This window comes from Muntiacus reevesi, chromosome 3 (genome assembly GCF_963930625.1).
Source record: "Muntiacus reevesi chromosome 3, mMunRee1.1, whole genome shotgun sequence".
In the NCBI taxonomy this organism is placed as follows: domain Eukaryota; kingdom Metazoa; phylum Chordata; class Mammalia; order Artiodactyla; family Cervidae; genus Muntiacus; species Muntiacus reevesi.
In genome coordinates this window covers 82,547,143-82,612,666 of record NC_089251.1, presented here as the reverse complement: position 1 = coordinate 82,612,666, position 65,524 = coordinate 82,547,143, and the positions used below count along the sequence as shown (strand labels likewise).

Here is a 65,524-nt window from a genome sequence, read left to right as displayed (position 1 = left end):
GGATGTCAACCATCCAGAATCTCAGGAGGTCTTTGATTAGAAAGTGGAGGCCTGTTTGCAGTGCGGTAGGGGATGCGGTCCTTGGGGCTGAGCCTGCCCCTTTCCCCTCCCCCTTGCCTCCAGCCTCCGGCGGGGCTGGGCCGGTCCGCAGCCTGCGAGCTCTTCTCTGGACTTGTTCAGTCCCTTTGCTCCGCGAACGGCCGGCAGTGTGTTCGGGTCAGTTAATTCTCTCTCTCTCTCTCTCTATCCCACAGTTAAAGTTGGTAACTCACAAAAGCTCCCTCCGATTGCCCTCAGGGCACTCAGGCCCAGTCCTTACCCTAAGCAATGCCTCCCGCTCCTCTCCGTTCCGCCCCCACTTACTGGTGGCGGATGCGGGCGTCTGGGGTACTTTTCTGCTGGGAGTTGCTTTTAGGCTCCTAATCTGTGGGTTTTATTTATTGTTCCCTTCCCAGTCAGGTTGCCCTCCGAGATTCAAAAACTTCCCCCAGACCCGCCAGTGCGAGGGTTTCCTGGTGTTTGGAAACTTTCTCTATTAACACTCCCTTCCCGGGATGGATCTCCGTCCTTAGCTCTTTTGTGTCTCTTTTTATCTTTTCTATTTTGTCCTACCTCCTTTCGAAGACAATGGGTTGCTTTTCCGGGTGCCTGATGACCTCAGCTAGTGATCAGAAGTTGTTTTGTGAAGTTTGCTCTGCGTTCAATTATTCTTTTGATGAATTTGTAGGAGAGAAAGTGGTCTCCCCGTCCTATTCCTCCGCCATCTTGGCCAGGTTATCTTCTATAGAAAGAGTTTGAAGACAGAAAAAGTTGTAGTAGGGAAAAAAATAACAGATAGAAGAGATTTTGGAAAGTTTCTAGAATGAAGGAGGAGAGAAGAGAAGAATGAATGAAGAAAAGGGAAAGATGGATATTTAGGATATGTTGTTGTTCAGTTGCTAGGTCATGTCTGACATTTTGCAGTTCCATGGACTGCAGCATGCCAGACTTCCCTGTCCTTCACTATCTCCTGGAGTTTGCTCGAACTCATGTCCATTGAGTTGGTGATGCCATCCAACCATCTCATCCTCTGTCGTCCCCTTCTATTCCTGCCTTTAATCTTTCCCAGCATCAGGGTCTTTTCAAATGAACTGGTTCTTCGAATCAGCTGGCCAAAGTATTGAGGTTTCAGCTTCAGCAAAAGTTCTTCCAATAAATATTCAGGACTGATTTCCTTTAGGATTGACTGGTTTGATCTCCTTGCTGTCCAAGGGACTCTCAAGAGTCTTCTCCAACACCTCAGTTTGAAATCATCAATTCTTCAGCACTCAGCCTTCTTTTATGGTTCAATTCTCACATTCATACATGGCTACTGGAAAAACCATCTTTGACTAGACGGACCTTTGTTGACAAAGTGATGTCTCTGCTTTTTAATATGCTGTCTAGATTTGTTACAGCTTTTCTTCCAAGGAGCAAACGTCTTTCAAGTTCATGGTTGCAGTCACCATCTGCAATGATTTTGGAACCCAAGTAAATAAAATCTGTCACTATTTCCATCCCCCTCCACCACATCTATTTGCCATGAAGTGATGAGACTGGTGAAAGTGAAAGTGAAAGAGGAGAGTGAAAAAGTTGATGAAAGTGAAAGAGGAGAGTGAAAAAGTTGGCTTAAAGCTCAACATTCAGGAAACTAAGATCATGGCATCTGGTCCCATCACTTCATGGCAAATAGATGGGGAAACAGTGGAAACAGTAACAGACTTTATTTTTCTGGGCTCCAGAATCACTGCAGATGATGACTGCAGCCATGAAATGAAAAGATGCTTGCTCACTGGGAGAAAAGCTATGACCAACCTAGACAGCATATTAAAAAGCAGAGACATCACTTTGCCAGCAAAGGTCCCTCTAGTCAAGGCTATGGTTTTTCCAGTAGTCATGTATGGATGTGAGAGTTGGACTATAAAGAAAGCTGAGTGCAGAAGAATTGATGCTTTTGAACTGTGGTGTTGGAGAAGACTCTTGGGAGTCCTTGGACTGCAAGGAGATCCAACCAGTCCATCCTAAAGGAGATCAGTCCTGAGTGTTCATTGGAAGGACTGATGTTGAAGCTGAAACTCCAATACTTTGGCCACCTGATGCGAAGAGCCGACTCATTGGGAAAGACCTTCATGCTGGGAAAGATTGAAGGCAGGAGGAGAAGGGGACCACAGAGGACAAGATGGTTGGATGGCATCACTGACTCAATTTAAATGAGTTTGAGTAAACTCTGGGAGTTGGTGATGGACAGGGAGGCCTGGCATGCTGCAGTTCATGGGGTTGCAAAGAGTTGGGTACAAATGAATGACTGAACTGATGACCTGAACTGAACTGATGGGTCTGGATGCCATGATATTCATTTTTTGAATGTTGAGTTTTAAACTAGCTTTATCGCTTTCCTCTTCCACTGTCATCAAGAGGCTCTTTAGTTCTTCTTCACTTTCTGACATTAGGGTGGTATCATCTGCATATCAAGAAAATATAAAAATAAAGAAGGAAGAGACATAAAGAGTTGTGCTGGATTTGCTGCTTCTCAAAAAATCTCACATGTGTAAAAGAACAATTTACTAAATTGTTATAATATATATTATTATATATACTATATATATATACTATATATAAAATATATAAAATCAATTTCACTTACTATGCCAAATGTTTTAGGAGTACAGGTATATCATAAGGATGCATAAGTAGTGAATACAGAGATGTATGGTTCACATTCCCTTTATCGAAAGACTCGGCTCCAGTTGCTGGCATGTTCCTGGCAGACAGCCTCTAGCTGTCAGCTCCTTTGGCTGCAGAGAACTGCTTCTTGTAGGAAGTCACTCCACGGAGGTGAGGTTATAAAGCTTCAGCCGTTCTGGGTCACGGTGGGACAACACTTCACTATGGCTGAAGCTGTGGAGGACGGGGCCGCTCCCCTGCTGACTCTTGCCTCCACCCAGTCAAGTTCCGCCCTCTCCCTCCCACAGGGATTTGTCCCATGGGCACTCCCTAATACATCCTGAATGCCTAGCTCTGTCTCTGTCTACTTCCTGTAGATCCCAAACTGGAACAGCATCTTACTGACTTAAATATAACCAAAATTGGAGAAGACCTGAGAACCCTAGGCAATGGAAACTAATCATCAAAATTATGTGTTGACCTTTTTAACACAAGCATTTATTTTGAAGTGCGTATACTCAGCATATTATCTTTTTTGTTTTCATACTTCCACCTCCCCTTTCTTGAAGAAATCTTATTATGGAAAAATAAAAAGGTAGCAAGGTAAGAAAAACAATTATGCTGTTTCTTACCCAGACACTCAGGAAACCCACAATTTCAAGGTTGGCCTAAGCAGCAAAAGAGGGGATGTGAATATATACCAATAGAAAGTTCTGAGGTTGTCTGATGATCAGAAGTGTTTGATTTTGTTTGCGCCTGAAGATTTGCATGGTTACTCAAAACTCTCAGACATGAACAGGATTAGTCATTTTGATCAGGAAAGTGGGTATTCATTCCCTTCCTGTCTTCCGACCTGGCTCCAGAGGAGGGCATACGGAGTATTCCCAGGTCAGTTCTCTCCTTTTTCAAACTCACTCTTATAGCCAAGCCTAAGACAGAGTGGGTGAGCCTTCTGGCTGTTCACTGCTTTCAGACCTTTGTCCTCCGGGAAATAGATCTGTTTAAGTGTCCTAGTTTTAATTCTTTTTCTGGGATCTATATGTTACTAGGAGATGACTCATGGCAGCCCACACCCTGATCCTCAGTTTGGAAGAAAGACAGGGTGGTGAAGTAACTGTCCCGACAACTTAGACTGGAAACATCTCAACTGCCTAAAATTGAGATACTGTTTTGCTTCTAGGATTACCTGGATAACAGTGATTTTTGATGTTACAAAGTAAAGACAATTATATTTAGCTTTTCCTTTGGGGGTATGGATTAGAGGAGTTGGCCCCTGTGAACATTTTAGATCTCATTTATTTCAGACAATTACTTCAACCATACTTCTCAGCTTAGGAGTATGATAGTCTGTCTCCTGTAAGGTACAGTAACTATTTGTGAGAAAAAAAGAAAAAAAGATATATGGGCTGTTATAAAGGAAATATTCTGAAGGTTCCATTCAGGCTTTGTCCCCTCATCTGTTAAATGGGATTAATGCCTACCTAACTTGGTTATGAAGATTCAATAAGGAAACATCAGAAAAGCACCTAGAACAGTGGCTAGTATAGAAGTGAAGTCGCTCAGTCCATATCTGACTCTTTGCGACCCCATGGACTGTAGCCTACCGGGCTCCTCGGTCCATGGGATTTTCCAGGCAAGAGTACTGGAGTGGGTTGCCATTTCCTTCTCCAGAGGATCTTCCTGACCCAGTGAGCGAACCCAGGTCTCCCACATTGTAGGCAGACGCATTACCGTCTGAGCCACCAGGGAAGCCCTTTGGCCAGTGTAGAAATATTCGGTAAATAGCGATCCCAGTCCATCCCTTCTAAATGAGCCGTGGGAAAACAATTCTTAACCTCACAGGGTTTCCCTCCCCTTTCCATTCCCCGTCACAGCAGTGGAGATCGTAAAGATGCTTCTTCCATGTCTCTTCTCTCCGTCCCTTCTCTCCTAGACAAGGAAGTGACAGTGTGTCCCCGTGGATTCGGAAGCTCGTGCCTCCTAGGACAGCCCAGTCCCCGGGTTGCTAAGGTGGGGGTGGTGGGTGGAGAGCTGCGGCTTTGGCCTGCGCAGAGCGGCGGGGAGGCGACCCGGAGACGATGGAGAGGCGGGCGCTGTCGACCCAAGGGTGGAGAAGGAGGAAGGCGAAGGACGCGCGTTCCCGGGCTCGTGACCGCCGGCAGCTCCAGGAACCCGCACCCAGACAGCCCAGGAGAGATGGCAGGCGGCAGGGACCCGCGCGTCGTGGACACCCTCCACCTGCTGCTGGTGGTGGCCGCCCTACCCCTGGCAGTCCGGGGGGTCCGTCGGGGCGCGGTAGACTGGACCCAGGAGAAGGTGAGGGGCTGCTGCGGCGCGATTGTATCTGGGCGGCTCTCGCGCGGGCGGGGACTCAGTCCCGCGACCCCCACCTGGGCAGGAGGGGAAGCGGGGCAGAGCCGAGGTCCCCCAACCCTGCGCCCAGAGGAGTCGGGGCTCTGCGTGCTCGCCAGCGTGCCTCGCTGGCCGCCTGGAGGCTTTGGAGATGCCTCGGGAGCTGGGTGATGTCACCAGGCTCCGCTCGGCTGCGGTCTGATGCTGGTACTGATGGGCACACGAAGTGTGACTTGCCTGCGGTGGCGGAGCGGGGAGGTGAGGGCGCAGCACCGCGCATCCGCCCGCTCGGGACACGCGGGGGCTGCGTCTCGGCGCTCCAGGCCGCCTAGGTGCGGGGCGTGCCTGGGGGTGTGCCACCGCTCCCTCGCCGCGCCGGCCGCCGAATCCCGGGACGCCCTCCCGGTGTTGAAGTTTCCAGGCACGGATGTGTGTTACTGTCTGTTTTAGATTTTTAAGCGGATCAGCGCCGAAAGGAGGAGATTACTTGGAGACCCACTTTACTTTAAAATGTATTTTTTTTTTCGTTAAAAGATAGTAAAAGACAATTGTTAAAGAAATGCATAAAATGGTAGGTGGAGATTTCATGTAAGGAACTTAGGATAAAAGGGATTTGCAAGTTCCCTCTGTGTGAAGTAAATAGGTTCACAGTTATTTTCTTTTCTTGTGTAACAGATTTGAATTCCTAAAATTGCTAGGGACTTAAGCAAAGGTTATTGATATTGGAGTAAAATGGTATAGTTTCAAAGATACTAAGAAAAGCAGTAAAGTAAAGGGATATGACCTTTGACAGCGCTGTTGAACAGGTGTCTTAAAAGCTTGTGGTCTGCCAGTACTGACTTACAGGGCTCAGGGCGAATGCACAGGACCGCTCCTGGCTTACCTGTGGGTCCTGGCCTGCCACAAGCTATGATATCAATAGCCCACTTCAGCTCTCTGGGTGATACTTATAGCTTCACCATTCAAGGACCACAAGGTGCTCCACTTACATAAGGACATCACTAGCCACAGGGAACCTGGGGAGGATGAGGGTGGTGGACTCACAAATAACTTCATTATAAGAAAAGCTTCTCATGAGAATTCGTAGGACTAATGTCCATTGATGAACACAGGGTTACAGACTTCCATCTTCTTCCTGCCAGAAATTGGGAAGGGGCATTAACTACCAGAATGTGGAGCCACACCAAATGTGTCTTTATGATCCATGGAAATGGATGGGAATAAGTGAGGTGGGGACAGAAGGAGCTGTTCTGAGGGATCATTTACAGGCAGGAGGTATTTGTGGGTATGAGAAGGTGCTGGATTTTTTTCAGTGTTTTAAACTAATGAGACTCTAGCTTTTGAGAAATGTCTTTTAAAGCCCGAATTTCGTCTATATTTAAGAAGCTACTAATTGCTGTTCTATTTGTTTCCTTTCAAGAGGGGCAAGCAAATGATGCAAATGACAAAGTCAGCCATGACAATGCCTGATTTCTGGTCCCCCACCCCGTTACTCTCTCAGGCTTTAATAAGGTCTACCAGGTGTCAAGTACAATTTGCAGCCTGGGAAATGAATTAATCCACACTAAAATTCATGCCTTCCTGTTCTGCATGACATTTGGCTATTTTAATCATGTGGGGTGTGCCCTTGGCACACTGGTCTGCCAAAAGGTGAGGTGTGGTAAAGGAAGCATTGATTTTGAAATCCATTTTCTTTGCTTTGAAATAAAGGTGTGTCTTTTCCAGTGGGATCTAATATGTAAAAACAGTTCAACCTTAGCTTATGGTTGTGTTTAGAAGGCTGTGATTTGTTTGAAACCTGTAAACAGTTTTTTCATGGAAGTCGTATGATAAGTTATTTGATTCACAGGTGGTCTCACTGGTATATATTTAGGGGCATTGGCATCTGGGTATCAGGATTCTATATATAAGCATCTGACTTGAACCTCAAAGTGCCCTCATAGTGAGAAGGATATATTCATCCGCAATTTACAGATGAGGAACCTTGACCACCATTACAGCGGCAAATTGAAGAGTCCTCGTCTTTCCTTAATTCAACCATGCCTTTATTATTGGATGTTTAGTTGGTTTCCAAACTTTCTTTATCATAAAGCTGGGACCCAATGTATTTTACTTGATAGATTTTTCCTTTGTTATTAACAAAAGTAGAAAAGAAAAATTTAAGTCATATCAAGGATGGAGGAACCTTGTACAGGAGAGTTGGCTTCACCTAGGAGTCCTTCTCTAGGATTGTTCTGGAGGAGAATTACTGCTCTCACCGGCATGTCACGTTTTTCTGCTTCTAGAACCACATATATTCTAAAACCCCATTAGGTTCCCCTCTTCTGTGTTTCTAAAATTCTTGGCCATCTACCCCTCTGCCCATCATGATTCTTGTGGAGCATAAAGCAGCAATGGAGACTCCATTGGCAGGGGCAGGGGGCCAGTGGTAGCCTGCATGTTGGTGGTAGAAGGAGAAAGAAAATGTACTGTTTTTGAACTTCTCACATCTGACCGGTAAGTATTATGACATCCATTATGCAGATACGGGAGCTTTCCATAGTCATAGCTAGCAAGTGAGGATCTGGGATTTGGCCCTAAATTGTTGTTTTTAAAACCTGCACTACTTTGCTTTTAGATAGAGGGCTGCTAGCAATAAAGAAGACAGGACTTTAATTATATTCACTTCTCAACTGTTCCACAACTTCATTTGTCATATCAGTGGCATCTGACCCAGAGGGAGTTCTGTAAATGCTGTCTGGGTTGAATTTGGAGTAGACACAGGTGTTAATCTGAGCGCTGTCTGGGAGATGCTCATATTGGATGGAAACTAGAGTTGATTTGGCTATGCTTCTGTAATGTTCTCCCTTTAATTCAATGGTGTGGGACCTCAAATCTATCTGCAAGCCGGGCCAGTTCTACAAATTATGTAATTAAAACCCTCTTTGACCGGGCACTGTGTGATTAGTCCAGACGACATGCTAAAGGAGATCTGGTTCACACTTTTTCAGCTGAAAGATTCTTGTCACCCAAAGCGAACTTATTGTCCTTTCTGCCTGGATGGAAAGGTAACGCAGGGGCTGTAATAGAGACTCATTCCTCCGAGAATGCCCGTACCAATGGAAAATTGTCTATGTGCCTTTTAACTGAAATAAACCTAGAGTGGTTTGGGGTTGACGTTTAACATTGAGTTCAACACAGTTTTACCTCATTCATTTACTGTCCTTGTGCCCAATTTGCACTTTTTTTCCAGGTTTCCCCTCTTACTGCTTCCTCTCAGCTGCACATAGATTTTTATATTTATTGAGTTCTGAGAGTCAGCCTCCATAAAAATCAAACAAATGCTGTTTAGGTTGGAAAAATCAAATGGTTCTCCACTCAGGACTTTAATGAATAGAAAGGCTTAGGCAATTAACCGATTATGACTGTTTCCCCTTCTCTAGCTTTCAATCTCTGTGATTTCACAGAGGCATCTTTACCCCCAGAGAGACAGGGAGAGGGAAGGCTCTTTACTGAAGTAGGTTCATTTAATGGGTGAGCCCAGGAGACAGGATCAACACAGGTAAGGTTCTGTATTCAGGAGCACCGATAGGCTTATCTAATGAGCTTACCCTTTACTCATCCATTAAGCATTGTTTGGTGCTGTTTGTCAACCATGTTTCATTCACAGTATCTGTAACAGGTAGTGATGCTAGAGGATTATTTTGTTCCTGTTTTTTCCTTAAATCTCTTAAGAACTCATTTCAAGCCTCCATAAATTGCCTATTTACTTATTTACTTAACCTATTTTTCTTCTTCCTCATAGTCTTTATTTCCCAACATCTTGGGTCTCATGGGAGTTTCCTCGGGCTCCTGTTTGGCTCATGAATTGTTGGACTGCACCTTGCAGGTCTGCGAACCTTGTAGTTGCCCAGTTTCAAGGCCAAAGAAAGAGCCTGGAGATGGTGACAGAGACAATCAATGATTTATTGAACAGAGAATCTTACACGCCCAAAACAAAGGGTCCTGGAACAATACCCCACTGGGCAAACGGGCAGGCCACGGCAGCAATCTTTATATAAATTGCCCATTTAAATATCAACTTGATTTCCTTTCACTGTGGACATGGAGTAAAGGACCACAGTGACTGTTGGTCCTTTGTTGGACCAGAACCTGGTGGTCTGGAGTCGACGATGAGAGAGTGAAAGAAGGAAAGAGGCTGATATTCCCTGGATTACCCAGCTGGCTTTTGCACTCCAGGGAATCAGCCAGAAATAGAGAGAGATTGAGAGAGAGGGGGAGGAGGAGAGAGAGAGAGAGAGAGAGAGAGAGAGACATGGGGACCCAAGCTCTGATGGAGCAAAGGTGTTTTAATCAACATGGTGTGGGCATATATACTGTCTTACAAGGTAGTTATTCTCAGCAGAGATAATGATTAAAATTTCAGACTTACAAAACATAAAGCAATTCATATTAAGGAGAGAGAGTTGTAAACAATCACTTTTTACCGTATGGTTCATAAGAAGGAAGAGGGTACTTATCACCGTATTGAAAACTAACGAAGGAGTTGCCTGGATTCCTCAGCCCCGGGAAAAGCGTGCCTCTCCTCTTAATTCCTGAATATTCAGGAATTAATAAGGACCAGAGGATTCCTGACAGATCCAAAACAGCACACAGGAAGCCTCCTGTTAAGTGCTTCCTGACAAGTGACCAGGGTCTGGGATGGATGGAGTAATAAACAGTAAATGAAAAGGAGTCCTTGGCCAGACAGCCTTTGACACAGCAGTTCTTGATTGTCACAGTGACTTTCCCAGGCCAACTCAACTCTAAACATCACAAGCATCGACTCTCAGAAATTCAAAAAGAACAAAGTCTACCAACATTGAACTACAGCACTTCCTGTCCCTTTGCAGCAGGCAGCCACTTGTCTTTCCTGGCCCTATAATCTCTGTTCATTCAGCTGACTTGGCATATATTTTCCCATTTTACTTTATTATTATGCACATACTGTCTTAGTGAAGTTAATTTTAGGAAGACAGTTCACTTGTTGATTCCGTATTTAATGAGTTCATCCAATAATTATTGAGTGTGGCACGTGAGCCAGGTGCTGTGTGGTTCTGGGGAGAGCGTGGAAAGTAAGAGAGAGAGCTCCTGACCTCCTGGCGTTGACATCTTGGATGAAATTAGACATTAAACAAATAGACACACAAGACCTCTACACTCCACCCTGAAATGAGCAGGAGTTAGCTAGGTGAAGAGGAAGGGGAAAGCCTTCAAGGGTAGAAAGCACTACAAGGCAAAGACCCCAAGAGACCCGAGCCTCACTGCCTTGGGTCCTGAAGGGTGCCAGGGAGACTGAAGCACGGTGAGTTGGTCTGAGTGGCCCTGCACGGGGCTTGTGGGGCAGCAGGAGAGATCGGAGGCTCTTGTTGTCTGTGTTAAGTAAGAATTAACTGTGTGAGTTTTCCAACTTCTTGCCTCCATTCTCTTCTTTTCGCTTCTCACATTTCCATGGTTTTATCTTTTAGCTCCCTCTTTCTTCTCAAAGTGCTGTTTGAGAGTTAACAGGAAGACTTAGATCTGAGGCACCAGGGACTTTAAAGGCTGCAGCAACAAATTTAGCAAGGAAATATATATTTAAATGTATGATCAGTAAATAAACACAAACCTTAAGATGTTCAGAAGCAGCATCAGTAGGCTGTGTTGTACACTGAAAGTCACAGATAATGCAGGGAGGCAGAGTGGAACGAGCATGGGATTGGGGATTGACACAACCATGATCCTTTCTCAAACTTACCTGTAACTCTCCTACAACCTTGGGAAAATCAGCTAGTCTGTCTGACTCAGTTTCCACTGACAGCAAAGAGATTGGATTATAATCATCTCTAAGTGACCTTTCCAGCTCAGAGTTCTATACCTCTTCAGTGTCTGATAGACCGTAATAGAACTAATAATACTTATCAAATGTTTACTGAGGTAGTTTACATGAGTTAGCTCACTTAGTTATAATTACCCTGGGAAGTAGGTGTTATTCCCTCCCTTTTACAGATGAGGATTTTAAGTCATAATGAGGTTAAGTAACCTGGCCAGAATTATAGATAGTAAGTGGTGAGGAATTGAGTTGAGAGGCCAAGTTGAAGGGGGCTGCCTGGACCCACAGCCCCCTATCTTTGTGTGATAAGAGCTGAGAGTGACTCTGAGATATAGCGAAGTATAATAAGCATTAGACAATAACTATGCTCTAATTCCACAGTTTCTCATGGAGTGAAAACACCCATGTGATAACCTGGACATAATCAATTTATACTGGTTTTGGAAAAAGCTGTAAAATAGAGAGGGCTCCCATGAGCTCTGTTTTGATTTCCAAAAAATTTTTGTTACTTCATCATTCCCCTCAGAGAACAAATCAGATCAACAACTCACTTCCCTGTGGGGAGGAGTAACACATTCTGTCATTGAATGTCTGATGAACATATAATGAATGAATGATTCATCGTTACTGGAATTATAAGAAAATTCAGCATGTGTAAAGTAGTATCCAGAATACAAATTTGAATGTTATACTTGTTCAGCTGCTTAAATTAAGGTTCACTTAATTAATATATAAGTGTATCAAAGAATGTGAGCATTAATGGAATATTAAAATAATTTTAACTGAAGACAAAAAATGTACTATTAGGTGGATTGTAGGATCATCAACCTCTGACTGAAAAGAATTGCAGCAATCATCCGGGTTAGAACTATTCAATAGAAATATATAATGTGAAACACATATGTAGTTTGAAATTTTCTAGTAGCTCTATTAAAAAAGTGAAAGCCAATAGGTTAAATTAATTTTAACACTATTTAATTCAATATATCAAATTTTTTTCATGTCAACATGTAATCACTATAAAAATTCTTAGTGAGCTATTTTGCATGTTTTTTCATACTAAGTCTTCGAAATTCAATGTATGTTTTACACATAAAGCTCCCCTCCACCTGACTCTCTACATTTCAAGAGCGTGATAGCACATGTGGCTCCTGGTATTAGACAATGCAGATTTAGCTCAAATTCCTTTGTTAGTATTTTAGGGAAATGAGAATTTAAGTGACCTGCCCAAGGTCATACAACCTGTAAATGGCAGCAGGAACTTTGAATCCAGCTCCTCTCACCCCAAGAGTATGCTTATTCCATAACATCACACTGGCTTTTATAGAACAATTATGCTAACAGAGTATATTGTTTTGTTGGCTGTAGTTTCTGCAATATTGAGTTTTCTTAAGACTAGGATATCAACAATTTTTATTTGTAAACCTTAGTTTTAGGAAGTAATTGTAGCAAAATTATTAGAAGTTACACAGTTACAAGTAAGTGTTATATGTTAATTCTCAGGTTCAAAGCATTATCTTAAGTCTGTTTTTTAAAAACAAGCTGCCAAAACAGTTAAACTTGTAGATCTAAGGGGCCAATTTTAAAGTTGAGTAGTTTAACTTACTATGTTATAATATAAGACCTATCCCTTTATTTTGAAGTTCAAAGCAAATATTTTACAATTGCAAATGTTTCAGGATAAATCTTAAATATGTTATGAAATGATGTAAATATTAATAAATTTATTTATTTCTCAGAATTATCACCAACCAGCCCTTTTGAATGTATCATCTCTTCAGCAAGTTGCAGAAGGCACCAGTATTTCTGAAATGTGGCAAAATGACTTACGACCATTGCTGATAGAGCGATATCCTGGATCACCTGGAAGCTTTGCTGCTCGCCAGGTAAAAAACAGCACACAAATCTGAAGGTTGTCCATGTTCTGTTCCCATGAGAGATGATGCTATGCTCAAAATTCTGAGTTGTCTAATATTTAGATCTGTCATCTCATCTTATTAACTAAAATAAGCATCCTAGAAAAGCAGACAACTAAGAATAAATATCTGTTCTGAATTAAGAGATGCATGTTAACCTAAATCAATTTATGCATGAATTCTGGGTACCCAACTCTTGATTTTTTTCTATAATACACTGCCAGGCACCCAACCAAGTTTTCTTGAACCTTAAACACCCAATATCAACGGACTTGGACATTGCTTTCTTAACAGTTCTGGGTCAAGAGTGAGTTATGGTCTTAACAGGCCTTTATTCCCCTTTTGAAATTGTATTTTACCTGGAGGGAGTTAAGACCAGTGATAAACTACTTTCTCCAGTACAGTGCTTCTCAAGCTTCTGACTCTGACACATAGCAAATACACATATATATATTACATTTTATACACAAAAACATAGAGTTAACTAATATAAAAATTTCTTTTAAAATACTCCTATTATGTGCAATCTGTTGACGTTGTTCAGTAGCTAAGTCTGTCCGACTCTTTATGACCCCATGGACTGCAGTATGCCAGGCTTCCCTGTTCTTTACTATCTCCCAGAGCTTGCTCAAACTCATGTCCATTGAGTTGGTGATGCCATCCAACCACCTCATCCTCTGTCGTCTGCTTCTCCTCCTGCTTTCAATCTTTCCCAGCATCAGGGTCTTTTCTAATGAGTCAGCTCTTCGCATAAGGTGGCCAAAGCATTGGAGCTTCATCTTCAGCACCAGTCCTTCTAATGAATATTCAGGATTGATTCCAAGGACTCTCAAGAGTCTTCTACACCACAGTTTAAAAGTATCAATTTTTTGGCGCTCAGCCTTCTTTATTCTTCAACTCTCATATCCATACACGACTACTGGAAAAACCATAGCTTTGACTACACAGGCCTTTGCTGATAATGTCTCTGCTTTTTAATACGCTGTCTAGGTTGATCATAGCTTTTCTTCCAATGAGCAAGCATCTTTTCATTTCATGGCTGCGGTCACCATCTGTAGTGATTTTGGAGCCCAAGAAAATAAAAGTCTGTCACTGTGTCCATTGTTTCCCCATCTATTTGCCATGAGGTGATGGGACCAGATGCTGTGATCTTAGTTTTTTGAATGTTGAGTTTTAAGCCAGTCTTTTCACTCTCCTCTTTCACCTTCATCAAGAGGCTCTTTAGTTCCTCTGATTTTAATTTTATTTTACTAGTTTTCTTTTTAATCTAGTCATGAACCACTAATCTGATTTCAAGACCCACTGATTTTTGCACTGTAGTTTGAAAGACACTGCTCTGGAGGGTAGATTAGGCCATAAGAGGGAGTAAACCTGAATGTCTCTCTGACTCTTAAGTGTCTATCCTCTTCAGCAATCTGAAACCCCAGCTCTGAATGCCTATTTTTTCAAGGTATCCCCATTTTTAGGGGCAGCTTGGGAAGGAATGGGGAGAGGCTGACCTCTCATATCCTTCTCTGAGAGTAGCCCACTTGCCTGTCTCTTCCAGCAAACCCCTTGGCACTCCACTGGCAATGACAAAGTGACACCCGCAAGGGTGCTGGGCTCTTTATCCAATGTATGACTTCTGCCTCTCAAGGTGAGCCCAGATGCATTGTTGGTTGCCCCATTAGCCTCTTATCATCCATCCAAACAGCTCTTGCTTTCCTTAAGGAACGTAGGTGGAGGAGACCCAAAGACGACATTAGTTCTTTGTAAGCTCTAGGCAGAGAGAGGAATAATGATGATGATGGCAGATTTTTATCCAGGGCTTTTTCCAGCTCCATCAGGCACTTCGTGGAAAACTTTGCCTGAACTCATTCAGTTCACACAGCCGTGCCACCTTGTTGGGGACAATTATTCTCCCAGTGCTACAGATTTTAAAAGACCTGAGGCTGAAGTATGCAATTTAACTTGCTCATGGTTATACACATTGGAGAGATGAGGCTGGAACCTGCACTGGGATCTACTTGATTTCTCCATCCAACCCCTGGAGAGCGGTGGCTGGGCAAGCCCAGCTCTGTGCTGTGTGCTCACACATGTGTCCAGCTCTCTGTCTTCTCAGGCCCCAGCTGGAGAGCAAGACACATACCACTCATTTCAGTGATCTCCCCTGGGCCTCATCGCTCAAGCATTTTCCAGGAAAGTTCAGGGCACTGACTGGGTCTTTCCAAAATCTTCAGTTCTTCATTTGAAAAAATCTATGTCTGTAGTGCTCACCCATCTCCACTTTTTCACTTCCCCATAGCATTTTTTCAGAAGGTCAAATATATATCCCCAAAATGTATATGCACACTTTAGACCTGAGGTTTCTGGCTGTGGCCTCTAAAAAGCATTAAAGACAACAAAATATTGCTATTTTGATCTTTCTTTCTCTGGCTGTGGCCTCTAAAAAGCATTAAAGACAACAAAATATTGCTATTTTCATCCTACAATCTTTTGGATTGTAGGAATAATATACATAGATTCTGTTGTGATTTTAAAACCACATATTCATTTAAAAGTTTTACAGAATTCATAATAACATCTTCCATGTCAGGTGGGGTTGGAGGCAAGTGAGAAATTTATTGACAGTATTTTGGAATGTGCCGGAAACTGTTGCTGGATTGCTTACTGGCTGACATAGCAGCAGTGCTGACAGAATGGTTGTGTTAGAAATCTCACTTAAGAGATTCAGTTTTATAACTTGGGGAGAAGAAAATTACCATGAATTTTAGGAAAGCTGCCCCCCCCCAAAATGTGGAAGATAAAGAATTCCCTCTTTTGAAAATGAAGCAGATGATCCTGAGATATTAAGAGGGAACTGCATTAATGACTGTAATTTGACTATTAGTACCTTTTGCTCTGAACTAAATTCAGACATGAATGGTGGGAAATTATTTTTTTTCCTGAGGCACTTTTGAGAACCTTGTCAGATGTTTTATAATTTGCAGAGTTTAAGGGTTATAACTAAAGAACACTTCAAAAATCTAAAAAAAAATGTAGACTTGATATAAAATTGATTATTGAATTAACTTTTATCAGTTATCAATAAAGATGTGTATTGCTATGAATTCCCTTTCAGAGGATAATATGGGAGCAATATCCCATAGTCTTCATTTTTATCATTTCTGATCAGTGGTTCTAATGCTGCCTCTTGGATTTTTAGGATATATTTATTTGAGAAGATAGTTTATTTGTAAACAATAATTGAAGGTATTAAATTTTGGAGGACTTCAGTGATTTCTAGCTGAGAGAGGAATAAAAAATAAATTTAAAAAGTCAGGATGATAAAGTCTTACTAAGGAGCAAGTCAAAAACCTTGTCTAGAGGCAAGCTAGAATTCAGTGGTTAAAATCCCCTGTAGATGTCCGGTGTATCTGAGTAGCTGAAGCTGGGTTTCTTTAGTGAAAAGTATGTGTATCCCTGAATGGAGGGCCCTGGGTTGAAAGCCTGAGGGACTAATACATGGTCCATCCAAGAAGGAGGAGGTGCCTGGAGTCCCCAGTGGCAGCATCCAGGCAATGTTTGCAGACTTATTGCAAATAGCACAGGATCTACTTCTTCCAAACAAATCTGGTCTGCTAATGACAGTGTTTCTCAGACCTTGGAAATGAGAATGTAAGTTTAATTAACTTGACCCACAATCATTCACCAATGTTACCTAAAATCCCCCACGGGCCTTCCTCCCCAGGAAGCAGGAAGCAGAATGTCATGTTTACTTTTATTTTTCTCTTCCTTGCTCTCTCTTCACCCCCAGTCTTGGCCTCTCTTTGTCTCTCTCTCCTTGTCTCCCCCTCCATCTTCATATGCTTTTCTTTCTCTCTTTAGTCAGTCTCACTGTCTCTCTGTCTTCATCTCTCTGTGTCTTTATCCATCTCCCTGTCTCTTTTCTTCTCTCTCCATTTAAAAACATAGATGTATAGAAATCCGTCTATATTCTAAATTACATTTTAGCATGCTTGGTAGGCTGAGGCTTCTGCAGCCTGGAGTTTGGGAAGCACAGCTGCTTTAGACGCCCTCTCATAGCCAAGCACTCTCTGCTCAGGGCCAGTCTAGAGAGAAGAGCAGTCGTTTGTGGAGCCTACCCTAGAGAATTACAGTGGGAACTTGCAGACTAAGTCTGCAAGCCACAAGCACAACAATAAGGGCTATTGGTGACCTAATTAGATTGTGCAGCCAATTTGATTGTTTGTAAAGAAATTAGTTGCTAAGACAAATAAAAATATTTATACTGAGTAAAAATGGTTAGTGCAGGGCAAACTCTTTTGGGGGGCATTTGCTGATGCTTTTGTGGATTTTAGCATCAATACAGATATCAGATATTATGGCCAAAACCTGTCAGGGTTGAGGAATGAGTTTGTGTGTGAGACTTCAGCTGAGCAAAGCTAAGAGAAGAGATACATATTTTTAAAATCCCAGTTCATTTTGTAAGCGTGCAGGCTGCTGTTGGTGTTGAACACATTTTATGGAGCAGTTCATCATCTGGATACCAGATGTTCTGGAGATGTGCTTTTTATTTATTTATTTTTAAGGACTGACCCCTTTTTTATGGAGAAATTTCTTTTCCCCAAAGTCTGGGGATAACTTCTTTTCACATTCTCTGGAAAACTTTTTCTAGAGGCAGTGATTTCTCTCTAGTCAAATGATTAATGTTCTGTGCCATATAATTTTATATAGTCTCATTGAGAATAAGTATGAGTTATGATCAGTCCGTATTTACTGATAGCCTACTGTGAACAAAGCCCAACACTAAGCATTGTGGTGAATGACAAAATAAATGAGAGATGAGTAATAATTTCAATAAGGTTATAATGTTTCAAAAATTATTTTTATATGAAAAGACAGCCAGTAAATGTGTCATAGAAAAGGCAAGGTACGTTATATACATGCTCTTTAGGCCAAAGTCCACCTCCTGATAGAAAACAAGGAGTAACTGTCTGGGAAACAGTTTGTTTATTTGGCTTTTTCGGGACTGACTGTAGAATCACTGTCTTCCCTCTGGCTTAGTTTTCCTCTTCCTGGAAGCTTCCTGCCCCAGTTGTTTCAAGGCTCTTGCCTACGTGTCATGTCACACTGGTTAGGGCAGGTCACACAAGACTTGGCTAGGCTAGAAAGCGATTTATTTCCTTGGGGGGGAAAAGTTTTCCCATTCTTTTCCAGTCATTTTAAGCTATTTGTTTATCACCTCAAGGTCCATCCCCACTGGATGTTCATTGTGGAACAAACTGCCGGATATGTTGATGTGTGACTTAAAAATAATTGTTGTGTAACTTAAAAATAAAAAATAATTGTTGTGTGACTTGAAAATAATTCTGAAGGCAACCTTCAAAGATCTATATAATATTTCAAAATGAAATAAATGGAACGTAGTGAGAATTAAACAAAGGGAAAATAAAGATAGAAAAGGGCAAACTGAACAGCCATGAACCCACCTGCAACTTCTCACATCACAAGTTCTAAGTTCTTTAAGAAGACACCTCCAGTCCCTGAAGAGATATTTCTTTTACATTAACTGCTGACCTTCCTTGTCAATCACCATGTTGCTCACAAGGCCCACAGTGATCAGGAAAGATGGGAAAATAAGATTCTTTCTTATCCTCACCAGCATTTGCAGAGGATCTAGACCTGCTTTGAATCCAGAGGGAAAGCTGCTTGTTATGTCATCATGGTTCAGAGTTACTTACTGATTCTTAGAGCAGTGTGCTGAGGCGCTCAGTCATGTTTGACTCTTTCGTAACCCCATAGACTGTACCCCATGGAATTTTCCAGATAAGATTACTAGAGTGGATTTCCATTTCCTACTCTAGAGGATCTTCCTGACCCAGAAATCGACCCCCGTGTCTCCTGTGTTTTCTACATTGGCAGGTGGATACTTTACCACTAGCGCCACTTGAGAGGCCCTCTTAGAACAGGCAGAACCTCAGATATCCTTCAACCATTCCCTTGTGACCATCCCCCTTCTGTACATTATCCTTAACAGGTGAGCTCTAGTATCTTTTATTAGTGTTTGTTACATTATGAAATATTTGCTGACTGGGGGCACATGTTAAGTGCTTGGGACAAAAAGAGTTGCCATTTGCAATTCTCATCCTCAAAGAGCTTAGAGTGCAAGTTATGACCTATAGGATCTACCTAGTATATCTAATGACTCAAATCTATCTTGTTATCCTGCTAGAAATATTAAAAGTGAGCTTTAATAGATACTGAACTGGAGCTATATCTCCTTATGTGCAGTGAGGTCCATTGTTGTTGTTCAGTCACGTCGGACTCTTTCCAACCCCATGGACTGCAGCACGCCAGGTTTCCCTGTCCTTCACTATCTCCCGGAGTTTGCTCAAACTCATCTCCATTGAGTCGGTGATGCCATCCAACCATCTCATCCTCTGTCGTCCCCTTCTCCTCCTGCCTCCAATACTTCCCAGCATCAGGGTTTTTTCCAGTGAGTCAGCTCTTTTCATCAGGTAGCCAAAGTATTGGAGCTTCAGCTTCAGCATCAGTCCTTCCAAACAATATTCAGGGTTGATTTCCTTTAGAGAGGTCTATGATACATTGTTGAGTGAGAAGAGCAAGGGGCAGAGCAGATGTAGAGTAGGATTGTATTCCTATAAGAATATACATCCCTCTGCTAAATATACAAGTTTGTGTGCTAGTGTATGTTTGTATAAACAAGAAGGGTGTAGATATACATCAGACTCTTAACATAGGTAATATTAACAGTTGGTTGGATTGGGTTGGCAGGGGGAGATTATGGGAGAAGACTAGATTATTTTTCCTTTCAACATCCTTGCTATTAATACAATAAGTGTGTATTGCATTTTTAACTTCAGAGGTATTACATAAAATTTCTAAAACAAAACTGTCTAAACCTGAAATTCTGGTTTTTGTTTTGATCAGCACATCATGAAGAGAATTCAGAGACTTCAAGCTGACTGGGTCTTGGAAGTAGACACCTTCTTGAGTCAGACGCCCTACGGGTACCGGTCTTTCTCAAATATCATCAGCACCCTCAACCCCAATGCCAAACGGCACTTGGTCCTCGCCTGTCACTATGACTCCAAGTATTTTCCTCATTGGGACCACAGAGTGTTTGTGGGAGCCACTGATTCAGCTGTGCCGTGTGCAATGATGCTGGAACTTGCTCGGGCCTTAGACAAGCAACTCTTTTCCTTGAAGGTATCTGTTTCCCTCCTGCCGATTCCTGGGATAATAAAATATTTAGCTATAACTCAGAGAGAATTCTAGAATTCATGGGGCACTAAGAAAGCTATCTAGAGATGTAGAGTTTCTGTGTATTTTGTGCTAATTAATTGCAAAATGAAATGAATTTGAAATATTAATTGGAAGATTGTTGTTGTTTAGTTGCTTGGTTGTGTCCAACTCTTTTGGTGACCCCATGGACTGTAGCCTGCCAGACTCCTCTGTCCATGGAATTTCCCAGGCAAGAATACTGGCATGGATTGCCATTTCCTTCTCCAGGGGATCTTCCCAACCCAGGGATTGAACCTATGTCTCCTCCCTTGACAGGTGGGTTCCTTACCACTGAGCCACAGGGAAGCCCAGTTGGAAGATTACATTATTTATAATGTCCACCATGGGCAATGAACCTTACTTAGTACATGAGAGTGTATTTGTTAATTGGCACCTGATTTATTAGTTATGAATACACAGCAAATTAAAAACAGCATTTTTTTTTTTGCAAAAAATGAAGAAGATGTAAGGTTGATTCAGGTATATGTAGGAAATATATTGATTTCTTCTTGTTTGTATAGCCATGAATGTCACAGCCTTCTATTCTGAGAGATGGTGACCTTGAGTTGGGGGAGAGAGTTTCAGCAAAGTGGTTCTGAAGTAGAGAATGGGTAATTCAGACATATCAAGATGAAAAGCATGAAGCAGAAATGCATTATTGTTATTATCTGTGAATCTCGGCTCAATTTTCTGTAGCATAGCAAAGCTTTTGTTACATTTTCAGTTCAGAATGCTTCTGGGACTCTCAGATAATGTTATTTCAGTCTCTGTGTTCCTAAGTGTATATTGGAAAAAAGTGCTAAGCCACATGAAGACATTTTATTCAGATATCACTCGTAACTGAGTAAACACAGCAAACCAAAAACAGAAAACTTTGTTCACAGACAACAAATACCTTTCTCCCCCCTCAAAGTTTTATGAAGGAGCCTGTGTAAGTTGGGGTAAAGAGGTAAAAAAGTTATCTCGTAATGGAAGTAATAGAGATATTTGGTTCTATTTTTTGCTGGATATGCTGAACTGAAGAAAGCAAGAATTGTTTATAACAACTAAGTATCCTTTATACTGTTTTTTTCCATTTGTTTTGTTTTCTGAACCTTCTATATTGTCTTTGTTCCATGCTCTGCCCTGCTTTTAACTAGCATCCTTTCCTAGCAATTGACTGAGAGAGTTCAGAAGCTGATATAAAAAGGTTAATTTTTCTTATTTGCATTTTTAGTGTATGGACATGAAATGAGGTAAAATATGGTTTAAAGACACAGTCTATGAAGTGGGTGTGTTTTCTCTTGGTGAGATCCTTTACCTTTTTCCATGTACTTCACTCCTGCTTCTGGTAACCAGAAGTAGAAAGGGCTGAATGATTTTTGAGTAAGGCTCTCCATTAGCAAAAATGCACATACATTCTTTTAATTATCCTTTCTTTTTTAAACAACAACAAAATTTTAATCTGGTCTGCAAGTCCTCATTTTAAGTTTTTTATATAGTACAGTAAAATTTTGAAAATATTTCAATTTTGATGTGGACCTATAGATTGGAAATGGCCATCATAGTAGAAAAGTCTTCCCCATTGTCTCCCAAAAGGCCTCTGGTCTTTGCAGATGATCATTCTATTTTAATAGTTTAAGTTCATGTAGGGATTCTTCTATTCCCTGTGATAAGTATTTTTTCTATTAGAGGTAAACAGTGATGTGGGAAATGAAAAATAAAGACTGGTTTTGAATGCAACCTCTGAGAGCATCAGAGTTATTCTTCAATTGTACTTTAGATTTGTATTAAGGAGATATTTTATGTTCTTCAGCTGTCATGAGTTGTGTAAGGGGTGATAGAATGTGACCCTGGAGAAGCCTGGATAGGAAACTAGCTGGATGATGGTTCCAATTCTTTGCAATCTCCCCCTTCTAGTAATAAGATTGTAATTATCCTTTCACTTCTCTTGTCTTGTAACTTTGCTATGCCCTTCCACTTTAGCAGGTAGTACTTCCTCATTCCTTGACTCTGGACTTGGTTACTTGACTTGCCTTGGCCAATGGGATGCTAGTAGATAACAAACAGAGGCTGGAAACGTGTTTGTGCAACTGGGCTGGCTCTGTTGTGCCTTGGTGTGCCTTGGCCATCACTGTGAGAAGAGCATGCCTTGGCTAGCTTGCCAGTCCCAGGAGGAGACTAAGAGGCTTGTGGAACAGAGCCAACCTTGATGACTGCAGGGTGAAGCAGAGCTCCTCCAGCCTAGACCAGTTGTCCCCAGTTAAGCTGCAGATCCTGGAGAACTCATGATTGTGGTTTTAAGTCACTGAAGTCGGGGTGGTTTTCACACCTTATTTTTATGGCATTAGCTGATGCAGCCTTGGGTGGGGAAGGACTGCAGGTAATGCACTCACTGACTCTATTAGCACTGATAACTGGGCGTTTGTCATATTGCCAGGAAGAAGGACTAGAAGACCTTCACAGATCTGGCCATGCATATTTTCTAGCTCTGAGATACTAGACTGAGTTATTAGAAATTAAAGGTCAAAGTTATTTTTCCACCAATCCTAAAAAGAAGTAAAAAGAGCAAGTTGCCTCACAGGACTCGGGGTCATTGTCCAAGACAGTTTGCTGCTGCCAAGTCGCTTCAGTCGTGTCTGACTCTGTGCGACCCCATAGATGGCAGCCCACCAGGCTCCCCCGTCCCTGGGATTCTCCAGGCAAGAACACTGGAGTGGGTTGCCATTTCCTTCTCCAGTGTGTGAAAGTGAAAAGTGAAAGTGAAGTTGCTCAGTCGTGTCCGACTCTTAGCGACCCCATGGACCACAGCCTACCAGGCTCCTCCATCCATGGGATTTTCCAGGCAAGAGTACTGGAGTGGGGTGCCAGTGCCTTCTCAGCCAAAGCAGTTTATGCCTATCTAAATGAGATGGTGCGAAGAGAAGAGAGTGAGAGCAAGCCATTGTACTGAACCATGGAGTTACCAAACTGTTTACATTTCTGAAGCACCTGAGCCTTCAAACTTGCAGAATATGTAAACATTGGGCATGAACCAAGTGTTTCTGGTCTCAAGCAATCTTATTCTGCCCTGGTATTCTGTGACTATGCTCTCTGATTTGGAGTTAAAACTTTGGAACCAGTCAAGGCTCTTTGACTGTCTCCACTAATGTTTGTACTCTATACCTTTTGCCAGTGAGACAATCTGTTTCACTACTTCTTGTTGTTGTTCAGTTGCTAACTCATGGCTGACTCTTTGTGACCCCATGGACTGTAGCCCACCTGGTTCCTCTGTCCGTGGGATTTCCCAGGCAAGAATACTGGAGTGGGTTGCCATTTCCTTCTCCAGGAGATCTTCCCAGACCAGGGATCAAACCTGTGTCTCCTAGTTCTTATTAAACCCTGAAAGCATATATGTTTCACAGACAGACACATCCTGTCTTTAGTACTATCAGGAGTTATGAGAGACTCAAAATATAATAAGCTGTCTTTTTCTTGGGGTATAATTAAGGAGTAACATTATGACAGTTGAAATAATTACCATACAAAGATAACTTAATTTTCAGTTAATAATGACATTTTTTCTCCTTCTTATGAAATCGCCCCAAAGTAATCAAGAAAAATTCCATCTTTGGAGAATTCAGGGAACATCTGTTCATGGAAACCACCATGTGAAGACAAAAGGTGAATGGAGAAAAGGCAGATGACATATCAGAGTAGAGAGATGTCACATTGCCCAGAGAGGAAGTCTAAGAAGACAGTGGTCCCCTGATGAAATCCTGACTGGCTCAGGGATAGGAAGGGATAGTAAGGAAGGCAGAGTTGAGGTAGGGGATGGAGGAGGAGAGTGTTTGTAAGTCTGTATAGGGAGCACTTAGGTGTATAAGAGGGCTTCCCAGATGGCACTAGTGGTAAAGAACCTGCCTGCCAATGCAAGAGCCACAGGAGACGTGGGTTTGATCCCTGGGTCGGGAAAATTCCCTGGAGGAGGGCATGGCAATCCACTCCAGTGTCCTTGCCTGGAGAATCACATGGACAGAGGAACCTGGTGGGCTACAGTCCATAGGATCACAAACAGTTGGACATGACTGAAGCGACTTAACACACAGAAGTGTATTACATTTCCACCCCCTACCTGGCAGATAGGTGACTCTCTCACCTGTATCCTTGTAGGAGATGATGGGATATTTTTCTGGAGAAATTGAGTCAGGGAGATTCTAGACATGGGGACACCAGACCTACAGGAGGGCAGTAATGAGGTACCTCATGGGAACCAGTGAGATGAAGTGAAAGACTACACAGTAAGCAGTGAGATTCCCCAGCTTTTCCCTACTTCCAGCCTGAGATAGCCCGCAGCCAGCTCACACCCGTCCGACAGGAAACCGGAGGATCCTTCTCTGGAGAATGGAAACCACCCATAGAGAAGACCCACAGGCAGTGACATTTGGGGATCCTCAGCGAAAACCCTCAGTGGGCATCAGACTGCCTTGCAGTGGAGCCAAGCAATCTGTGTCTCTTGTCAGTGTTACAATGTCTTACTGCTTAATGCAAATGCACACAAAGGATGATCAGATACTTGAGGACCGTCTCCAGCATGAAAGAAAGAAAGCAAAACAAATAACACAAGTTGAAAAATGAACTCAGAGGAAATAGGATACGGCAACAGAAAATGACTTTAAAGAATGCTATTTTCATATCCTTAGAAAGATGAGAGGAGACGTTTTATCCGTAACAGATTAAAGCAACATCAGAGTCAGTTCCCCAGTACTGCATAGGGTTGGAGAGAGTGAATGGTTCTGTATTTTTCTTCATCCAGGTTCAGGTGCCTGAGTCCAGGCACAAAGCAGGCAGATAGTTGAACTTAATGTTATGTTTTTGCCACATGAGTCTGACCAAGGTGAAGAGAGGCATAGGAATTGAACATGTACGCATGAATATTAGTCCTTCTGGCACCCTAACCCCCACAGTCCCTCAACCCCATTGGAATCTCTAATCTATTGATATATTCGCCTTTTCACAGTCTTTCCTTTACCTCTGTGGCGTCCTTACTTCACTCTATGCGTGCATGTGTGCGTGCTAAGATGCCTCAAAGTGACTTAGCATGCACCCACACACACATAGAGGGAAGGGGGGACACTGCAGAGGTAGACTGTGAAAAGGCGAACATAGCAACAGATTGGAACATAATAGATTAGAGATTCCAATGGGGTTGAAGGACGGTGGGGGTTAGGGTACCAGAAGGACTAATCTGAAAGGTGAGAGCCGCTGTCAAGGCAGTGGAAAGTGTAACAACCGTCAGAATCCTACTCACCCTTCTAAGTTCCACTTAAATACTGTCTCTTTCCTGAAGTCCTCCTTGACATTCCAAGGATTCCACCTCTCAATCTGCCAGGTTCCTAGAGGAGTTTTCTGCTACATTGGTGACCCTTGATACATTTTGCCAGGGCCACGTGTTTATCTTTCCCTAACCCAACTAAAGTGTAGGTTCCTCTGAGGGAGAGGCTGTAATTACCATTCTTTGTGTCTCTGTTGCATTCCAAGGGCAGATTCTCGAACCTAGACTCAATACAACACTGCAGACTTAACTAAGGTGAGAAGCAAGAAAGACTGGTATTGTTTCAGGTTCAGTTCCCTGGGAGGTGCGTTCTGATGTGGAGGTTAGCATTTCTGTCACTTAGTAGGGAGTGGCCTTACCATCATACCTGTGGCAGGGAGGGGAAAGAAATGCGAGTAGGCAGAGGGAGAAGTGGGGCTGCCATGCAGGTTCAGAAACAGCCTCAACCAAACCTTGGGGAGCTCTGGAGGTAGCATGGCCCTTTAGAGGGCTCCCGCACCTGCTTAGGCCAGTCATTGCATGTAGGAACCTCCATGGCTGAGCCAGTCCTTAAGGGGACCAGCAACCGAAGGCTTTCTGCTGACTCCTCTGCTGGCAATAGGGATAACACATCCTTCTGAAAGGGACCTGGGTGCTATGTAACAATGTCCGCCATTGCAGTTCCAGAGTTCTCTAAAGAGTAAGAAAAAAAATGTAAGACTTCTATTTTCAGAAGGAGTGGAGACGGTGAGATGTATAAGGGTAAAGACTAGGATCTCTGAGGATTTCCAGAGAGGAAATGGTGGAAAATAAATTCTGACATATTTTCACTTGCTCTGACTTCTTCCTTTCCTTCATGGCCCATCTATCTTTTTGTCCAGTTAATAGGAAAGCATGCTATTTTTTTAAATTCTAAGAATATTTTCTCTCTTTTTCTGTTTTGTTAAAATTCAGAATATCTCAGACTCAAGGCCAGATCTCTCACTCCAGCTAATTTTCTTTGATGGAGAAGAGGCTTTTCATCTCTGGTCTCCTCAGGATTCTCTGTATGGGTCTCGCCACTTAGCTTCCAAGATGGCGTCAACACCACATCCACCTGGAGCAAGGGACACCAACCAGCTGCATGGCATGGTGAGTCCAGGTACTTTTCATGATGTTGCAGCTGCAGACTCTGCTTCAAAGGAAGCCAGAGCTATAGCCAATTAAAGACCTAAAAATGCTACAGCATTCTTGGAGCAGAGTGTTTATAATAGAGCATTATTTGGCAGGCATTGGGTTTTTGAGGAATCCCAGAGCTAAAAAGAATGATTCTGGGTTAGAAGTTATGTTTGACTGAGCTTAATTAAAAGGATGTAAAAAATCAGAATAAGGAAGCATCAGATTCAGCTTGGTCCCATGGGAGCACATTCACCCAGTAAGTTTAGAGGTGAAGAGAGCAAGTCCCATCTCTGAGGCCTCTGTCAAGTCAGAGGAGACTGAGGTCTTGGGAAATGGGGTATGAGTGGGACATAGTATAGGGATGGGAGTGAAGAATTTCCTCGGTGGCTTCAAAACATTATAGTGACTTCCAGAGTGTATAGGAAATTTTGATGTGGCGTTTTTGACATGAGGGTAGTGACGTTTCAGTGCTTCCTTAAAGTTTTGGTCTTATTACCAAGTAGTGGGTGCAACTTATGGCCCCCTCTTCATCCCTTATTCTGGCCCCACAACCTATGCCTGGTCCCTTATTCCACTGTTGAATTTCCTTCCTATTCTGACTGTCTTCCCATATTTGACCTTCACTAACACCAACATGGAACCCGTGAGACTTGAATCTTCCTGCAGCTCCACCCATCCCCGACTCTCATCCTATCTGTGAGCTGGTAACCTGTTTCTAACACCCTCCATTCATCCATGTCCTTTGTCCTATCCCCGACCTTCACCCTGTGAGTCCAAGTGGCCACATTCAGTGTCCTGTATGACTCCAACACATCTCATGTTGGCTTTCTCTCTATCCCATTGCCCACTGGCCACTCACAAGGGGTCATGCGTACATGCTCAGTCGCATCTGACTCTTTGTGAGTCCAGGGACTGTAGCCTGCCAGGCTCCTCTGTCCACAGGATTTTCCAGGCAAGAATGCTGGAGTGGTTTGCCATTTCTTTCTCCGGGGGATCTACCCGACCCAGGGATCAAACCTGCATTTCCTGCATTGTGGGTTAATTCTTTACCATTGAGCCATCCGGGAAGCCCCATAAGGTGTCAGGAGAACATAATTGACACCTCATTTAATCACTTTTGCTCAAGCGGTTAAAAGGGTTCAAAGGAGGAGAAGAGGCCTAGTTGATCAGCAGGAGGAACAAAGTTATTTGTTTACGAGTCCAGATATATGAATTCATAATGATAGTTAAGACCATTTCCCCCCCAGAACAAATTCCTAGGAGCTTATCCAACCTGATGAATATACTCCTATTTCAAACAAGCCTATTTTTTTTTTCCCAATGAATATATTTAATCATCATTCATGAGTTAATACTATGTCTTAGAGTCATAGACTCTGAAAATATCTATTATGTATCAGGATCAATGCTAGATATTACTCATACCTTACCTCACTTATATAAATCAGGCGTTCTTAATCTGGGGAGTAGTCTCCAGGGAGTCCTCAAGCCTGCTAATGTTTTATGGCTCAAAGAAGAAACACTTGGCTTATTAGAGAGGCGTTTAGCCAGAAAGGACCTTTAGAGATCAGCAAGCTAGAGCTTCTTGTTTGACAGAAAAGGAAATGGATTTTCAGAGACTAAGCTTATAGAACTCCTAGTTAAGGAAACTCTCTTCTGTGCTGCTTTAAGGAATAAATAGTTCATATGCAAGTGTTCTCTTTGGCAGTTGTGTTATTACAGGCTAAGGATAAAATGACTGATTAGAATGAAGTAGAAGACGAGACAGGCTTTTAAGCCCATCTGAAAATAAAGCAAGTGTATCCTTTTTTCCTGTGAAGTATTTATCCAAGTGTCCTCCTTCTAATTTAGCCTTAGTGATATTGTTTTGGAGTTACAGACATGAAGAATCTACATTTTGCTATTTCTTCACATTGTACAAGCAAGATTTAAAAATCTCCCTCAGATGATTCACTTACAATGTTATTAAACCTTTTGTTGATTTATACAGCTCCCCATTTCATTCTCAGTTATTAAAATGCAGTTAGTCTTGACTGATTTTTTTCTATTGATGTGTATGAAATGTGTTTTGGCAACAGTGATTATATAATATTTTTTCTCCTTTAGGATTTATTGGTCTTACTGGATTTAATTGGAGCTCCATACCCAACATTTCCCAACTTTTTCCCAAACACTGCCAGATGGTTTGGTAGACTTGAAGCAATTGGTAAGCAGCACTCTTATTATGGTGGCTCAGATGGTAAAGAATCTGCCTGCAATGTGGGAGACGTGGGTTCCATCCCTGGGGGTCAGGAAGAACCCCTGGAGAAGGGAATGACAACTGACTCCAGTATTCTTGCCTGGAGAATTCCATGGACAGAGGAGCCTGGTGGGCTACAGTCTATGGGGTTGCAAAGTGTTGGACACACTGAACGACTAACACTTTCACTTTTTCACTCTTAGAGAATCAAACCTGATTTCTTCTCACTGATAAACACTGAATTCTAAAATTCAGAATTTGTGACTTAAGGGTGTGATCAGAGTACATAATATACTTTACTGGCTTTTTTCTTGCTTTATTGATTAGTTTATTATTCCTATTCATCTCTTTTTATTTTCCTGCATGAAACTGCATTTTGAAATGGAAACATAAAATACTACATTTCATATATTCATATCCTTAGAAATAGCTTGGAGATATTTTCTCAGAGTCCTGTTTGAAACATGTGGAATGCATTTTTAGGGAAAACTCAGCAAAGCACGTTGGATAATGATGAATGTTATGTACTTACAATGATACCAAAAGATGCCCTTTAATGCTTCTTTTTTTCATCTGTTGTCTTTGTCATCTTCTATTTTCTGCCTTATATAGTTGTGATATTCTTTTAAATTTAGTACCATCTCTGCCTGTTTTCTAAAGTAATAAGTAAAGGGGATGCAAGAGAAAGCCAAAATCCTTCAAGAGTCACTTAAAAGAAGGTTTCAGTTCAGTTCAGTTTAGTTCAGTTGAGTTGCTCAGTTGTGTCCAACTCTTTGCGACTCCATGAACCTCAGCACGCCAGGCCTCCCTGTCCATCACCAACTCCTGGAGTTTACTCAAACTCATGTCCATCGAGTCGGTGATGCCATTCAGCCATGTCATCCTCTGTTGTCCCCTTCTCCTCCTGCCCCCAATCCCTCCCAGCATCAGGTTTAGTGACAACTAAATGGGAGTAGATGAGGCCAGATGAGGTTAGGCCAGGTTAGCCAAGGAAACAAAGTTATCTGTGGCTCAGGAGAGAGGCTGGGGGCTTGGAGAAGGAGAATAACTTCTTTCTCTTGTATCTCTACTCCATATACTCCTCCCTCTCCACACACACACACACACACACACACACACACACACACACCAAATGACAAAAGATTGGCCTCAGGGAGGGATGAACATGAGATAGATGTTTATCATAGAATTCAGGCAAGGAGAGCCCTGCTTTTGTGGCAAAAACATCAGACTAAGAATTCTTTTCTAGCCACACAGACTTCTTGCAGTGGGGTAGGATAGTGCTTTCTTCTCAGCAGTGGAGAAAATGCTGCCATCTCAAGTCACACTTTTTCCACAATGTGCCTGTATACAGATCTAGAATATTGTGAAAGAAATGTTTACCTGAACCTCAGATGCTTATCTTTGACAAATTTCAATTTCTAATTTAAAAGACTTGCTATTCTGGTATTAATATAAGCTTTTGGGGACACTTCCTTACAGCATGTTTTCCTTACTCTGAGTAGCCTCAAGAAATTGGGTTTGGCCTTCTGTCATGGGTTTGGTTCCCTTATCTCATTGCTTCCACCAGAGTGAATTTATTTCAGTAACTCACATGTTAACATAGTTTTAACCCATTGTATAACCCACTGAGTGGTATTTATATTCAAACTGTATCTCTAATTGTATAAGGAAAAGTTGTATATGAGATAAGGAATTATAATTATCAATAAACAGACGGGGATATTGTGGTAGTAAGAGCTTTTTTGATGTTCCTAAAATCATATTACATATGAATGCTTATCCTTTGGTCTAATTTTACCCTTTAAATTTAGCAATGAATATAACCAATCCTACAAAGTTTCATTTGGTTGTCTTGTGATCTCTTTTCATCTTATAACATAGACTCATGTTATACGTAACTCATGTAACACATGAGTTCTATGTTACACTATGACAGGAGTGATGGAATGTAGGTCAATGGTTCTTAAATTTTAGTGTGCATTAGAATCACCTGGAAGGCTTGTTACACCACGGATTGCTGGACCGCACCCCTAGAATTTCTAATTCAGTTGGTCAGAGGTGGGACCAGATATTCTGCATTGCTGATAAGTTCCCAGGTGGTGCTGATGCAACTGATCATAGACCACACTTTGAGAACCATTGATGCGAGTTATAGTAAGTATCCCTTTTGCAAAGAGTGGTCACTCAGTATAGTACTTCATACCTATTCTGTCTAAGGATTCCCTTTCAAGCCCAGCATCTCCTCTTGAAACACTCTTTGTGCAGGGTTGAAAATCTGTAAGTATCTACATCTGTGTTTTTCCCCTCTGCTTCCCTCTGGTTTTCTCATTCTCCATCTCTCCACTGTTCTATTGAGTTTCTGACTCTGGGGAGTCAGAAAGCTAGAGTCAGAGGTGACTCCTCCCTCAGAACTAATCCAAAATGTCCACACCCCAAGTTCAGCTCAAAGGTTTATTTTTGTAATGGGTGCACTACTCACAGTGTTTTAAGACCAAGTGCCAAGATTTCAAACTCATTTTGTGTTCTGACCATCGATTAGTTAAAAATACATGTTCATCTGCTGTCTAATTACCATCTGCAGAACATGAACTCCGTGAATTAGGTTTGCTCAAGGATCACTCTTCGGAGAGGTGGTATTTCCGGAATTCTGGTTATGGAAGTGTGATTCAGGATGACCATATTCCATTTTTAAGAAGAGGTAATGTGTATATGTATAAATATGTATGCATACATGCACATCTGTGGTTTTTTTCCTAGCGTATTCAGTGTATTTTATGTGCATTTACAACAATCTAGAAGTGTGAAGAACTGTTAAATTTAATAGCTGATAAATTAAATCATTCACCAATCATCTCATGGCTTTTATTTTTTTCATGAAAGTCATTGTAAATCCATGAAGAGACCTTTTTCTTTTTCCCTACATGTAGAATATTTATCAATGCTCATATGCCTCTGACATCCTGCTTTCCCTTTCACAGACCTAGATTGTATTCTTATACTTTGTGTAACTGGTGTTTTCCTGCTAATAAGGAAGCAAAGGGCTTCCTTAGTGGCTCAGATGGTAAAGAATCTGCCTGCAATGCAGGAGACTTGGGTATGATCCCTGGGTTGGGAAGATACCCTGGAGAAGGAAATGGCAACCCACTCCAATATTCTTGCCTGGAGAATTCCATGGACAGAGGAGCCTGGTGGGCTGCAGTCCATGGAGTTGCAAAGAGTTGGACATGACTGAGCGATTAACACTTTCACTTTCATTTCATCCTTTCCATCAGTGTTGGAAGTCTAAATTAACTCAAGAATTCTTACAGTAGCCATCCAATTCACCTCCTTTTGCTCTTTCCTCGTTATTCTTTATGTATGAGCAAGTGTTATCTTTAAAAAATGTCAATCAGATTATGTTACTTCCCTACCTTAAAGCTCTGTTGGCTTGCCATCATGTAGAGTAAGACCCGAAGTCTTCATCATGACTTACAAGGGCTTCCATTTTCTGACTCCTTTCTTCCTCTCCAGCATCACCTCCTACCTCTCTAATTATTGCTCTGACTCAATCAGATTGCTGTTCTGCAAGCAGGCCAAGCACATTCCTACCTCAGGACCTTTGGGCTTGCTAATACTTCTACCTGGTCATCCCCAGATCTTCATACTGCTTACTTTCTCCTTTGTTGCATCTGTTTAAATGTTAGCTTCTCAAAGACCTTATTTTATTTTTTGATTTGATTTGATTTTTTAAAACTGTATGTAATTTATATGTATTTTTGGTCTTCATTGCTGCCTTCAGGCTTTCTCTAGTTGTGGAGAGTGGGGGCTATTCTCTAGTTGCAGTGCCTGGGCTCCTCAGTGCAGTGACTTCTTTTGTGGCAGAACACAGGCTCTGGGGCACGTGGGCTTCCGTAGTTGCAGTGCCCAGGCTTAGTTGCTCCACAGTGCGTGGAATCTTCTTGTATCCTTGGCAGGCGGATTCTTAACCATTGGACCACTAGGGAAGTCCAGGGCCATCCTGATTTTAAATTCCTCTTTCTTGGCCCTGCTCTCTGCCCCTCCTTCTCTATTCCCTTATCTTGTTTTATGGTTCTTTATAAACCTTATCATTTTCAAAAATTATTTTTTGTATTTGTTTATTTGTTTCTTTCTCTAGTAAAATGTAATTCCATATGAACAGGGCTTTGACTTTTCACTGATGAACCCTCAATTCCTAGAATAGGGACTGGCACATAGTAAGTGCTTTGTTATTATTACTGAATCTATTAATATTTGTTTAATGAATGAATGACTTTGGAGTGTCAGGGTAAGATACAGGAAAGTACACAGAAGTTATTAGCTGAGTTATTAGCTGTGTTTATGTAGTACAGAGCTCCCACTTAGACTTCTTTGAAGAATGATACTTTTTAGCTTACTCATGGGAAATATGTACTTAATTATAAGTCATTTCTTTGTGTTAGGTGTTCCAGTTTTGCATCTGATATCATCTCCTTTCCCTGAAGTCTGGCACACCATGGATGACAATGAAGAAAATTTGGATAGAACAACCATTGACAATCTAAACAAAATTCTACAAGTATTTGTGTTAGAATATCTTCATTTGTAATATTCTGGTTTAGTTTACTGGTAAACTAAATATTCTGGTGATCTAGTATCATATTCAAAATCAAGGAATCCTTTAAAATAACCTGACTCTAGACAATGCGGTGTGGAAACTTCTATCCTATAGATTCTTTCTGTAGGTATCTTTGAATATCCTAGATTTATGTCATGTCTAAATTGCTCATTAATTTTCATCTAGTGATAAAGGGAAATGTAAGAAAAACTGAAGATACATATCTTTAAAAAAACTCCTTTAGATAAGAAACTATGAAGCTAAATCAGATGCATATAGTTAATATCATGGTCTTCTAAAATAGTATTTAATATGATGGTCAGGTGCAATGTGTAGCCTTAGTTTTATGATTTTCTTATACTTGCAAATCTATTGCATATAAAACAAAACAGAGATGCAGTTTGAGGACTCAATTTCTTTGAGAAATCTTTGTATGGTTTATTTTATGGAAATTAAATCAAAATTAAATGCCATGTTGTGAATGTCTTTATATATAAATGAAAAAAATCATATGATTTAAAGTATAGCTCAATTTTATTGTTTTACAAATTTAACATTTTTATTGTAAAATAATATAGTCAGTACAAAAAACATAGAAAATGGAGAAAGTTAAAAAGCCATAATTTCATTATATTAACCAAATCATCACTCACTCTAATTTTGCCTCACATATTTTCAATGCAGTTTTTGTGTATTTAAAATTAAACTCTATCTTCAATTTTTGGGCTTTCTGTCTGTTAAATCATATAGTTACCAGACATTTATTTGTTGTTTTGATCTTGGGTTATGATGAAGACAGAGATTGTTGAGTGTGTCCTCCAGAGTCAATATGAAGGTAACACAGAGGGAGCACAACAATTATGATCATTTCTGTGTATTGTTGTATAAATTATATGATGGTCACATTTGTTTAATTATTTATGACTAATTTCTTTGGGAGATTCATGGAAGCAAAATTTTTTGGGCTGGAAACATGTAAGAATTCCTGGATTTTTCTTTAGCTATAGGAAATAGTTATCTAGAAATGCAAACTTGATCACAGTTAAACAATGAGATGATTGATCCTGCCTTATACTAATAGATGAAGTTAATTGGGGGGTGCTGTCTTTCATGTGTTCTCTGTTTTGTGCGGACATTTAATAAACTTCAGTGAGTTAATGTGCTGGGACTGGATAGGGTGTGAGACAAACTGAGTGGGAAAGCAATAGCAACCTCAAGGTCAATAGCAAAGACAGTCATTGGAAAAGGAATTTACTTATGAAAACATACTCTCCAGGACAAGAAAGGGGCTAAAACATAATTTGTGTATATGACTTTATTTAATTTTATAAAAGAATAGCCAGAATTATATACAATTATATCTAACTATGTCTGTAATTTCATGTTGGTGAATTTTATTTCATTTTAAACAATTTTTTTTTACAAGTATTCATTTATTCTTAAATTTTGGCCCTGTCATGCAGCATGTGGTATCTTAGTTCCCTGACCAAGGATCTAACCTGTACCCCCTGCATTGAAAGGTTCAATCTTGACTACTCGACCACTGGGGGAGTCCCTGCTGAATTTTTAGAACTGGATTTTTACAGACTTTATTTTACACAAATCTGCTTTTGAAATTATACACCGGGAAGTCGTGCATTTGTGAGTTAACTAATATTAAGAACTAACACTTATTGAGTACTAACTCAGTGTTATAGGTGCTGCACATGTTTTTACCAACTTAATTCTCACAACAATCCTAAAGGGTATAGGCTACTATTAGGCACATTTTATGATGCTCAGATGGCTTCCCAGGAGGCGCTAGTGGTAAAGAACCCATCTGCCAGTGCAAGAGATGTAAGCGATGCGGGTTCGAGCCCTGAGTCAGAGAGATTCCCTGTAGGAGGGCATGGCAACCCACTCCAGTATTCCTGCTTGGAGAATCCCATGGACAGAGGAGCCTGGCGGGCTACAGTCCATAGGATCACAAAGAGTCAGACACAACTGAAGCGACTTAGCACACATGCATGCATGATGCTCAGAATGGTTAAGTATCTTCTTCAAGATCATGCAGCTAGTAAGTGACCGTGCTGGGGCTAGAACCCAAGCACTCTGGCACTACAGCTCATCCTCTGGAGCACTGGAGAGTACCGCCTCTTTACATGAAAAGACCTTTGCAGAATATCTTTAATACCAACACAACGCAACAATGGTGTCTTGAAATTTTGATAGGTTATTCATTCAGTCTGGCAGAGCATTCTTAAATCATTGCTGCAAGGGTTCACATGACAGTGTTAGGCTTCAGAGGTATGTCATTTGTATGCAGAATTATTTCTCTGCCATATCAAAGGTTATTTTTACATAAGCTTGGGTATCACAGAAATCAACACGTGTGGTTCCAGGGCTGGAGAATCTAAGCCACAAAGAAGGATTAAAAAAGGCTGAGTTTTCTGGATTAATTTTCAAATGAGTGAAAACATTTGAAAGGGGTTCAGGGAAAACACTTTTTAAATACCAGAAAAGAAATGATTTAACTGACAGATATAAAACAGAACGAAAAGATGTTTTAATAAGGAAACTAAAAGTCAGTTGACAGTACTACATATATAATTATATACCTAAATGACAAATCCTATTTGAGGCAGAATGAAATAAATAGATCTGCTATAATCTTTCGGTGAACATTAGTTGAATTATTTTTAGAGGAGGAAGTTGGAGAATATGTTGAAATGAGATAAGAGGAGAAATAAAAACATAAGCAGATTAACTCAGGGAAAGTTTCCTTCCTTCTAAGTGGCATATTCTAAAATTCTATTGACAGAGTTTGTACTGATATGGGAAAAGTAATCATGATACCGTAAAGGGAAACATTTTTAGGTATTAATCTTGATATTAATCCCTGAAATATGTTCTGTATAAAAACGCCAGTCAGAAATACCACTTTAAAAATCATACCTGCAAAGGCAGGTTTCCATAAACATTATGTTGTATTTGGAATTTTCCTATATACATTTTGGAGCATTTTACTGCCCCTAAGAGAACAATTTGTATGCTTTGTCTATTACTGTCAACCCTGCAACACACAGGGCTATTTTTCTTCTTCAAGAGAAATGAGTTCAAAGGAAAATATTCATAAAAGAGTATTCATAACCTTGGCATCTAAAAAAAATCATGAGTCTGTTATTGTAGCTTGAGGGTTGTGGCTGGAAGAGAAAAGACAGATCCTTTAAACTGCAGAAATGTTTTCGATGGTGAAGCAGTTGTCTTAAGAACAAAGCAGCCCATGCTTTCAGCTCCAACTCCAAATCCTTAATTGTTTATTCCAGGGAGCTTCTTTCTTCCATCAAAGAGGTGCATTCATTCTGATGCTGCAGCAAAGTCATGTGAAAACTCAGCATATGCTCAATTAACTTGGCTCAGCTGGAGGTGGTTACGTCTCACAAAGGAGAGAGGGACAAGACAAAAGACACTTCTACTTCTCTGATGTACAGGCAGCCCCACAGGAAGCTTGCTCATGGTATATTCTGCTGAAAATGAAATCTGTTTCTTTACAAGCCCTAAATCTGAGGAATAAAGGTGTGGGAATAAAGGACAGAAAGAGAAGATGAGGGAGACTGTTTGTGGCAGCCATAGTAATTTAAAACAAAACTAATGTAGGAAATTTGGGGAAATTACTTAAATTTGCTGTTCATGATACAGGGCTGTGCTTTTCACAGCCAACCTTCTCACCAACTTTTGGCTTCAAAGATGAATGTACGAAAGATTGAGGTTTCAATCTTGAGTTTCAGGGCCACTTTCTGCACAGTCTGAAACACTAAAAGTCATTTTGAAGTGGTTTAACGTCCTCGTGTTATTTCTCCCTCTGTCTTACTTCTCTGACTTCTGTGGTACATCTTTCTCAGCCTTCAAATAGCTAACCTATCACTCTGTTGTGAGGAGTGGGTCCCACTGTGTAAATTCACTGCCATGTTTCATGGAAGGACTCAGGTGGAGAGGGAGAGGTCATTAGCTGGTTGAGCCAGTAGGGTGGTAGGGACACCCCTATTATCCTCCTCAACATGAAAATCGGCCGCAGGGTCCTGGCACTACATTCAGCAGCAATAATTTATGGCAGTTTTGAAGACAGCTGACATGAAAGGACTGTCTGTGTCATGGCTGTAGCCTTCAGCCTGAATTTGGCTGGCGTCCTCACGCCATGTGAAGTCATCTTATTGTGCTCATATTTCAAAGGCAACACATAGGACATGCCCCATTCTCCCAACATATCCATATTTGCCAGGGAGAATTTAGACCATTTGTTTGAGAGTTAATATTAAGAGCACAGAATTGTTAAGAAGAGAAAAAAACTTGACTTAAAGCAAAAACAGACAAGCAAGCATGCAAAAAAACAAAAAAAACCCTATCAACCAACTGAACAAATTAAAACCCCACAAGGATTACAAAGGTAACATTAAAAATAGATTTTAAAACTGATGAATTATAAATAGTACTGAATACTTTGTTCTATTACGTTTAAAAATTTCTATGGGGTACAAGAGTTCCTTGGCAGGCAAGGATTAAACTATTGTGGTTTTGACTAACAAAGAATGACATGCAGTAAATTTTTTGAGCTAAAAGATTGACATGGAGAAGTGAATGAGCCTAGCTGACTGCTGACCATCAATTGTTATTCATTGTTATTCTCTAGTCATCCTTGCTGTAACACTTGGGAAGTAGTAAAACACATTTGTTTGTTAAAAAGGAGTGCACTCCCTGCATTTCCTAAGCCAGCTGCTCTTACTGGAGATGTAATTGAAGAGATCATTTTTGATGGCCGCACAGAGTAGTTTTATACATGATTTTAATCCCTTATTGATAGATGGATTAAGGATAGGAAAAGATCATTACAAAATTTCAGGGATTTAAAATTATCTTTTTAGGAATTTTATTTTGCTGAATTGTTTCACAAATTTCTAGCCCTAATTCCTTTTGGCCTAAATGGTGTTCTAGGTTCATTCTTTACTCAGGTCTCTGTGCTAGGGACTGGAAAGCACGGATAGACTTTGTCCTGTGGGTCATACCTGCCCACAAAGCAGGGGCAGTGGGGGGTGGGGGGTGGGGAGTGGGGAGGGTTGCCCCCAACAAATCTCAGTGTTGGAGGTGGGGATGAAGTCTTTCTCCAAAGGAAGATCTAGAGAAAGGATGCTCTACAGATAAGAGCAACAAATGTCCACCAAGTTAAGCATGTGAGTTAGGTGACTTATGAACAATACTGCCTTTCTCTTGTCTTACAAAGGATGTGGTATTATAACGTCCCCCTAAAATGAAGATGTACTTGATCCTCCATCAAAGTTCTTAAAATATAGACTCAAAATCTTGGAAGAGGAGCACAGGTGTTGAAGAGTGTACTATGCCTCTTACCACCAAACCAGGTCCATTTGCCTTACATGCAGCAAGCCAAATACTGAGATGCTGAAGTTTATAGCCAAGAAATCCCATTCCCAGAAGGGGAGGGTGTTGGGGTGAAGTGAAAGTGAAAGTCGCTCAGTAGTGTCCGACTTTTTGCGAGTCCATGGACTGTCCATGGAATTGTCCAGGCCAGAGTACTGGAGTGGGTAGCATTTCACTTCTCCAGGGGATCTTTCCCACCCAGGATTCGAACCCAGGTTTCCCACATTGCGGGCAGATTCTTTACCGGCTAAGCCACAAGATAAGCCCAAGAATACTGGCGTGGGTCGGCTATCCCTTCTCCAGCGAATCTTCCCGACCCAGGAGTCGAATGGGGGTCTCCTGCATTGCAGGCAGATTCTTTACCAACTGAGTTATCAGGGAATTGGATAAGCAGAGCGTCTTAGGCATGGGGAGAGGTGATTGGAGGTCAGGAAAAGATGAGGTAATCGCTGTTTTCGCAGGCGCATCTGAGTTACATGCTCTGCCTATTCAGAAAAGAAGCATTTAGCTTGATGGGAGGGTGGAGTTTTCCAGTCCGCCGCACCGCGACCCCTGTATCCATATCAAGAGACTCTTCATGGGGCACCCATGAAGGCCCAGTTTTAGGGTTGGTGGTCCCAACCAGCTCCTGTAGCCTTGCAAGTTCCTGTAAAACGACTAACTGTGTGAAGTTCGGAAGGTATGTAGTTAAAGAGAAAAAGAAAAAATAACTAAACGAGCTTAATCAACAGAGGCAGTTTATGAGCCAAGGGGTTCTGTCAAGCTGTTTCTTTATCTGTTCTGTAAGACAAGCTCAGGAATTTCTTTTAGTTATCAGCTTCTGTTAACTCTATCGGGCATACTTTCACTTCAGGCTTTAAATATCCGGATTTAGAAGATGCCTAATCCAGCTGCTCATGCTGCCTTTCTTTGCAGTTGGATCCTAGTGTTGGAAATGAGTGTTTGTCAAAGAAAAAAGTCGCTGTCCCTAAAATCAGATTTTCTTCAAGATCTTTGTATTTCTTCCCCAGACCTATATTGCAAGCTGACAGAGCTTCCAAAGTTACATTTTGGCTACCTAAACTTGTTAACATTTCCTCTGGGCAGAGAAGACAGAGAGATGAGAGTATCTGAAAAACCAAGAAAAATTGAGAATACTTAGAAGGAAAGGTACACTGCTTTGCTGTAGGAGGCTGGCAGTCATGATAAAACCTCATCCAGACGCTGCCTGAGGCCAGAAAGACTGAAACTGGTGATGATCTGGGCGGCAGAAGGAAGGATTTGTTAACTCATGGTGAAAGTCTCAGTCCAGCAGTTCTCAAAATCAAAGAATTCAAAGCACTTTGATCAAATAGATGTTCCTTATACCCCTCCTCAAAGGCACATAAATGTTATCAGACCTATGTAGGAGGGCCAGCCAGGTCATCCGTCTCCATCAAAGTCATTATCAGGCTGGAGCATGAGTGGAGTCTGAACTGAGATTGTTGTTCAGGGTTTGAGAACAAGAGACTAGAATTTGAATGTTTTAGAGCTGAAAAGGGCCTGAGAAATCATCTGCTCTGTGGTTTTCACCCTCAGCTTTAGATTTTACCCTGGAGGTGGTGCTGCAGAAAGAGCTCCTGTCCACAGTCATGCCTCTGTCTCAGTAGTACAATGTGCTCCAACAGATTTTTAAGTTGTGTGTATGAAATAGTAGAACCCTTTCTTTAGAGATCTCACATGGAACTCCAAACTCCAGGTGATGAGGTTGTTTCCTACCCTCTGTTCTAGACAGTGTTCCTCCCAATGGGATGGGGCAGAAGTGGAATCCTTGTGGTCCATGGCCTCTCTCTTCTTCCCATTCCTCTCTACCAAACTCAGTGTGTTTGTTTTGGGCTGAAAGTGGTGGACAGCAGGATTTATTATAAACATTTTAAAATCAAGAGATTAAACTCTGGTAACAGTGGAATTCCATCCATTAGTTAGTGTATAAATCAGATTGTAGAGCTGATGCTTTAAAGGTATTTCCATGTTCTCAGAACTGCAGACATGAGTTCCTAGACATCATTTCTTCCTGAGGGCAATTTCAGCTTGTTGCCAGTAAGGATAAAAGGCAGGACTCTTGCAGGGATAGTAGGCTACAAGTCTCCACTTGTAGGATGCTCTGGGTTGCTGAGTCTGTCTCTTTCCCCGGATTCTATGCCTCACCTTCTACATATAGCTGAGCTCCCACAAGCTGCATGACACCCTAACAGTTTGCCCCAGACAGGCTGGCTTGAATTTCTCTCATGCTGTGATTTGACAGTGTTGGGTAGGGTGAAATCTGTGGGGATCTGTTTGGACTGGCGGGTCACCTTTGGACATGGGGTGTTTCAAAGCAGCAGACAGTCTGCCTGCCTGGGCCATTTTCCTGCCATCAGGGCTACTGCTCTTGGCTGCTATCAAACCTACATGGTAATTACATGGAAAGCACTTGAAATGGCTGGGTATCAAGTGCAAAGGAAAATGCTCTCAGAGGTGTGGAATTTATTTGCACTGGTCCAGGGAACCGAAGAAAAAAGTTATTGGAGAACAGAATATTCTTGGCCTGTGTGCCCAATAAAATTGGAATTTGCCTTACTGCATCTTCCTGGTTCTTCTCCAATCCAGTTGGATCTTTCCCAGGTTCTTTTGCTGGTTGCTCTTCATCAGCAATCTGGTTAATATCGACAGGCCCAGGGCTCAGTTGTCTTGGTCCTCTTTTCTTCTCCATCTCTCTTAGTTCATTCTTGACCTCATTCAGCTTCAAGTCTTTACCTAAGAACTGATGACTTCCAGAGCTCTCACCTGCCTTCTGGTCTGCCGTATTCAACTGCCTGCTAAACAGATCCAGGTCACATTCAACATCCCTTCACCGAACTCCTAATCTTCTCCCCGCTTACCTGTTTCACCTTCTTCCTCTCTCTAGCTTCATTCTTCCTGTGGTTGAGCCAAAGACATTGGAGTCACTCTTGATTTCTCACCTTCTTTCACATATCCAGTTAGTCAGGAAATAGCCAGTCAAATATACTTCCAAAGTACATCTAGAATCCAGTCACCTTTTACCACCTCCACTGGTGGTGTACTGATCCAAGCCATCTTTGTCTCTTGCCTCAACGACTGTAAGAAGCTCTCATCAATCTTCCTACTTCTATCCTAACCCTGACAGTCTATACTCAACGTAGCAACAAAAATGATCCTTTAAGGAAGTAGGTCAGATTGTGTTACCCTTCTACTCAGAACTCTGCAATAGTTCCTTATTTCACTCAGGAGTAAATGTCAGCATCCTTACAGGGGCCTGCTTGACCTCCTGTGATCTGTGCACTAACACCACTCTGACCTCACCCTTGACCAGTCTCTCCATTTGCTCGCTGGAACCAAGCTCCAGCAACACTGGCCTCTTTGATGTTTCTGGAACATGTCAGACTGGACTCTACCTCAGGACTTTTACGTAGGCTGTTCCCTCTGCCTGGAGTACTTTCCCTCTAGATATCTTTGTGGTTAATTTCTTTATCGTTTTCCAAGCTTTGCTAAAGTACAACTTTTCAGTGAAGCATTTCTTGACCCCTCTGTTTAAACTTTTAATCTTGTTCTGTCCAGTGTTTTCTTTGATCATCCTCTAACATACAGTCCAATTTATTCAATATGTTTGCCTTTTTATTGTCTGCTTTCCACTTTTAAAATGTAAGCTCCACAAAGGCGGGGATCTTTGTTCATTTGAGCAGTGCCTGGTATATGGTGGGTTTATTAAATAAATGAATGAGTGAAATCCAGTGAAACCAAGGACAGTCTTACAAAGCGGCCAAATGAAAGGTGAATAGCAGAAGCTGGGAGTCTCAGCTGTGGCCAGGTGTGGTTGAGGACCAGAGAGATCCAAGGATGTAATCAGAGCCGATGCTTTGGGCTAGAATGGTCAATTCAGGAACCCTCTGGGGTCTGCTGCATGGTCCTTGATAACAAGCTAATTTGACTAAAAGAACAATCAGTCATCCTATTAGTTAGTCCCCATGAAGAGACCTGACTTGTAGATTAGTGTTTCTTCTCACCTTGGTTATTGGAAGGCTACACCATACTTCACGATGCAAAATAATCTGATTCTTTATTAGAATGTGGAAATAGATACTTGTTATACAGTTTATCATTCACACAGTCATACAAAGTGGAAGGGAAAGTGAATGTTTCAGAGGGAAATGTTGCATTCATAGAATTGCAGCTGGAGTAAACTAAATGGAAATTGTTTTGTGGTGAATTTTATTCCCATGCGTACTTGGTGTGTAAGTTGACTTTTAAGTTGTTTGTGACCTTTGCATATACTACAGCCACTTCTGTCACAGCCTACTGGCTGGAGTACAGTACCAGAGAAGTGACAGTGATGTATTGATGAAGAGTAAGTCATTTGACTGTCTCAGGACTGCAACCCAGAGGGATGCTCAAACCCAGCTTACTTTTCCTGTCTCTAGTCTCAGACCCTTGGACTTCTGGTACTCTGCTCTTTGCTAGCTTCTCCTTGCACTTGATGCTGCACTACCCAGTGGATATGGTGACTATAATTATCAGTAGCATCCCCTTCCACTCTCAAGGTACCTACTTAAAATGATCATCTGGGGGCACCTCCTACATCTAGGGCTCTGATTGGCTAGTGACCTTGGAGCCCCTGCTGGTGGCCTCTCTGCCCTTATGCCCCATCCTACTGGCTTTGGCTGTGGTGAAAATTTGATTGTGTGAAAATTCACTTTCCCCAGAAGTTTCAAAATTTCACTCGGTTCAGAGTGTGTAATTTGGCCATTGAATAACAGGGTGGATCCAAAAGTTTCTGATTACGAGCAATAGAGAAGCAGAACTAACTGAGGACAGAAACCACAGCCCTCTACTTGGGCTTGGGTGACCAGGAACCACATTAGCTGGCAGATTGTGGAAACGATCTTGGTATTCTGTGAAGTGAAGTTTGTGGTGTGTTTGATGGTTGTAAGGGCAAGTCGTGTCCCTTCCCTGGGTCCTGTTGCCCTCATCTGGTGCAGTCATGTAGACTGTAGTTCACATGCCACAACTAGAGATCCTGCAACTAAAGACCTCGCATGCTGCAATGAAGACGGAAGATCCCACGAGCGCAACTAAAGCCTGGCACAGCCAAGTAAATAAATAAAAATAAATACTAAAAAAGTAAACTCTAGGGATTCACCCTAATATTCTGGTGGGTCCCTTTGGGTGCTAAGATGCTATGCAGTAGTACGGTATAGTGTTAAAGAGCCCAGCCTTTGGAGATTGAACTAAATCCAAGTCCTAGCTCTGCAATGTAAAAGCTGTTCAATTTTGAGCAGGCTATAAACTCAGTTTTCTTTTGAGTAAAATGGGTGTGACACTCAAGCTTTTTATGGTGACTAAATGAAACAGTTGAGAAAAACACCTTGTGGAGTGTCTGACACATGATCACTCAAACAGGGATGTTGGTCACTGTCTTGGTTGTGGTTTGCATATGATATTTTCAAAACACATGATCTCATGCAAAGTTCACAGCTGTGGGACTTTAGCAAGTTGGCTGTTGTCATTTGTATTTTATCAATAAGAAAATGAAGTGCAAAGATGTTGGGCAATTTCATAGAGCTGGTGTGGGGGGGAAGCCTTGCCAGTTATGCTGGGGGAAGCAAGAAGGGAGTCAGTTGGATGTTCATTAAGGAGACAGGGCTGCACTCACCCACCTAGCAGGACAGACCTTCAATAACCATCATTCATGTAAGAAAACTCTCCAGAGATAATTGCAAAGGAGAGCCACTTGTAAAGAGCCTGATGATGAGCCCAGAGAGAACAGAACACTTAATACTTTTCAGACAATGAAATAACCTCATACTCTCTTTCTGTTGTTCCACTGTCCAGCCACATTGCAGTATTGGATGTTGCTAATGTCATCATGGGAGTCAGACTGCTTTTCATAGTCTCTCTGATCATAGTTTTTGAGATCTGAGTGTCAACTCTTCACCTCAGATCTTCACTACTTTTCCATCTATCTCTTCTGGGGCCCCTCACTTAAAATGGCATTGAAGTTCTTTTTCCTTTTTAAAAAATACTTTTTAAAGAGAATAGATCTTAAATGTTCTCACAACACACACACACACACACACACACACACACACACACACACACATTTTAATTATGTGAGGTGATGGGAGCATTCAGTTCAGTTCAGTTCAGTCACTCAGTCGTGCCCGACTCTTTGCGACCCCATGAATCGCAGCACAACAGGCCTCCCTGTCCATCCAGAGTTTACCCAAACCCATGTCCATTGAGTCGGTGATGCCATCCAGCCATCTCATCCTCTGTCATCCCCTTCTCCTCCTGCCCTCAATCTTTCCCAGCATCAGGGTCTTTTCAAATGAGTCAATTCTTTGCATGAGGTGGCCAAAGTATTGGAGTTTCAGCTTCAACATCAGTCCTTCCAATGAACACCCAGGACTGATCTCCTTTAGGATGGACTGGTTGGATCTCCTTGCAGTCCAAGGGACTCTCAAGAGTCTTCTCCAACACCACAGTTCAAAAGCATCAATTCTTCGGTGCTCAGCTTTCTTCACCGTCCAACTCTCTCATCCATACATACTGGAAAAACCATAGCCTTGACTAGACAGACCTTTTTTGGCAAAGTAATGTCTCTCCTTTTAAATATGCTATCTAGGTTGGTCATAACTTTCCTTCCAAGGAGTAAGTGTCTTTTAATTTCATGGCTGCAGTCACCATCTGCAGTGATTTTGGAGCCCCCCAAAATAATGTCTGACATTACTGTGGTAATTGTTTTGCAATATATGTATATAAAATCATCAAGTTGTACATCTTAAACCTACAGTGTTATACGTCAATTATATCTCTATAAAGCTGGAAAAAATAAATAATTTTTACTATTTTGCTTTCTATTCACTAAGGTAATACATGCTTGTTGCAGAAATGTTGAAAAATACAAAAATGTATAAATAAGAAAATACTAACCTCAGATATGACTATTAATATTTTTGCGTTTCAAACCATATTTCTCCTCTGAGCATATAGATATTGATTTTACTTAATGAATATTCTATATATGTTTGTTTTATAATCTTATTTTGGCATTAAAATCTTTATGTTAGCATTTACTCATGTTATTAAAAAGATATGAAAACATCTTAAGACAGATGATCAATGGTCCATTACATGCACATACCAAAATGTATTGAACCCACTTTCCAAATGTTAGACTGACGCTTTCCAACATTTCATTTTATAAATAATACCTGATGAAAACTTTCAAATGTAAACTTTTGTCCACATCTCTGGTTATTTCCTTGACAACATTTCCTGTGAATGAATCTGAAGGATCAGTCCTTGCTGGAAGCAGCTGAGCAACAGAAATGGCCTGTGCAGGGGCCATGCTCTGCCAGTAGATGTCATCTTTGCCTCAGGGTTTCTGCTCTTATCTATTTTCCTCAGGATTGTTTTTGAAGGCCAGGAATAGAATAAATTTGCAAGTCAATGGAGTTCAACTCCAAATTTTAAAGTCTCCTACAAGAGACACAAATCAACAGTGCCTTGAGGGCTGCAGGCCTGATTATTTTGTTTTCTCTGCTGGGTTTATTTCATCCAACCCAGCAGTGTGTTTGCTGCTGACCTAATTCTAAGAAAAAGAGTTCAATCAGGATCGCAGGCAAAACACTATCATTTTAGAGTCTCTAGGAAAAAAAAATTTACAAAAGTGTGGGGGAAAAAAGCGACTGCTTATTGACTGCTTTCAAAAAGTGTATGGTTAATTAAAAATTCACAAAAATGTAAAAAGGTAACGATTATCAACACCCTATTTTGGATATGGAAACTGAGTCTCAGAGATACTTTCTTGGCCAAGATGCCATGACTTATTTATGGTCTAAGGCAGCTTTCAAACTCAAGTAGCTTTATTTCTGAAGGCTGTAATTTTATCAATTTTCCTATTCTAGTTAAAATACAGATTCCAGGGATTTCCCTGGTGGTCCAGTGGCTAAGACTCTGCACTCCCAAAGCAGGGGGTCTGGGTTTGATCCTTGGTCAGGGAACTAGATCCTATAAGCTGAAACTAAGAGCCCATTCAGACAAATTTAAATGTAAATATACTCGGAGCTCTGTCTCAATTCTGTTGGGCCAGGATACCTGGGCCCAGGAGTTTAGACTTTGCCTTTAAATGACCTCCTTGGGAGATCTGTGTGAGCTCTAAAGGGAAATGCTCATTTCATCTATTCAGTGACCAACTTAACCAACTAGAGGTCATGAGTGGAGAGACTGGGTTGATCTTTGGTGGTCTGAGCCTTGAGTCACTTGTCCAATTCCCATTTTATGTTTGCAGCAAAGGTCTTGAAATACTCTAGGGCTGGTTTGGCTCAGAGCACATGATATATTTTGAAACTGAGAGCTTTGTTGCCTGGGCAACTGTTCTCCTTTCTTTGCTAAAAAGATTCTCTGAAACCCTTTTCATTCCTTAGCCGATCAACAATGTGGCTTATAGACTGGGTCTCTGCTGCTAAGTCAGACAGATTTAGATTTACATTCTAGCTATGCTACTGATGATTTGTCTGATCCTGGCCAGATGACTTAAGCTTGAAGTCTGAAAAATGAGTATATTTATAACAATGTTATCGAGTTGAAGTGAATATTAAATGTTACAGTAAAAGTGAGATTGTACTTGTCTCATAATTTGTAATTCAGTAGCTCAGTCATGTCTGACTCTTTATGACCATATGGATGGCAGCACACCAGGCATCCGTGTCCTCCACCATGTCCTGGATCTTCCTCAAACTCATGTATGTTGAGTCAGTGATACCATCCAACCATCTTGTCCTCTGTCGTCCCCTTCTCTTTCTGCCTTCAATCTTTCCCAACATCAGGGTCTTTTCTAATGAATTGGCTTCACGCATCAGGTGGCCAAAGTGTTGGAGCTTCAACTTCAACATCAGTCCTTCCAATGAATATTCAGGACTGATTTCCTTTAGGATTGATCTCCAAGGGACTCTCAAGAGTCTTCTCTAACACAACAGTTCAAAAACATCAGTTCTTTGGTGCTCAGCCTTCTTTATGGTTCAATTCTCACATCCATATATGACTACTGGAAAAACCATAGCTTTGACTATATGGACCTTTGTGGGCAAAGGAATGTCTCTGCTTTTTAATATACTGTCTAGGTTTGACATAATTCTTGGAGATTATGGCCTTTCCCTCTAGATCAATTACTAGAAGTCAAGGTTCTTTATGGTCTATCTCCATGAATTACTACTTTTTTTCTCTTTGAGGATATCATCTTGTGGGTGTTCAGCCTATATTAGGTGTCCTTCATCCGGCATCTTATCTTCCTCAGGACACAAGCCTTGTTGCTTATGGCTCATTTAAATTTACTCTTTAGTTTATCAGAAATCAGTGGATACTTGGGAGTAGCTTTTTGCTTCAATGTTTAGTTATCTTGCTGAATTTATGCCTTTTTTTTTTTTTTTTAAACAAGTTCAACCATGAAGGATTTCTATTACTTTCTTGCCAACTCTGCTGCTAGGCATTTAAAGAAATGCTTTGTATATTTTTTCAGCATTGGTAAGTGTTTTTTATTAGGAGACATTTTCATTATGCTTAGTCAGCTATTTTGCCAGAAAGAGAAGCTTTGAAGGGTTTCTTGGAATTTTTAACATACAAAGAAAGTGAATTTGGTATTAAACTTGAATTTCTTTGGGCTTTTCCTTTTCTGAGCCTTATGTTTGTAAAGGGATTTAATTTGAGGATTTTAATTTTTCTAGGAAGTTCATGGTAAGCAGGCTTAAATTTATATATAGGGTGTCTAGCATATTTGGAGTGTTTTTTTTCCCTAAAGGATTTTCTTTGTTTTTTGCAGAACTATTGGTAATATATTTTGGACACTATGGATGGACTAAAGTGAAAATTGAATAAGGTATGAATGTTCTCCCTTGGATGAAAAGTGGCATTGGTATCAAATTTAATTGGTGAACTCTTAGGAACTATTTTAGAGCCTTCTGGGGGGCAAAACTGTCATTGTTCAGCAGAATCTTTATTAATAATATAGATGCTAATATGCTCTCTATCTGTTTTACTCCTTTCTCTATATAAATTTAGAACTTTGGCAGAAGAGAGAGTATGATTTATTGGGTCCTCTCAAGCTCCAATAATTTTTTTCATGAGTATATTACTCAACAATATTATAACATTGGATAAGAATAAGTTCTTTTTTATTATTTGGTTAGTATCAGGATGTTTAAAATGACTTCCTTCCCACTTTACCTGCCATTTCCCAGCCCAAGCTTTATTTATTTATGTATTTTTATGATTTTATCTAGCATATAAGTAGCAAATATACTTTTCCAGTTAGGCATTTGTAATTTGCTATTAACTTTTTTTTTTCATTTGTTTTTATTAGTTGGAAGCTAATTACTTTACAATATTGTAGTGGTTTTTGCCATACATTGACATGAATCAGCCATGGATTTACATGTGTTGCCCATCCCAAACCCCCCTCCCACCTCCCTCCCTATCCCGTCCCTCTGGGTCTTCCCAGGGCACCAGCCCCGAGCACTTGTCTCATGCATCCCACCTGGGCTGGTGATCTGTTTCATCCTTGATAGTATACTTATTTCAATGCTATTCTCTCAGAACATCCCAACCTTGCCTTCTCCCACAGAGCCCAAAAGTCAGTTCTGTACATCTGTGTCTCTTTTTCTGTTTTGCATATAGGTTTATTGTTACCATCTTTCTAAATTCCATATATATGCATTAGTATACTGTATTGGTCTTTATCTTTCTGGCTTACTTCACTCTGCATAATGGGCTCCAGTTTCATCCATCTCATTAGAACTGATTCAAATGAATTCTTTTTAATGGCTGAGTAATATTCCATTGTGTATGTGTACCACAGCTTCCTTATCCATTTGTCTGCTGATGGGCATCTAGGTTGCTTCCATGTCCTGGCTATTATAAACAGTGCTGCGATGAACATTGGGGTACACGTGTCTCTTTCAGATCTGGTTTCCTCAGTGTGTATGACCAGAAGTGGGATTGCTCCAGCCCAAGGTTTAAATCATTAAACTGAGAGAAAATCTTTAGCACTCCAGGTTCGTTTCTCATCCAATGGCCTGATTCCTTCCAGAAACTCTAGCATCATCCCTGCAATAAAATAACATTAGATCAAAAGTATTATCAGTTTAATGGGTGTTATCAGCAACAGCGAGCTCAGTTTTGAACTCAAACAGAGAAGTTCAAGGATACCTCTTTTGATAGTAGAGAAGAATCTGGGTGCTCCTCAAGTGCTCTGTCTGGAAAATGTTTCACTGTCTAAGGCTGATAAGGAAAAGAGCAAGCTTAACTAATTGTTTAATGATTGTTTTGCTCTATCTGATTTTCTGAGTAGAAACGATTTGATGGAGTAACTAGGACTGCTGAAAAGGCAATTTGATGTCGTTCTATGACAAGTAGAATAAGTAGGTCTTTGTTCTTGATTGGTAGTATAGGAGTGTTGAAGCCCACTGCATTGATCCACCTTAGCCTAAGGTCCCGTCTCTGGGACTGAATTCCTGTACAAACCTGGAGTTATTTGTTGGGGATGGTTATTCCTATTTGTAGATGAGGACCCTGACCTTGAGAAGTTGGGTGGGATAATGTCTGTAAGGTACTTACAGCACTCAATGAATCAGAGCTGGAGTGAAGACATTACTTTAGATCGTAACCTTTTATCAAGTAAGCTCATTGCCAATGGACTTGGAAAAGACCGAAGAGTTTATGTTGGATTTTGTGTGGCACACTACAAATCATATACACTCACTGTTTTTGTATTAAGAAATTAAGAGATGACTTTCAACATTCTTAACTCACCTCCCTCCTCTCAGTTTGGTCACACTAGAGCCTTAACAAGTATATTTCCTCCCAATGTATGGCTATATTACTGTAATTTCCATTTGTGCAGATCCATATCATTCTGAAATTTAAGACATGCTTTTCTTTAATATATCATTGGCTGCATATATTATCTTTTGCTGCATTCTCTGTTCTGACCATCTCTATACTTTACTAACCTGCTAACTTGTGCTATGATGGTGGGAATGATTTTGTAATAGCAAGAGAAGAGTAATAGGGTCTGAAAATGATTCCCCATAACCCAGTTCTATGGTGCTCCTCAAGCATCCTCATTGTACTGCTGAGGTAACTCAGGAGTTTACTATTTACCTATATCCTATATACTGTTATGTTCAAAGTGAAGCTCTCAAAATGGTCTATGTGAAAACAAAAGAACTACTATTTACATTTAGTTTTTAATTTCTTCCTTTAAAAATTCTAAATTTAGTATATTTTAAAGTATAGTATCCATATATATTTTATAAATAATATACAGATACTGTGATACTTAACACACAGTATTTTTAACTGATGGGACAGTAATTAAAACAAAATTTGGAGACCACTGATATTGATTATATTTGCAGAGTTAATCATTATCAACTCTAATATATTACTAAAGGCAAAACTCATCTTTAGTAACAAGATTATCCAAGTTTACATATCATTTATATCCAGTAATAGCTGAACTTCTCAGATTTTTATTTTTTAAAATTTTATTTATTTATTTTTAAATTTTAATTGGAGGCTATTTACTTTACAATATTGTGGTGGCTTTTGCCATACACTCACATGAATCAGACATGGGTGTACATGTGGTCCCCATCCTGAACCCCCCCTCCCACCTCCCGCCCCATCCCATCTCTCTGGGTCATCCCAGTGCACCAGCATCCTATCTCATGCATCGAACCTGGGCTGGCAATCTGTTGCACATATGATAATATATATGTTTCAATGCTATTCTCTCAAATCATCCCACCCTTGCCTTCTCCCACAGAATCCAAAAGTCTGTTCTTTACATCTGTGTCTCTTTTGCTGTCTTGCATATAGGGTCATCATTACCATCTTTTTAAATCCATATATATGCGTTAGTATACTATATTGGTGTTTTTCTTTCTGACTTGCTTCAGTCTGAATAATAGGCTCCAGTTTCATCCACCTCATTAGAACTGATTCAAATGCATTCTTTTTAGTAGCTGAGTAATATTCCATTGTCTATATGTACCATTGCTTTCTTATCCATTTGCCTGCCAATGGACATCTAGGTTGCTTTCATGTCCTGGCTATTGTAAACAGTGCTGTGATGAACATTGGGGTGCACATGTCTCTTTCAATTCTGGTTTCCTTGGTGTGTATGCCCAGCAGTGGGATTGCTGGGTCGTATGGCAGTTCTATTTCCAGTTTTTAAAGGAATCTCCACACTGTTCTCCATAGTGGCTGTACTAGTTTGCATTTCCACCAGCAGTGTAAGAGGGTTCCTTTTTCTCTGTACCCTCTCTAGCATTTATTGTTTGTAGACTTTTTGATAGCAGCCATTATGACCGGCATGAGATGGTACCTCATTGTGGTTTTGATTTGCATTTCTCTGATAATGAGTGATGTTGAGCATCTTTTTCACTTGTTTGTTATCCATCTGTATGTTTTCTTTGGAGAAATGTCTGTTTAGTTCTTTGGCCCATTTTTTGATTGGGTTGCTTATTTTTCTGGGATTGAGATGCAGGAGTTGCTTGTATATTTTTGAAATTAATTCCTTGTCAGTTGCTTCATTTGATATTATTTACTCCATTTCTGAAGGCTGTCTTTTCACCTTCCTTATAGTTTCCTTCATTGTGCAAAAGCTTTTAAATTTAATAAGGTCCCATTTGTTTATTTTTGCTTTATTTCCATTATTCTGGGAGGTGGGCATAGAGGATCCTGCTATGATTTATGTCAGAGAGTGTTTTACCTATGTATTCCTCTAGGAGTTTTATAGTTTCTGGTCTTACATTTAGATCTTTAATCCATTTGAGTTTATTTTTGTGTATGGTGTTAGAAAGTGTTTTAGTTTCATTCTTTTACAAGCGGTTGACCAGTTTTCCCAGCACCACTTGTTAAAGAGATTGTCTTTTCTCCATTGTATATTCTTGTCTCCTTTGTCAAAGATAAGGTGTCCGTAGGTGCATGGATTTATCTCTGGGCTTTCTATTTTGTCCCATTGATCTATATTTCTGTCTTTGTGCCAGTACCATACTGTCTTGAACACTATAGCTTTATAGTATAGCCTGAAGTCAGGAAGGTTGATTCCTCCAGTTCCATTCTTCTTTCTCAAGATGCTTTGGCTATTTGAAGTTTTTTTGTATTTCCAGACAAATTGTGAAATTATTTGTTCTAGTTACTGAAATATATCTTTGGTAGGTTGATAGGGGTTGCATTGAATCTATGGATTGCTTTGGGTAGTATACTCATTTTCACTATATTGATTCTTCTGATCCATGAACATGGTCTATTTCTCCATCTATTCATATCATCTTTGATTTCTTTCATCAGTGTTTTATAGTTTTCTATATATAGTTCCTTTGTTTTTTCAGTTCAGTTCAGTTATTCAGTTGGGTCCAACTATTTGCAATCCCATGAACCACAGCACGCCAGGCCTCCCTGTCCATCACCAACTCCTGGAGTCCACCCAAACCCATGTCCATCGGGTCAGTGATGCCATCCAACCATCTCATCCTCTGTCATCCCCTTCTCCTCCTGCCCTCAATCTATCCCAGCATCAGGGTCTTTCCCAATGAGTCAGCTCCTCATATCAGGTGGCCAAAGTATTGGAGTTTCAGCTTCAACATCAGTCCTTCCAATGAACACCCAGGACTGATCTCCTCTAGGATGGACAGGTTGGATCTCCATGCAGTCCAAGGAACTCTCAAGAGTCTTCTCCAACACCACAGTTCAAAAGCATCAATTCTTCGGTGCTCAGTTTTCTTTATAGTCCAACTCTCGTATCCATACATGACCACTGGAAAAACCATAGCCTTGACTAGACAGACCTTTGTTGGCAAAGTAATGTCTCTGGTTTTTAATGCGCTGTCTAGCTTGGCCATAACTTTCCTTCCAAGGAGTAAGTCTCTTTTAATTTCATGACTGCAATCACCATCTTCAGTGATTTTGGAGACCAGAAAAAAAAAGTCAGCCACTGTTTCCACTGTTTCCCATCTATTTGCCATGAAGTGATGGGACTGGATGCCATGATCTTAGTTTTCTGAATGTTGAGCTTTAAGCCAACTTTTTCACTCTCCTCTTTCACTTTCATCAAGAGGCTTTTTAGTTCTTCTTCACTGTCTGCCATAAGGGTGGTGTCATCTGCATATCTAAGGTTATTGATATTTCTCCCGGCAATCTTGGTTCCAGCTTGTGCTTCCTCCAGCCCAGCGTTTCTAAGTATTTTATTTTTTTTGTTGCAATGGTGAATGGAATTGTTTCCTTAATTTTTCTTTCTGTTTTCTCATTGTTAGTGTATAGGAATGCAAGGGATTTCTGCGTGGTGATATTATATCCTGCAACTTTACTACATTCATTGATTAGCTCTAGTAATTTTCTGGTGGAATCTTTAGGGTTTTCTATGTAGAGATGCATGTCATCTGCAAACTGAGAGTTTTATTTCTTCTTTTCCAATCTCGATTTCTTTTATTTCTTTTTCTGCTCTGATTACTGTGGCTAAAACTTCCAAAACTATGTTGAATAGTAGTGGTGAGAGCGGGCATCCTTGTCTTGTTCCTGACTTTAGGGGAAATGCTTTCAATTTTTCACCATTGAGGATAATGTTTGCTGTGGGTTTATCATATATGGCTTTTATTATGTTGAGGTATGTTCCTTCTATGCCTGCTTTCTGGAGGGTTTTTATCATAAATGAGTGTTGAATTTTGTCAAAGGTTTCTCTGCATCTATTGAGATAATCATATGGTTTTTATCTTTCAATTTGTTAATGTGGTGTATCACATTGATTGATTTGTGAATATTGAAGAATCCTTGCATCCCTGGGGTAAAGCCCAGTTGGTCATGTTGTATGATCTTTTTAATACGTTGTTGGATTCTATTTGCTTGAATTTTGTTAAGGATTTTTGCATCTATGTTCATCAGTGATATTGGCCTGTAGTTTTCTTGTTTTGTGGCATCTCTGTCTGGTTTTGGTATTAGGGTGATTGTGGCCTTGTAGAATGAGTTTGGAAGTTTACCTTCCTCTGCAATTTTCTGGAAGAGTTTGAGTAGGATAGGTGTTAGCTCTTCTCTAAATTTTTGGTAGAATTCAGCTCTGAAGCCATCTGTTCCTGGGCTTTTGTTTGCTGGAAGATTTCTGATTACAGTTTCTATTTCCTTGCTTGTGATGTGTCTGTTAAGATCTTCTGTTTCTTCCTGGTTCAGTTTTGAAAAGTTATACTTTTCTAGGAATTTGTCCATTTCTTCCAAGTTGTTTATTTTATTGGCATATAGTTGCTGATAGTAATCTCTTATGATCCTTTGTATTTCAGTGTTGTCTGTTGTGATCTCTCCATTTTCATTTCTAATTTTGTTGATTTGATCCTTCTTCCTTTTTTTCTCAATGAGTCTTGCTCATGGTTTGTCAGTTTTATTTGTCTTCTCAAAGAACCAGCTTTTAGCTTTATTGATTTTTGCTATGGTCTCCTTTGTTTCTTTTGCATTTATTTTTGCCCCAATCTTTATGATTTCTTTCCTTCTACTAACCCTGGGATTCTTCATTTCTTCTTTTTCTAGTTCCTTTAGGTATAGAGTTAGGTTATTTCTCTGATTTTTCCCCTGCTTCTTGAGGTAGGCTTGTATTGCAAGAAACTTCCACTTAGCACTGCTTTTACTGAATCCCATAGGTTTTGGGTTGTTGTGTTTTCATTTTCATTCATTTCTATGCATATTTTGATTTCTTCTATGATTTCTTCTGTGATTTATTGGTTATTCAGAAGTGTGTTGTTTAGCCTCCATATGTTTGTATTTTTAATAGTATTTTCGTTGTAGTTGACATCTAATCTTACTTCATTATGATCAGAAAAGATGCTTGAGATGATTTCAATTTTTTTGAATTTACCAAAGCTAGATTTATGGCCCAGGATGTGATCTATCCTGGATAAAGTTCTGTGTGCACTTGAGAAAAAGGTGAAATTCATTGTTTTGGGGTGAAATGTCCTATAGATATCAGTTAGGTCTAACTGGTCTATTGTATCATTTAAAGTTTGTGTTTCCTTGCTAATTTTCTGTTTAGTTGATCTATCCATAGGTGTGAGTGGGGTATTAATGTCTCCCATTATTATTATGTTACTGTTAATTTTCCCTTTCATACTTGTTAGCATTTGCCTTACATATTGTGGTGCTTCTATGTTGGGTGCATATATATTTATAATTGTTATATCTTCTTCTTTAATTGATCCTTTGATCATTATGTAGTGTCCTTCTTTGTCTCTTTTCACAGCCTTTATTTCAAAGTCTATTTTATCTGATATAAGTACTGATACTCCTGCTTTCTTTTGGTCTCCATTTGCGTGAAATATCTTTTTCCAGCCCTTCACTTTCAGTTTGTATGTGTCCCTAGGTTTGAGGTGGGTCTCTCGTAGACAGCATACATACGGGTCTTGTTTTTGTATCCATTCAACCAGTCTTTGTCTTTTGGTTGGGGCATTCAACCCATTTACATTTAAGGTAATTATTGATAAGTATGATCCCATTGCCATTTACTTTGTTGTTTTGGGTTCGAGTTTATAAACATTTTCTGTGTTTCCTGTCTAGAGAAGATCCTTCAGCATTTGTTGGAGAGCTGGTTTGGTGGTGCTGAATTCTCTCAGTTTTTGCTTGTCTGTAAAGCTTTTGATTTTTCCTTCATATTTGAATGAGATCCTTGCTGGGTACAGTAATCTGGGTTGTAGGTTTTTCTCTTTCATCACTTAAATATGTCCTGCCATTTGCTTTTGGCTTGTAGAGTTTCTATTAAAAGATCAGCTGTTATCCTTATGGGATACCCCTTGTGTGTTATTTGTTGTTTTTCCCTTGCTGCTTTTAATATTTGTTCTTTGTGTTTGATCTTTGTTAATTTGATTAATATGTATCTTGGGGTGTTTCACCTTGAGTTTATCCTGTTTGGGACTCTGGGTTTCTTGGACTTGGGTGGCTATTTCCTTCCCCATTTTAGGGAAGTTTTCAACTGTTATCTCCTCAAGTATTTTCTCATGTCTTTTCTTTTTGTCTTCTTCTTCTGGGACTCTTATGATTCAAATGTTGGGGTGTTTAACATTGTCCCAGAGGTCTCTGAGATTGTCCTCATTTCTTTTAATTCTTTTTTCTTTTTTCCTCTCTGCTTCATTTATTTCCACCATTCTATCTTCCACCTCACTTATTCTATCTTCTGCCTCAGTTATTCTAATGTTGGTTCCCTCCAGAGTGCTTTTGTTCTCAGTTATTGCACTATTCATTATTGATTGACTCTTTTTTATTTCTTCTAGGTCATTGTTAAACTTTTTTTGCATCTTTTCAATCCTTGTCTCCAGACTATTTATCTGTAACTCCATTTTGTTTTCAGGATTTTGGATCATTTTTACTATCATTATTCTGATTTCTTTGTCAGGTAAACTCCCTATCTCCTTCTATTTTGTTTGGTTTGGTGAGCTTTTATCATTTTCCTTTACCTGCTGAATGTTTCTCTGCCTTTTCATCTTGTTTAGATTTCTGTGTTTGGGGTAGCCTTTCTGTATGCTGGAAGTTTGTGGTTCCTCTTTATTGTGGAGATTCCTTCCTGTGGGTGGGGTTGGATGAGTGGCTTATCAAGGTTTCCTGGTTAGGGAAGCTTGCATAGGTGTTCTGGTGGGTGGAGCCGGATCTCTTCTCTCCCCGGAAACAGGAGTTTTCTGATGTTCTCGAGTTTTGGAATTAAGCCTCCAGCCCCTGGCTTTCAGTCTTATTCTTACAGTAGCCTCAAGGCTTCTCCATCCATACAGCACTGATGATAAAACATCTAGGTTAGTGGTGTAAAGATTCTCCACAGTAAGGGACACCCAGAGAGGTTCACAGAGTTACATGGAGAAGAGAAGAGGGAGGGGGGAGATACAGGTGACCAGGAGGAGAAGAGGGGGAATCAAAAGGGTAGAGAACAATCTAGCCAGTAATCAATTCCCTATGTGTTCTTCACAGTCTGGAACACTCAGAGAGGTTTATGGAGTTACATAGAGAAGAGAAGAGGGAGGAAGGAGATACAGGTGACCAGGAGGAGAGGAGGGGAAGTCAAAAGGAGAGAGACCAATCTAGCCAGTAATCAGTTCCCTAAGTGTTCTCCACAGCCTGAAACACCCAAAGAGATTCACAGAGTTAAGCAGAGAAGAGAAGGGGGAGGGAGGAGATAGAGGCGACCTGGGGGAGAAAAAGGAGAGTCAAAAGGGGAGGGAGCAATCAAGCCAATAATCAGACTCCTAAGTAAAAATGGGTGCTGAATATTGGATTCTTAAAGGTACAAAATTGATAACACATACCAAAAAGCAAAGAATAGAAATCTAGAGTAGAGGTTAGACTCTCAAAAATACAATATTAAAAAAAAAAAAAAAAAATCACAAAAATTATTAAAAAAACCATATATATGAAATTTGCTTTAAAAACAGGGTCTTTTTTTTGGCAAGGTAATAGTAGGTTTTAAAAATGAAAATTAAAGGAGTAATAAAGAACTTAAAAATTAAAAAAAAATAAAAAATGATAATAGTAAAATATATGTAGGAATTTCTCTGGAGTTGTTGAGGGCAGTGTGGGGTCAGTTCAGTTTCAGATAGTTCCTTGTTCCAGCTTAAACTTCTTCTCAAGCTATATAGGTCCCTTCTAATGTAGTCAATGCTAACTACAGAGTTTTAATCTGTTGCACCTGTCACTTCCAAAGCGGTTCTCTCTTCTTTGTTTATTTTGGCTTCCTCTGTTTGCAAGTCTCTTCAGTGTCTAACTTCCGCCCTGACACAAGGAGGGAAGGTGGTCGCTTATTTAGGCTCACTTGCTCAGTTGTGCTGCGGGGAGGGAGGAACGCTGCAAACAAACGTCACTGGCGTGTGTGGGGAGCGCTTGCAGTGTCTGGGGCACACTGGGTTTATCCCTGCTCACGGCGTGTGTGCTTTCCTGGTCTACACTGCTCAGGCTCCAGGTTGCTCTGCAGGAACTGTCTAAAGAGGGCCCTGGGTTGAGTGTACTTCCCAGGTCTAGGCTGCTCAGGTTCAGGTTCTTGGGTTTTCCACAAAGGCACAGACTCAACTGGGCCTGTGTTTTGTGCCCTTCCCAGGTCCGAGCAGCTCCGGCGACTGGGTGCTTGGCGAGTGCACTCTCCCCAGGTAGGGGGTGCGTCTTATCACCTCTCCGTCCTGGCCGCTCGGTTTCCTGGGTGCGCAGCGGGAGCGCCATCTCAGGTGTGCTGTGTCTCCTCTGGGGAGCTGATTTCTGGCTGTGACCCTCCTGGTGGATGTCAACCGTCCAGGATCCCAGGAAGACTTGATTAGCATCTGGGAGCCTGCTGGCAGTTTGGTAGAGGATGCTGTCTCTGGGGCCGAGTTTGCCCCTTGCCTTTGGCTCTGGTTGTCGCCCGCCTGCCTCTCTGCCTCTGTTGGGGAATGGGCCGGTCCGCTACCAGCTAGCTCTCCTCTGGTATTTGCTCGGTTCTTTGTTCTGTGAGCGGGCCTGGCAGTGCCTTAGGGTTAGAGCTTTTCAGGGGAAAGTTCTCTCTCTCTCTCTCTCTCTTTTTTCTCTCTCTGGCTATCCCACAGTTTGGGTTGCTATCTCACGATAGTTCCGTCAGATTGTCCTCAGGGCATTCAGGCCGGGTCCTTACCGTAAGCAATGCAGCCTGTGCCTCCCTGTTTAGCCCCTGCTTGCTGGTGGCTGACGCGAGTGTCTGGGCTACTTTTCCACTGGGAGTTGCGGTTAGGCACGTAATCTGTGGGTTTTACTTATTTATGTTTTCCTCCCAGTTATGTTGCCCTCTGAGATTCCAAAACTCCCCACAGACCCACAGGTGAAAGGGTTTCCTGGTGTTTGGAAACTTCTCCTCTTTTATGACTCCCTCCCCAGGATGGGTCTCCATCTGTAACTCTCATCTGTCTTTTTATCTTTTATATTTTGTTCTACCTCCTTTCGAAGACAATGGGCTGCACTTCTGGGTGTCTGGTGTCCTCTGCCTGCGTTCAGAAGTTGTTTTGTGGTATTTGCTCAGCGTTCAAATGATCTTTTGATGAAGTTGTGGGGGAGAAAGTGGTCTCCCCATCCTATTCCTCCACCATCTTAGGATTGCCCCCCCCCACTCAAATTTTTAAATTTTGTTTTTTGTAAAATCATGTCTAAATTGCTTGGTAGCAATAAATAAACTGAAAAAGCAGAAGTAGAAAGGAGATAGAACTAAATCTCTTCAGAGATGTTGTTCAGTCACTCAGTTGTGTCTGACTCTTTGCAACCCCATGGACTGCAGCACACCAGGCTTCCCTGTCCTTCACCATCTCCCGGAGCTTGCTCAAACTCAAGTCCACTGATTCAGTGATGCCATCCAACCTTCTCATCCTCTGTCATCCCCTTCTCCTCCTGCCTTCAATCTTTCCCAGCATCAGGGCCTTTTCTAATGAGTCAGCTCTTCACATTAGGTGGCGAAAGTGTTGGAGTTTCATCTTCAGCATCAGCCTTTCAAATGAATATTCAGGACTGATTTCCTTTAGGATTGTCTGGTTTGATTTACTTGCTGTTGAAGGGACTTTCAAGAGTCTTTTCCAACACCACAGTTCAAAAGCATCAGTTCTTCAGCACTCAGCTTTCTTTATGAGCCAACTCTCACATCCATACATGACCACTGGTAAAACCATAGCTTTGACTACACGGACCTTTGTTGGTAAAGTAATGTGTCTGCTTTTTAATATGCTATGTTGGTTATAGCTTTTCTTCCAAGGAGCAAGTGCCTTTTAATTTCATGGCTGCAGTCACCATCTGTGGTGATTTTGGAGCCCAAGAAAATAAAGTTTGTCACAGTTTCCATTGTTTCCCCATCTATTATTTGCCATGATTTGATGGGACCAGATGCCATGATCTTTTTTTTGAAAGTTGAACTTTAAGAGATATTAGTTAGCTAAATTTTGAAGGAAAAATACATTTTTTTAAGACTTTGTCCCTAAAATGAAGTATCCCAGGGTGGTATGAAATGTATTTCTAAGAGATTCACATAGACGTTTCAAATGTCACACCCTAATTTAAAAACAGACTTTCATTTAAATGTCTATTTTGGTTTTCCATATGCAAAAGAGAGTGTCTCTTTTAAGCTCGTAAATGGGGAAGAGAGGAGACCCAAGGAGATTGGAGGTGATTCCCAGTGGAGAGAAAAGGTAACTGTAGTATTAGGAGAAAGAAGCCAGCCATAAAAGGAAGAAAAAGAACTGATGTTCACCCCTTCTTGTGAAATTTTAAAATTCTCTGCAGTGTGGGAGAGCATCCAATATGGTCTGAAGCATGGGAGTTCCCTGTGGTAAAGATGGTCTGAAGTATGTGAGAGAATTCATGATGGGTGCTGTCTTAGTTTCCTTGGACTGTTGTGACAAAGGACCACAAGCTGAGTGGGTTAAAACAATGGAAATCTAGTCTCTCAAAGTTCTTGAGACTGAAAGTCTGAAAGGTGTTGGTAGAGACATACTCCTTCCAAATTCTCCAGGGAGAGATCCTTCCTTGCCTCTTGAAACTTCCGATATCCCAGGTATTCCTTGACTTATGGCAGCCTCACCCCAGTCTCTGTCTCCTCACCATCTTCCTCTTTGTTTCTGTTCAAATTTCACTCTTCTTGTAAAGCTATCAGTCACACTAGATTCGAGGCCCATTCTACTCAAGTGGGACCTCATCTTACCAATTACACTCTCAGTGACCTTGTATCCAAATTCTGAGGTATTGGCTGTCGTTTTTTTTTTTTTTTTTTTTTTGGTGGCGGGGGTTTGGAAATCCAACACATAACAGCTGTTGAGTGTTCTATAGTTTCTTGGGAGGAAAGAGGGAGCGATTGTGTAGTGATTCTGGATTTGCAGGCTGTGAGTAGGAGGTGAACTATAAAGCCTGAGAATGGAGTGGAGACAATTAGACATTCTAAGTCAGGACATGAACTTGGAGATCTGGGAAAATACTGTGGGGAATTAGGGAAGAGAGAAATTGCCCACACTCATTGCTAGCTATCACGTTAATATTAAATCGGATGCTGTTGTTCATTAACTTTGTGGAGTAGTCCTGGAAGGTTTGTTTGCAAGTGAGGGGATGAGTGAGGGCCACTGTTAACTGGACCCCTCCTCCCCCTGTTGCAAGGTCATACTCCCTCTGTGTGGCTGCTGCCTAGTCTATTTAGCACATAATCCATGCTGATTGATGCCATTTCAGTTGTTACATCTCTTAAATAACACCCCTGGGAATAGCTATTTAAATAAGTTATCACTCTAAGTAGTGAGGTGGAGGAGTCAGCACAGAAAAAAATTTTTTAGAATTATTTAAAAAAAATTATTTATTTTTGGCTGTGCTGCCTGTTCATTGCTGCATGTGTTTTTCTCTAGTTTTGTGGGTGGGTGGGAGGGCTTTTGTTTGTGGCAGTGCATCAGCTTCTCATTGTGGTGGCTTCTCTTGTTGAGGCATGTGAGCTCAATAGTTTTGGTTCCCCGAGTCTACAGCACAGGCTCACTAGTTATGGCTCAAGAGCTTAGCTGCTCCGAGGCATGTGGGATCCTGCTGGATCAGGGACGGAACCCATGTTTCCTGCATTGGCAGGAGGTTTCTTTACCACTGAGCCACCAGGGAAGCCCAGGAAAAAATTTTTTAAGAAATTGGTGGTAAAAGGAAGGTTATGGTGGTTTGATGTGAGAACATGTTATTTTATTTTTAAATGTTATTAGATATTTTTAACTTTAATTATTAAATGATGAAATTTGAAAGTGTTTATTGCCCAACAGGAGGTCTTGAGGCCTTGCTGTGGGCAGGAGAGTTTGGGGTCAGGCACATCTGGGCTGGGTTAACAATGGAAGGCAGGTAAGTGTTCCTATTCGGGAACACTTAACATTTCACTCCAGGCCTGACCTTTTCTCAAGTGTCCTCCAGGCTGAGACAGGGGAGCTTGGATGAGTGTCCTAATTCATGGATGCATTCTTAGTTTGGAATTCACCCTGGCCATCTGGCAGGCAAGGATATGGCTGTTTTCTCTTCATGGGGACCGTGGCACTCGGGCATGCTCACACATACTACCGCCAGAGGCAAGCAGCTTGGGAGAAGCCAGGGCCATTCTTGATTTCCTTCCTGTTTTTCTATCCTTCAGTGGCCAACTGACCTAGTTTTCAATGGGAATAAAGGACCTATTGGCTTGATTTAATATTTTTACCAGTATAATTTTATCTAAGAGCTTTATGCTTTTAGGTTAATAGAATTTATTTTAAAATTAGATCTTCTTCCTTCTACCAACTCTGGGTTTAATTTGTTCTTCTTTTTCTAGTTCTTTGAGGTATAAAATTAGGATGTCTATTCTTTTTTTGTTTTCTTTTTTTTAATGGAGACATTTATTCTGATAGCCTTCCTTCTTCGAATTGCTTTTGCTGCATCCCCTAAATTTTGGTGTGTTGTACTTGTGCTTTCATTGGAGTCAAGATACTTTCAGATTTCCCTGTTGATTTCTTCTTTGACCCATTGATTGTTCAAAAGCATTCTGTTTAATCATGACATATTTGTGAATTTTTCACTTTTCCTCTTTGGATTGATTTCTAGTTTCATACCCTTGCTGACTTCTGAACTTTTCTCTGAGTGAATTGCTCCATATATATTTGTAAATTTGTTTCATGGGTGGAGGGAATTTCATGAGCTTCCTGTGCTGTCATCTTGGTTCCTATTAAATTCTAAATCTATCTTATTATTTTTATAACAAAATTAATATATTGCAATTGAAGAAATTTTTGAAGATTGAAAAATAGAAAAAATTATTCTAAGTATTACCATCCTTCTCTGGGCGGAGAGGGTGACGACAGAGGATGAGATGGTTGGATGGCATCACTGGCTCAATGGATATGAGTTTGAGCAAGCCCTGAGAGATGGTGAAGGACAAGGAAGCCTGGTGTGCTGCAGTCCATAGGGTTGAAAAGAGTCGGACATGACTGAAAAAAAACAACAATTACTATCCATAAAAAACTGCAGTTAGTGATTGACTTCTTTCTTTGCATTGTCAATATAGTTATGATTATACTGCTTAAACAAACTTTTCGCCTGTCTTATAAAATTTGTTATAACATAAACGCTTTCCATGTTATAACAAGTTCTTTATAAACATTTTGGTGGGTGTGTAACATTCAACCATGTGAATGTGTGATACCTTATATAACTACCCACCTATTTTGCCATCAAATAAAATTGTGGACACTGTCAAGGACATTCTCGTGCAGTGTGGACAGGATAACTGGAGAACTTAATGACAATGTGTACATCTGTGTTGAGAAACAGCGTCCCCTAGGAGATCCACCAACTTTGGGGTAGAGCCCATGTGTGAAGGCTAGTTCTTTAGTTAGTTCCTTAGCTCTCATGGGACTCTGATCCTGCCTGGGAAGGGACCTGGGGATTGATCAGGATGGGAGACAGCGAAGTGGCACTAGAGACCATTTACTAGTCAACAATATTTTCTTATAGTTTTAACTGAGGTCATACAAAACACACTGTCTTGTAGCTCTTGTACTCAGAATACTAGATGTGAGATTTCATTGGCCCTCAATTTCCTTAATGACTCTTTATAGAGAAGCTATGCTTACTATTTGTCTCTTTAACAGTGAAGTGTCTTGGATTGGTGAAAGAAACTGAAGAAGATACAAATAAATGGAAAGATATCCCATGTTTATAGGACTAGAGGAGTTAAAATGGTTAAACTGTCCATACTATCAAAAAACATCCATAGATTCAATGCAATCCTTATCAAAATTCCAATGGCATTTTTTGATAGAAATAGAAAAAAAAGAATACTGAAATTCATATGGAATTACAAAAGACTTCAAATAACCAAAACAAATTTGAGAAAGAAGAACAAAGCTGGCAGCATCACATTTCTTATTTCAAACTATACTGCAAACAATATGCATAGAACAATATGTTACTAGCATAGAAATAGACGTGTAGATCAATGGAACACTATTGAGAGTCCAGGAATAAACCCATACATATATGGTTAACTAACATTGACTAGGGAGTATTGACTCAATGGGTAAAGAATAGCTTCTTCAATAAATGGTGTTGGGAAAATTGGACATACTCATGCAAAAGAATGAAACTGTACCACTGTGATACACCATACAAATTTCAACTCAAAATGAATTAGACTTGAACATAAAACCTGAGACCTTAAAATTCCTAGAAAGAAACATAGAGAATTTGCTTCTCAACACTGCAATATTATTCACAATAGACAAGCCTTGGAAGCAATCTAAGTGTCCAACCATGGATAATGGAAAAAGAAGATGTGAGATACACATGTACACACACAGAGGATTATTATTCAGCCATAAAAAGAGAAATCCTGCCATTTGTGATGACATGGACAGACCTTGAGGGCATTATGCTAAGTGAAATAAGTTAGAAAGAGAAAGACAAATACTATATAATCTCACTTATATGTGGAACCTAAAAATATTGGACTCTACTGAAACAGAGAGAATGGTATCTGTCAGGGGCTGAGTAGAGAAAATGGGGAGATGCTGATCAAGATGTACACATTTTTTTTTTTAGTTCAAAATGTATTTATTTGACTTTCCTTGTTATGTATAAGGAATAGTACAGTGCAGAGACGTTCTGTGTACCGGCTGAGTGATATTCCTGCATGGGCTGGTAGAGCTTTTGAGACTCCAACAAGATAATGATGTAAGGGTCTCAGCAAAGGGCCCCATGTCTAGGAGAATGGGGGCAGGAGAGTGAGGTGGGGCTGAACCAGGAGGCTGTGTCC

The 65,524-nt window shown here is 40.7% G+C and overlaps 1 protein-coding gene across 1 annotated transcript; it reads left to right on the top strand.

Moving 5' to 3' along the window:
• Window positions 1-4,790: 4,790 nt before the first annotated feature.
• On the top strand, window positions 4,791-34,470 carry QPCT (glutaminyl-peptide cyclotransferase). Its single transcript, XM_065927391.1, has 8 exons — window positions 4,791-4,998; window positions 12,604-12,750; window positions 19,693-19,971; window positions 26,273-26,449; window positions 28,583-28,682; window positions 31,300-31,416; window positions 33,158-34,220; window positions 34,253-34,470. Exons 1-7 carry the CDS (start codon window positions 4,879-4,881, stop codon window positions 33,301-33,303), a joined length of 1,086 nt encoding a protein of 361 aa, XP_065783463.1. The 5' UTR covers window positions 4,791-4,878; the 3' UTR covers window positions 33,304-34,220; window positions 34,253-34,470.
• The last annotated feature ends 31,054 nt before the right edge of the window (window positions 34,471-65,524 follow it).

What these genes read in the sequence shown, in the direction of transcription:
- QPCT (XM_065927391.1), top strand. Translation starts at nt 4,879, where the DNA reads ATGGCAGGCGGCAGGGACCCGCGCGTCGTGGACACCCTCCACCTGCTG. An exon ending in AGCAACTCTTTTCCTTGAAG is followed by an intron (nt 19,972 to 26,272) that starts GTATCTGTTTCC and finishes GTTAAAATTCAG; the next exon opens with AATATCTCAGACTCAAGGCC. An exon ending in CCAACCAGCTGCATGGCATG is followed by an intron (nt 26,450 to 28,582) that starts GTGAGTCCAGGT and finishes TTTCTCCTTTAG; the next exon opens with GATTTATTGGTCTTACTGGA.